At 43.8% G+C, this 71,560-nt stretch overlaps 4 protein-coding genes across 7 annotated transcripts in view; all 4 read left to right on the top strand.

Moving 5' to 3' along the window:
• Positions 1-35, top strand: part of LOC100383610 (uncharacterized) — a 3,997-nt gene extending 3,962 nt beyond the window's left edge. Inside the window, exon 13 of the mRNA XM_020553538.2 lies at positions 1-35. This exon is cut by the window's left edge and continues 440 nt beyond it. The gene's annotated coding sequence lies outside the window, so the exon portion shown is untranslated.
• Positions 36-12,257: 12,222 nt separating this feature from the next.
• On the top strand, positions 12,258-16,495 carry LOC103627412 (uncharacterized). 3 transcript variants are annotated; one of them, XM_008647707.4, is made up of 8 exons: positions 12,265-12,556; positions 12,956-13,063; positions 13,400-13,525; positions 13,653-13,787; positions 13,873-13,989; positions 14,564-14,669; positions 14,749-14,806; positions 14,898-16,495. In XM_008647707.4, exons 1-8 carry the CDS (start codon positions 12,418-12,420, stop codon positions 16,209-16,211), a joined length of 2,103 nt encoding a protein of 700 aa, XP_008645929.2. In that variant the 5' UTR covers positions 12,265-12,417; the 3' UTR covers positions 16,212-16,495. The 3 variants fall into 3 exon arrangements, with proteins under 3 accessions (XP_020394182.1, XP_008645929.2, XP_035815103.1); XM_020538593.3 differs by lacking the exon at positions 13,653-13,787 and having other exon boundaries at positions 12,258-12,556; XM_035959210.1 differs by lacking the exon at positions 12,956-13,063.
• A 31,225-nt stretch (positions 16,496-47,720) lies between these two features.
• Positions 47,721-56,267, top strand: LOC100278954 (uncharacterized). Its single transcript, NM_001360923.1, has 5 exons — positions 47,721-47,985; positions 51,750-51,888; positions 52,975-54,771; positions 55,122-55,308; positions 55,388-56,267. Exons 2-5 carry the CDS (start codon positions 51,880-51,882, stop codon positions 56,050-56,052), a joined length of 2,658 nt encoding a protein of 885 aa, NP_001347852.1. The 5' UTR covers positions 47,721-47,985; positions 51,750-51,879; the 3' UTR covers positions 56,053-56,267.
• A 9,235-nt stretch (positions 56,268-65,502) lies between these two features.
• The window catches only part of LOC100272957 (uncharacterized), a 6,246-nt gene continuing 188 nt past the window's right edge, over positions 65,503-71,560 (top strand). Inside the window, exons 1-5 of one of the 2 annotated variants that reach the window (XM_020553151.2) lie at positions 65,503-65,610; positions 65,838-68,577; positions 68,701-69,984; positions 70,064-70,384; positions 71,220-71,560. The exon at positions 71,220-71,560 is cut by the window's right edge and continues 188 nt beyond it. In XM_020553151.2, the coding sequence (XP_020408740.1) occupies positions 65,841-68,577; positions 68,701-69,080 (3,117 nt within the window). In that variant the 5' untranslated portion in view covers positions 65,503-65,610; positions 65,838-65,840 and the 3' untranslated portion in view covers positions 69,081-69,984; positions 70,064-70,384; positions 71,220-71,560. Of the gene's footprint in view, positions 65,611-65,837; positions 68,578-68,700; positions 69,985-70,063; positions 70,393-71,219 lie in introns of both variants that reach the window. The other variant, XM_008683186.3, reaches the window with a different exon arrangement.

Here is a 71,560-nt window from a genome sequence, read left to right as displayed (position 1 = left end):
CAGCAGATCATAGAAAGGAAAAGATACTCTCGTAACGAACGAAAGGATCGCCTCCCTGACTGTCCTTTCTGCTCCTCGATACATCCTTGCAATATTCCTGAATTTCGAAGGGTTGACCTGCAACTCAGACTTGCTTTGTGCATTGATTAAACATCATGGAAGCACTGAAAGGGACTGCTGATGCAGGATTTTCTCTTCTCAGATGGTCTGTCACGTTGAGTTGCAACTTTTGGGGGAGTTTACCCTGCACAGTGCGTGATGCCTACGGAACTGAATACGTCCTTTTCTTCCAACTAGAGCTTCTGTCTAAAAAATAGAGGCGAAATGTTTAAACTTATTCACATATTTCATACTTCAAATTTCTCTACCACCTCATACTCATCTCAGCCTCGTTTCGTTCGAGTACACCATTGTAAAAATGTCTTGGTCAAGTTCGAATGTTGACATGATGGAAGACGAGATGGTCAAGTTGCTTTATCAAACCATAATAGATGAGGCGACGAAGCTTGTCTCTGAGTTTTCCACGAGGAGATGAAGGATGCAACATCAAAGTCACATCGTCTTGGACCATGATGTCGCCCATGACCGGTTGCTGCAAGACTACTTCATTGACCCATGTTTCTGCCATTCGTTCTACTTTTGTCGAATGTACCACATACGACGTGGTCTTTTTCTTCAACAATTTTGAAGATGTTGGGTAAGCGTTTGCCTACTTCGCTCTTAGAATAGATGCATTCAACACAAACAGTTTCTCTCCCCTCCACAAGAAATACACCACTGCCCTATACATGTTTGCCTACCACATCGTTGTTGATTTCATTGACGAGTACATAAGAATAAGGAAAAGCTTTGTCTTAGAGTGTCTCGAACTACTATGTAGAAGTGTTGTCAGCGGCCCGGATATATATACCTATGTGTTACAACAGATTGGCCTACATGAATAGATGATAATGGATCTCGCCATCACAGAGGGTCATATCAAGAAGACTCAGTTGCAAGGATTATAAATATATGGCTAGGACCCCTGCTATGCAACTGCATGGGAGGCCCCCTGCCATGAACTTTAATGGTGTGTTTGGTTGCGGGACAACTGGGGATAGCTGGGACTGCCATGTCCTCTGGTTTCCTTTCTCGTGACTCTAATTTTGAGGGACAAGTTGGGATAACACTGGGATAGTTCTATCCCAACCCCTGATCCTGAAACAAACAACCTTTTCTGATGGATCGTCCTTATCATTGTAACCAAACACACCATAAGACTCCATCCTACGGACGCTTCTGACCAGGCATTGGCAGGCTCCAGTTGCATCATGTGTCCCTAGTGGCAACTTGATAGTCGCCTAGAGGGGGGGTGAATAGGGCGAAACTGAAATTTAAAAATATAAACACAACTACAAGTCGGGTTAGCGTTAGAAATATAAACGAGTCCGAGAGAGAGGGCGCAAAACAAATCCCAAGCGAATAAGTAAGTGAGACACGGAGATTTGTTTTACCGAGGTTCGGTTCTTGCAAACCTACTCCCCGTTGAGGAGGCCACAAAGGTCGGGTCTCTTTCAACCCTTCCCTCTCTCAAACGGTCCCTCGGACCGAGTGAGCTTCTCTTCTCAAATAAAAGCCGGGAAAAAAAACTTCCCCGCAAGGGCCACCACACAATTGGTGCCTCTTGCCTTGATTACAATGGAGTTGTGATCTCAAGAACAAGTGAGAAAGAAAAGAAGCAATCCAAGCGCAAGAGCTCAAAGGAACACAAGCAAATCACTCTCTCTAGTCACTATGGCGTTGTGTGGAATTTGGAGAGGATTTGATCTATTTGGTGTGTCTAGAATTGAATGCTAGAGCTCTTGTAGTAGTTGGGAAGTGGAAAACTTGGATGCAATGAATGGTGGGGTGGTTGGGGTATTTATAGCCCCAACCACCAAATGTGGCCGTTGGGAACCTGTCTGTTCGATGGCGCACCGGACAGTCCGGTGCACACCGGACAGTCCGGTGCCCCCTGCCACGTCATCACTGCCGTTGGATTCTAGCCGTTGGAGCTTCTGACTTGTGGGCTCGCCTGGGTGTCCGGTGCACACCGGACATGTACTGTTTGATGTCCGGTGCACCGGTATGGGCGTGCCTGACGTCTGCGCGCGCTGCGCGCGCATTAAATGCAGCGCAGGGAGCCGTTGGCGCCGCAGGGAGCCGTTGCTCCGCTGGTACACCGGACAGTCCGGTGCACACCGGACAGTCCGGTGAATTTTAGCGGAGCGGCTGCCGCGCGAACCCGAGGCTGGCGAGTTCCGGAGACCGCGCTTCCTTGGCGCACCGGACACTGTCCGGTGTACACCGGACAGTCCGGTGAATTATAGCGCGCCGGCTTCCGAGAATTCCCGAGGGCGAAGAGTTGGAGTTGGAGTCCTCTGGGCGCACCGGACACTGTCCGGTGCACACCGGACAGTCCGGTGCCTTCAGCCAGAGGTGCCTTCGGTTGCCTTGTTGCTCCTTTGTTGAATCCAAAACTTGGTCTTTATATTGGCTAAGTGTGAGCCTTTTACACCTGTATAATCTATACACTTGGGCAAACTAGTTAGTCCAAAGATTTGTGTTGGGCAATTCAACCACCAAAATTATTTAGGAACTAGGTGTAAGCCTTAATTCCCTTTCAATCTCCCCCTTTTTGGTGATTGATGCCAACACAAACCAAAGCAAATAGAGAAGTGCATAATTGAACTAGTTTGCATAATGTAAGTGTAAAGGTTGCTTGGAATTAAGCCAATATAACTACTTACAAGATATGCATGGAATGTTTCTTTCTTATTTAGTATTTTGGACCACGTTTGCACCACATGTTTTGTTTTTGCAAATTCTTTTTGTAAATCCATTTCAAAGATCTTTTGCAAATAGTCAAAGGTAAATGAATAAGAGTTTGTAAAGCATTTTCAAGATTTGAAATTTTCTCCCCCTGTTTCAAATGCTTTTCCTTTGACTAAACAAAACTCCCCCTAAAAGAGATCCACCTCTTAGTGTTCAAGAGGGTTTTGATATACCATTTTTGAAAATACTACTTTCTCCCCCTTTTGAACACAATAGGATACCAATTGATAAATACTTTTGGAAAACATTAAGTTTTTGAAATTGGTGGTGGTGCGGTCCTTTTGCTTTGGGCTCAATATCTCCCCCTTTTTGGCATGAATCGCCAAAAACGGAATCATTAGAGCCCTCGGTAATTTCTTCCCCTTTGGTTATAAGTAAATGAGTTAAGATTATACCAAAGACGAAGTCCTTTTCTTTGATGCTCATTTTTCCCCCAAAGAATAGAGAGATGGTTGGAGTGATGGCGAAGGATGAGTTACGGAGTGGAAGCCTTTGTCTTCGCCGAAGACTCCAATTCCCTTTCAATATACCTATGACTTGGTTTGAAATAGACTTGAAAACACATTAGTCATAGCATATAAAAGAGATATGATCAAAGGTATTCAAATGAGCTATGTGTGCAAGCTAGCAAAAGAAATTTCTAGAATCAAGAATATTGAGCTCATGCCTAAGTCTGGTAAAAGATTGTTCATCAAGTGGCTTGGTAAAGATATCGGCTAGTTGATCTTTAGTATTAATATAAGAAATCTCTATATCCCCCTTTTGTTGGTGATCCCTAAGAAAATGATACCGAATGGCTATGTGTTTAGTGCGGCTATGCTCGATGGGATTGTCGGCCATCTTGATTGCACTCTCATTATCACATAGCAAAGGGACCTTGGTTAATTTGTAACCGTAGTCCCGCAGGGTTTGCCTCATCCATAGCAATTGCGCGCAACAGTGGCCTGCGGCAATATACTCGGCTTCGGCGGTGGAAAGAGCGACCGAATTTTGCTTCTTTGAAGCCCAAGACACCAAGGATCTTCCCAAGAACTGGCAAGTCCCCGATGTGCTCTTCCTATTAATTTTACACCCCGCCCAATCGGCATCCGAATAACCAATCAAATCAAATGTGGATCCCCGAGGGTACCAAAGCCCAAACTTAGGTGTGTAAGCCAAATATCTCAAGATTCGTTTTACGGCCGTAAGGTGAGCTTCCTTAGGGTCGGCTTGGAATCTTGCACACATGCATATGGAAAGCATAATGTCCGGTCGAGATGCACATAAGTAAAGTAAAGAGCCTATCATCGACCGGTATACCTTTTGATCCACGGACTTACCTCCCGTGTCGAGGTCGAGATGCCCATTAGTTCCCATGGGTGTCTTGATGGGCTTGGCATCCTTCATCCCAAACTTGTTTAGAATGTCTTGAGTGTACTTCGTTTGGCTAATGAAGGTGCCCTCTCGGAGTTGCTTTACTTGGAATCCTAAGAAATACTTCAACTCCCCCATCATAGACATCTCAAATTTCTGTGTCATAATCCTACTAAACTCTTCACAAGTAGACTCGTTAGTAGACCCAAATATAATATCATCAACATAAATTTGGCATATAAACAAGTCATTTTCAAGAGTTTTAGTAAAGAGTGTAGGATCGGCTTTTCCGACTTTGAATCCATTTGCAATAAGAAAATCTCTAAGGCATTCATACCATGCTCTTGGGGCTTGCTTGAGCCCATAAAGCGCCTTAGAGAGCCTATAGACATGGTTAGGGTACTCACTGTCTTCAAAGCCGGGAGGTTGCTCAACATAGACCTCTTCCTTGATTGGTCCATTGAGGAAGGCACTTTTCACGTCCATTTGATAAAGCTTAAAGCCATGGTAAGTAGCATAGGCTAATAATATGCGAATTGACTCAAGCCTAGCTACGGGTGCATAGGTTTCACCGAAATCCAAACCTTCGACTTGGGAGTATCCCTTGGCCACAAGTCGAGCTTTGTTCCTTGTCACCACACCATGCTCGTCTTGCTTGTTGCAGAAGACCCATTTGGTTCCTACAACATTTTGATTAGGACGTGGAACTAAATGCCATACCTCGTTCCTCGTGAAGTTGTTGAGCTCCTCTTGCATTGCCACCACCCAATCCGAATCTTGAAGTGCTTCCTCTACCCTGTGTGGCTCAATAGAGGAAACAAAAGAGTAATGTTCACAAAAATGAGCAACACGAGATCTAGTTGTTACCCCCTTATGAATGTCGCCGAGGATGGTGTCGACGGGGTGATCTCGTTGGATTGCTTGGTGGACTCTTGGGTGTGGCGGCCTTGGTTCTTCCTCATCCTCCTTTTCTTGATCATTTGCATCTCCCCCTTGATCATTGCCATCATCTTGAGGTGGCTCATCTTCTTGATTTTGCCCTTCATCATCTTGAGCCTCATCCTCATTTTGAGTTGGTGGAGATGCTTGCATGGAGGAGGATGGTTGATCTTGTGCTTTTGGAGGCTCTTTGGATTCCTTAGGACACACGTCCCCGATGGACATGTTCCTTAGCGCGATGCATGGAGCCTCTTCATCACCTATCTCATCAAGATCAACTTGCTCCACTTGAGAGCCGTTAGTTTCATCAAACACAACGTCACATGAGACTTCAACTAGTCCAGTGGACTTGTTAAAGACCCTATATGCCCTTGTGTTTGAGTCATAACCAAGTAAAAAGCCTTCTACAGTTTTAGGAGCAAATTTAGATTTTCTACCTCTTTTAACAAGAATAAAGCATTTGCTACCAAAAACTCTAAAGTATGAAATGTTGGGCTTTTTACCGGTTAGGAGTTCATAGGATGTCTTCTTGAGGATTCGGTGAAGATATAACCGGTTGATAGCGTAGCAAGCGGTGTTGACTGCCTCCGCCCAAAACCGATCCGAAGTCTTGTACTCATCAAGCATGGTTCTCGCCATGTCCAATAGAGTTCGATTCTTCCTCTCCACTACACCATTTTGTTGTGGAGTGTAGGGAGAAGAGAACTCATGCTTGATGCCCTCTTCCTCAAGAAAGCTTTCAATTTGAGAGTTCTTGAACTCCGTCCCGTTGTCGCTTCTTATTTTCTTGATCCTTAAGCCGAACTCATTTTGAGCCCGTCTCAAGAATCCCTTTAAGGTCTCTTGGGTTTGAGATTTTTCCTGTAAAAAGAATACCCAAGTGAAGCGAGAATAATCATCCACAATAACTAGACAGTACTTACTCCCGCCGATGCTTATGTAAGCGATCGGGCCGAATAGATCCATGTGTAGGAGCTCCAGTGGCCTGTCGGTCGTCATTATGTTCTTGTGTGGATGATGAGCTCCAACTTGCTTTCCTGCCTGGCATGCGCTACAGATCCTGTCTTTCTCAAAATGAACATTTGTTAATCCTAAAATGTGTTCTCCCTTTAGAAGCTTGTGAAGATTCTTCATCCCAACATGGGCTAGTCGGCGGTGCCAGAGCCAACCCATGTTAGTCTTAGCAATTAAGCATGTGTCGAGTTCAGCTCTATCAAAGTCTACTAAGTATAGCTGACCCTCTAACACACCCTTAAATGCTATTGAATCATCACTTCTTCTAAAGACAGTGACACCTACATCAGTAAAAAGACAGTTGTAGCCCATTTGACATAATTGTGAAACAGAAAGCAAGTTGTAATCTAAAGAATCTACAAGAAAAATATTGGAAATAGAATGGTCAGGAGATATAGCAATTTTACCCAATCCTTTGACCAAACCTTGATTTCCATCCCCGAATGTGATAGCTCGTTGGGGATCTTGGTTTTTCTCATATGAGGAGAACATCCTTTTCTCCCCGGTCATGTGGTTTGTGCACCCGCTGTCGAGTATCCAACTTGAGCCCCCGGATGCATAAACCTACAAAACAATTTTAGTTCTTGACTTTAGGTACCCAAACGGTTTTGGGTCCTTTGGCATTAGACACAAGAATTTTGGGTACCCAAACACAAGTATTGGAACCCTTGTGTTTTCCCCCAACAAACTTGGCAACCACTTTGCCGGATTTGTTAGTAAGCACATAAGAAGCATCAAAAGTTTTAAATGAAATGGCATGATCATTTGATGCATTAGGAGTTTTCTTTCTAGGCAACTTGGCACGGGTTGGTTGCCTAGAGCTAGATGTCTCACCCTTATACATAAAAGCATGATTAGGGCCAGAGTGAGACTTCCTAGAATGAATTTTCCTAATTTTGTCCTCGGGATAGCCGGCAGGGTATAAAATGTAACCCTCGTTATCCTGAGGCATAGGAGCCTTGCCCTTAACAAAGTTTGACAATCTTTTAGGAGGGGCACTAAGTTTGACATTGTCTCCCCTTTGGTAGCCAATGCCATCCTTAATGCCAGGGCGTCTCCCATTATAAAGCATGCTACAAGCAAATTTAAATTTCTCATTTTCTAAGTTGTGCTCGGCAATTTTAGCATCTAGTTTTGCTATATGATCATTTTGTTGTTTAATTAAAATCATGTGATCATGAATAGCATCAACATCAATATCTCTACATCTAGTACAAATAGATACATGCTCAACAATAGATGTAGAGGGTTTGCATGATTTTAATTCTACAACCTTAGCATGTAACATATCGTTTTTAGTTCTAAGGTCGGAAATAGTAGCATTGCAAACATCAAAATCCTTAGCCTTTGCAATCAAATTTTCGTTTTCTAATTTAAGGCTAGCAAGGGAAATGTTTAATTCTTCAATCCTAGCAAGCAAATCATCATTATTATCTCTAGGATTGGGAATTGGAACATTACAAATATGTGAATCAACCTTAGCATTTAAACTAGCATTTTTATGTCTAAGGTTGTCAATCATCTCATGGCAAGTGCTTAGCTCACTAGATAATTTTTCACATTTCTCAATTTCTAGAGCATAAGCATTTTTAACCTTAACATGTTTCTTGTTTTCTTTAATTAGACAATCCTCTTGGGCATCCAAAAGGTCATCCTTTTCATGAATAGCACTAACTAATTCATTTAATTTTTCCTTTTGAGCTATGTTAAGGTTAGCAAAAAGGGAACGCAAATTATCCTCCTCATCACTAGCATTATCATCACTAGAAGATTCATATTTAGTGGAGGAGTTGGATTTAACCTTCTTCTTTTTGCCGTCCTTTGCCATGAGGCACTTGTGGCCAACGTTGGGGAAGAGGAGTCCCTTGGTGACGGCGATGTTGGCGGCGTCCTCGTCGTCGGAGGAGTCGCTAGAGCTTTCGTCGGAGTCCCACTCCCGACAAACATGGGCATCGCCGCCCTTCTTCTTGTAGTATCTCTTCTTTTCTCTCCTCTTGTCCTTCTTGTTGTTATCCCTGTCACTGTCACTTGATAATGGACATTTAGCAATAAAGTGACCGGGCTTACCACACTTGTAGCAAACCTTCTTGGAGCGGGACTTGTAATCCTTCCCCCTCCTTTGCTTGAGGATTTGGCGGAAGCTCTTGATGACGAGCGCCATTTCCTCATTGTCGAGCTTGGAGGCGTCTATTGGTTGTCTACTTGGTGTAGACACCTCCTTCTTCTCCTCCGTTGCCTTGAATGCAACGGGTTGGGCTTCGGATGGGTCGCCAAGCTCGTTGATTTTCCTCGAGCCTTCTATCATGCACTCAAAACTTACAAAATGCCCGATAACTTCCTCGGGGGTCATTTTAGTATATCTAGGATTACCACGAATCAATTGAACTTGAGTGGGATTAAGAAAAATGAGAGATCTTAAAATAACATTTACCACTTCGTGGTCATCCCACTTCTTGCTCCCGAGGTTGCGCACTTGGTTCACCAAAGTCTTGAGCCGGTTGTACATGTGTTGTGGCTCCTCCCCTTTGCGAAGCCGGAACCGACCGAGCTCCCCCTCGATCGTTTCCCGCTTGGTGATCTTGGTGAGCTCATCTCCTTCGTGCGCGGTTTTGAGCACATCCCAAATCTCCTTAGCGCTCTTCAACCCTTGTACTTTGTTATACTCCTCTCTACTTAGAGAGGCGAGGAGTATTGTTGTTGCTTGAGAGTTGAAGTGCTCGATTTGGGCCACCTCATCCTCATCATAGTTCTCATCCCCTACCGATGGTACCTGTGCACCAAACTCAACAACATCCCATATACTTTTGTGGAGCGAGGTTAGATGAAATCGCATTAAATCGCTCCACCTAGCGTAATCTTCACCATCAAAAGTTGGTGGTTTGCCTAATGGGACGGAAAGTAAAGGTGTATGTTTGGAAATGCGAGGGTAGTGTAGGGGGATCTTACTATACTTCTTGCGCTCTTGGCGTTTAGAAGTGACGGAGGGCGCATCGGAGTCGGAGGTCGATGTTGATGAAGTGTCCGTCTCGTAGTAGACCACTTTCCTCATCCTCTTGTGCTTGTCGCCTTTCCGATGCGGCTTGTGGGAAGAAGATTTTTCCTTCTTCTCTTTGTGGTGAGAAGAAGATTTCTTCTCCTTCCCTTTGTTGGAGGAGCTCTTCTTCTTCTCCCTCCTTTTGGTGCGGGACTCTTCCGATGAAGTGCTCCCTTGGCTTGTAGTGGGCTTTTCGCCGGTCTCCATCTCCTTCTTGGCGTGATCTCCCGACATCACTTCGAGCGGTTAGGCTCTAATGAAGCACCGGGCTCCGATACCAATTGATAGTCGCCTAGAGGGGGGGTGAATAGGGCGAAACTGAAATTTAAAAATATAAACACAACTACAAGCCGGGTTAGCGTTAGAAATATAAACGAGTCCGAGAGAGAGGGCGCAAAACAAATCCCAAGCGAATAAGTAAGTGAGACACGGAGATTTGTTTTACCGAGGTTCGGTTCTTGCAAACCTACTCCCCGTTGAGGAGGCCACAAAGGCCGGGTCTCTTTCAACCCTTCCCTCTCTCAAACGGTCCCTCGGACCGAGTGAGCTTCTCTTCTCAAATAAAAGCCGGGAAAAAAAAACTTCCCCGCAAGGGCCACCACACAATTGGTGTCTCTTGCCTTGATTACAATGGAGTTGTGATCTCAAGAACAAGTGAGAAAGAAAAGAAGCAATCCAAGCGCAAGAGCTCAAAGGAACACAAGCAAATCACTCTCTCTAGTCACTATGGCGTTGTGTGGAATTTGGAGAGGATTTGATCTATTTGGTGTGTCTAGAATTGAATGCTAGAGCTCTTGTAGTAGTTGGGAAGTGGAAAACTTGGATGCAATGAATGGTGGGGTGGTTGGGGTATTTATAGCCCCAACCACCAAATGTGGTCGTTGGGAACCTGTCTGTTCGATGGCGCACCGGACAGTCCGGTGCACACCGGACAGTCCGGTGCCCCCTGCCACGTCATCACTGCCGTTGGATTGTAGCCGTTGGAGCTTCTGACTTGTGGGCCCGCCTGGGTGTCCGGTGCACACCGGACATGTACTGTTTGATGTCCGGTGCACCGGTATGGGCGTGCCTGACGTCTGCGCGCGCTGCGCGCGCATTAAATGCAGCGCAGGGAGCCGTTGGCGCCGCAGGGAGCCGTTGCTCCGCTGGTACACCGGACAGTCCGGTGCACACCGGACAGTCCGGTGCACACCGGACAGTCCGGTGAATTTTAGCGGAGCGGCTGCCGCGCGAACCCGAGGCTGGCGAGTTCCGGAGACCGCGCTTCCTTGGCGCACCGGACACTGTCCGGTGTACACCGGACAGTCCGGTGAATTATAGCGCGCCGGCTTCCGAGAATTCCCGAGGGCGAAGAGTTGGAGTTGGAGTCCTCTGGGCGCACCGGACACTGTCCGGTGCACACCGGACAGTCCGGTGCCTTCAGCCAGAGGTGCCTTCGGTTGCCTTGTTGCTCCTTTGTTGAATCCAAAACTTGGTCTTTATATTGGCTAAGTGTGAGCCTTTTACACCTGTATAATCTATACACTTGGGCAAACTAGTTAGTCCAAAGATTTGTGTTGGGCAATTCAACCACCAAAATTATTTAGGAACTAGGTGTAAGCCTTAATTCCCTTTCACAACTGTATATGACAGTGTATGACAATATCACATGTCTAAAGGCTTCCACTAGAACCAGAGGCCCTCCGGGAGGCCTCCTATGTCCACCCGCTCCACAGGCCACAATGGGTCTGGGTGCACCACACATCCTGGGCCCCGAATGCCCCCATTCGTGGCAAGATTTGGGCACACCACGTGCACCAGCTGCCCCTGCCGTGGCTGATAAGGAGTTGATGAAGTCAAGAAGTTGTTACACAAGTGAGACGGATAGGTGTGACCATGCCCACAAGATTCGTTTTGTATTCTACATTCTACATTCGTTATTACATTTTTAAAGCGAGAGTTTCTTCGTGTGTCTCCCCTCTCCCACGCGCTAACGTCTTCAACCACCGCAACTGATGAGTGAGAATTTAACCTCCACCACTTTCCAAAGTTTAGATATAGGCATATCTCAAATTTATAGAATGGGTGATGAAAATTGATTTTATGTATTACCAGACTATATTTCTAATTTAAAACTTATAACGCGCTCTTCAGCTTATTCCTATATAGTAGAAATATAGCATATAAATATCTCTCTCATATGGCCAATAATAGTATGCATATATATTCTACATAGAACTATATTAGGACCTGTTTGAGTCATTGGAATTAAATTCTATTATAATATTAGTAATTTTAATATAGATCGATTAACCTATCATAGCTTTATATCGAATAAATTTGTATACTATTGTTGGTCATATGAGGAAGATATTTATATACTATTTTTCTACTATAGTGGAGCGAGCTAAATAACGTGTTATAAATTGGAGAGTACAAAGACTAGTAAAACATAAATCAGTTCTCACCCCCCTTTATGAATTTGGAATAAGTTTATAACTAATCTTTAGGAAGTGATGAAATGGTAAATTATAAACTAAATAATCTCCTTTATTAAGTAAATTCTAGTTTCTTCTAAATGAATGATCCAAACAGTTTGGCATTTGGATCCATTCATTTTAGAGGAAGTAAAATTTACTTAACAAAAAAAACTATTTAACTTAGAATTTGACATTCCACCACTTTCCAAATTTTAGATATAAGTCTATCTCAAATTCATGAGATGAAGGATGAGAAATGATTTTATGTATTAGTAGAATATGTTTCTACTCTGCGACTTATAGAACGCTCTTCACTTTACTCCTTTATAGTAAGATGTAGTAATAAATATCTTCAACATCTGGCTAATAATAGTATATAAAATCATATGAGCTTAATTGATATTGTCTAAATTACTATTATTAGAATAAAATTCAGTTCCAAAGATCTAAACGGGGCCTAGGCCTAATTAATCTGTCCCTAAATTATGATCCAAACGGGGCCTTAATGATTACTCTTGAGAACTCTTTTGGTAAAGGTTTGGAGTTCGGGAATGATGGCCAACAATTTTTATGGAATCAGATCTGTTTCACTCAAGTCAAACCTCAGTGTGCTTAAGCCGGGCTAAAATTGCGGGCGTCGTGCCAGCCCATCCAGCCATCTGTAGCCGCAACTGGCAACCCACAACACGCGAAGCCGTGAACCGAAGTTGCTTCGAGTTTTGGCGCGCGCCGACCCAAACAACGGCGCTCCGCGCGGCGGAGGCGATGGACCGACTCCAGCGCAGGAACCCTAGCAGCCGGACCCATGCCACTTCGCTGAAGCACCCACGGCCTCCGCGAGTGCCGACCTTCCAGCCCCAGCCGGCGTCGAGGTCCCTACAGGAGCCGGAGCCCTCCTCCCCAGGTCCTTGCCTAACTCCCACCGTTTCTCGTTTCTTGTTCAGGAATCTCCATAGTTTTCTTTTGTATGTAATTGGAAATGTGTTCTTGAATCGGAGCCGAAATCTCTGGCTTGTGGTTGAGCCGGGATTAGTGAGGTTGGGTTGGACTAGAGATAGTTCAGAAGTTTGATTGGAACTGAATTGGAACGCGAGACATGAGTTCTTGCGGTTTGTTCATGAGGGAACCGATTGTAAAGCTAGTGAGCATAGATGGTTTTTTTGCTTGGTTTAGTTGATTTTGGTGTTGTTTATAGCCGTATGCTTCTCATCCCTACATCCATGGGCAATTGGACATCCCTCCCTCCTAGCAATCGTTGTGTGTGTTTTTTTTTTGGTTTGATGCAACGATTACCTGATAGCAGATGGAAGGCAAAGGAAAAGGGTTCGATTTGCAAATGAAGCTGGTAGTCATTGTATCAGCGGGAAACAAGTCGTGAACATACACGAAGATGCGAAAAACAAACCTCATGGTGCGCCACCCCAACTGTCACCGTAACCCGTCTCTTTTCTACAACGATGCATGCAAATATCCCTCCCTTTTGGAATTTCGTATTAGATCAATGTCGTTTTGATTAGCAATCTGTTTCTTCATCTTCATGTCTTGACATTTCGGTACTTCCAGGACCAGGAGTGTTACTGTAATAACATAAATTCTACATTGTTCTTATATAGGATTATATGATGTACCTAGTCAACATTTCAGCTGTAAATTGTAATAATAAGAAGTATTTTTCTGCCTGTAGCTGTTAGATGCCTGAGCATTTCAACATTTTCATTTATATGCTAACTCGTCATTTTCTATGTAGTATGTGATGCTAAAACTGCAGAATATAAGTTCTTTAAGAAATTGTGTGAACAGCCAGGCCATAGCTCTCTTTCATACAAACATTCTCATCAAAGCCTTGAATCAAATGTGTACAGGCAAAAACAAGGTATGGAATTGGGTTTATATACTCTTTCGTTGCTGTTCTGCACTGTTATTCCTTCTTACTGTAAACATTATAATGACCTGCAGTGAGTGAGTAGAATGAACTCCCGTGTTATTGCTGTGTCTTGTAGGATCGCGCAATGTAACTGCCCCAAAAAAGTTACATGTCCATGATAATACTGTGTACTGTGATGAACCCCTTGCTACACCAGCTAAGAATGAGGAAATTCCTGGCGAGAAAATTAGCGTGCAATCCTCCCATTCTGGTCTGATATCATTTATCAGGCCCCTCTGATAGTGAATAATAAACAATGCATATCTAGACTCTTATAAATGTGGTCTTGTATGCAGAATATGACGATAAAGATACACCTCAAGTCGGTCCACATGATCGCTTGCTGGGTATTCATGTTCTCACACCTATATCTCATACATCATTTGATGTTACCGGGATTTCAGTAAATGTTGGTGAGCACATCTAGTCTCTCAGGTCTCAGCATACATTCATAATTTAGTTGCTGCTGCTGAAGTTTTACCATATCCACTATTTGCATTTCTGGAAAATTTTCAGCAATATCACCTGCATGAGAAGATTGGGAAAAGAAAATCATAAAGATCACCCTGATTCTGTATTTAGAACTTTGTAGGAGAGATTTTTTTTAAAAAAATATCTTGCTAAATGAGAATAAAATTGAACTATGGCCACAGTCATGGGCTGTTTCTAAAAGTATTTTTTTGCCTTGCTGCTTTTGACACATGCATGAATTAGTATTTCTGCAATGCTCATATGCTACTTGCAACTATGGGCTGATACCAGCAACATGCTGACAAGTTTCATCATTGGACATAATGATTCTTTTTGTGTTGATTCCAGAACATTTATTAATTTGCAATTAGTCTTTTGAAATTAGTACTTGCTTTTTACTACTTACATTTTTTGTGCATCTCTGAATATGTGTTTGCATTATTATTTCTCTACAAACTAACATTTGTTGCAATAAGTTGGGATGCTAAAATATGGCACTTGCGCTTATTTTTATAGACAGAGAGCCTATCAGTGGACATATCTTTTCAGGAAAGAGAAGCAAATTATTGAAGATAGCAGCCAAAACCATGTCCATGGGAAGTGCTGAGTTGTTTCAAAGAAGGTTGTGGTTCTATATTGCTGGAATCCAATCACTTATACTTTTTTTCTTATACGGTTGCATGATTATACAAATCTCTCAGGTCGGAATTTATAGTTGGCATCCTGCAGAGACTAGGCACCAACAACATCATGAGAAAGGTATGCTTTGTAATTCAACACTTGGTGCAATATACTTCTATTTATTGTCATGGTTACAGCATTTATAGTTATTATTAATGTAATGCTGCAGCAAGAAGGGTCCATGAGTCACAGAAAAATGGACTGCAGACATGCTCTTGCTATTCCCGAAGGCCATTTTGATAACTTGATAGACTACAAGCGAAGCAACTTTAATCCATTAGCTAAGCTGAGGAATGGTAAAATTCCATCCTCTTATGCAAGTGATGAAGCATGTGAGTTCATGGCTTTACCATCAGGATACAATCAGGGCCCTGGAAGTATTGTTGATCAGAAAAATGACTTATCTCATGGGGGTAGTGGAGCAAGTGAGTGCATGGCATTGCCATGGGCGTGTGTTAATGATACTCTGAGTTCTGATCGGAAGGGAGACATTGTTCACAACCAGGTTTCAAACTTGTTACTAGAAGATGTCGATCGATACGTCCATGGAAGACATGCTTCTGCTAATGAATTGAGTTTGAATGGTCAAACAGATTCATATGGTCAACACAGATGGGACCCTATGTTGTCAGTAACGTTCTTGAAGTCATTTCATGACAGACTGTACTTCCCCTGTCAGAATGAGGAGCGGCATGCAGTACCATATGGGATTTCAAATACCTCTGAGCAACCTGAACTATGCAGCTCCATAGAACTGTGTACTTGTAGTTCAATAGGACTGGAGATAGAAGACCCAAAAGAGGCGGGATTGTGTGGTAATTCTGATGCTGGGTTTCCATCGTGGCTTGCTCAATTAGTTGGGAAACCAACTATTTCAAGCATTTTTGACAGTGGGAATGAAATTCTGGATCACAATGACTTCAGATGCATCTCCAACTTCCACAGCAACATGTTCAGTTCAAACTCAAGTTGTTTGAATTCCATGTCGACTCCAGAGCAGTCGTACAAGGTTGGCGCAAAGGGCCTGCTTGATTCTTCATTTGGTCTCTCTTGTTTGGCTGGACTGGAGGAGTACTCCACGGACGCAGAACTGCCAGATGATTCTGATAGATTTCTTCAGGTGTTGGACCAGTTACCTGTGAAATTCATCTCTTCAGGGTTTTCAAACAACGATTCCAGAATCTGGGACCATCGGTCTTCAAATGCAGAACCTCCTTTTAACCAAGATTGGGGCACTACACAACCGTGGTCATCAGTGCATCAACTCCAACCTCATTCTGATTCAGGAACCGTGCTTGGTTTCATGCCAAATGGAAGTGCTTACAGTGATTTGGTGGAACGCCATCACAGCCTCATGCTAGTCCAAGGAAACCTGAGCACTGACGTTCTTGGTGCTACTGATTTATCGTTCTTTGGATCTTGCTCAAGTTTGGATAACATCACGGAGGCTCCTACGTTATCTTCTGATGGCATAACGTGGTAGCTGTGTTGGTCCACTCTGAAATTTTCATCCAGATCAGTTCGCTACACAACCAACCGTTCGCTGTATGAAATTTTGAATTCGAAGTTGCACCACGTATAGGTGAAGTTATTAGCTTTAATATAAGTTGGGAAGCAATGTCCAGAAAATTGTGTAATGTTAGCAACCATTACTAGACTTTAGCATGAAGAGATACCATCTGGTCCAAAATTTTGACCTGAATTTTGGTACCTAATTACTGAAGAACAGTAGCTCTAATCGACACCACTTGGGCGCGTTGGTAAGTTTGCTAAACTATCTTGCCTTGTCTCGCTGGGCAAGGTCAGCCTTGGCGGGGCCCGAGAGAGTTTTTGGCTCGCTCTTGTTGGCGAGAGGAATCCAAGAAAGTGTGAAAAACGAAGTAGCAAGACATACAAAAGCATCGAATATTTATTTATTTTGTACATTCTGACAAAGCAAACTACGGGCAAGGACTCCAACGTGTTAAGGAATTAAATTGGTTAGCATAAATAATAAATGTCTAATAAAATGGAAAAGGGATAGTGGATAATTTGTTACGAAAGTAATAATGGAATATATTAATTGAAGAATTAAGATTTTTAATCAGTCCTGAAATTGTTTGTTGGATCGTGCCTTAACTCTCTCCAGGCTGTAAATGTTTCTTTTTAAGGCTATCTTCAGCAGCCTAGAACTTGACAGGTTCCAAATACTCCTAACTAACAATTAATTCATTAGCTAGCTTAATTAAGCTAATGATTTAGCTAATGATCTGTTAGCAATCTAACTATTGACTTTAGAGGTTCTAAACATGGTCTTACCATTCAAACTCTACTTTACGAATAATATAACTTACAATACAAAACAGTGTATAGTGTTTTACACGGTCATATGCAGGATCTGCAGAGGGTCCAGGGGTTATGATTTTCTTCTATTGTTCTATATGGATACAATAAGTTAAAATAATAAAAAATAATGAGTTGAAATTAAAAAGAATAGGAGCATATTTGCCCGTGTGCTAAAAAAGGGGATAAAAGATGCATCATATAAAAAAGAAATAAACCGAAACAAAAGAGACTTTGTTTTTGACATTACTGCTCTTCCTTTGCTGTTAAGTACGTCGATACCGTAATTAGCTACGCGTGAAGTATATCGAGAACTCCAAGATGGAGTGTAAAAGGGAGTTGCTTCGATAGCTTTTTTTGACTGAAGGTTTTTTTACCCCGAACACGTGAGACTTTGCTCTAAGAAATTTTTATAAGGGGCAGCAGAGGTCGGCAGTACACTACCTCGCCACAGTAAAAAGCCACATATTCCCTGGTCTGCACAGTCGAACGCTTTGCTTTCGTTGGCAGCTTCTGCATGGCGACCAAAACCACTTTTATTTTTTACTAAACCCAAAGGCAGTGAGTGGTCTGGTCTGGTCTCCTCGATCCTCAATTCGCCCATGCAGCTAGCTCTGGTATGGCAGAGATATTCCAAAATCCACGGCAGGGTGACTGACAGTGAGCCGGTGATCATCTGCATAATCATCATGACAGGTGAAAAGCACAGCAAGTCGTCGTAAAATATATGAGAGAAATCTGTCAATCGTGGAGGTGGATGGAACCATGACGCCTTTTTTTTTTCTTTCTTGTCGAGAACGAGGAACGTGTCGTGTCATGGTGATGGAGGAATATGTAATGAAATAAAACAGCTGTGTCGTCCGCGCCCGAGAAGATGCGCTCGAGTTTTTCCGTGCTAGGCCTAGGAGGGATCTCGGGCGGACCGCCCGTGCTCCTTCAAGAAACCTAGAGACAAAATTCCATGCTCTTGAACTCCGTGATGCACTGCTGCTCATCTCTTCTTGTAATGATCCAGATTCCTGCAAGGCTGCGACTGCGGCGAGCACCAGCCACCAGCTCAAGAGGACGGCTATTTCCACACGTTAGGAGAGAAGAGAGAAAAAAAAAAGGACGAGTACGTTCATGTGGGTCCCTCCTCCTCTCAAGACGGACGGAACAAACGTACTCGTGCGTAGAGACCAGTAGACTGGTCCAACGACCGTCAAAGCGACAGTGAAGTATGAACAAGACACGCGAGCCCGGAGCCCATCCTCCTCCTCAGTCCCTCACTCATCACGGTCCTCACGGCTGCAGCTGCACACGTCTTGGCTGCATGCACGCATCTCTTGTCACGCAAGCCGCAACGACAGCGGCCAAAAGAAACCACACGATTTGACCGCTCGTCATTTAATCCCGAAAGGCGCCCAGTCGTGCCGGCCGGCCGGACTCTGCCCTCTGCTGTTGCCGCTCGGCGAGCAACACAGAGACGCGTACGGTGCAACAGCGCATCAGCATGTGACTGGCCTGACTGACCCGGTCGATCGGGCCGGCAAAGCGGCAGGCAGGCACGCACCGGGGGCCGACCGGCGGGCGGGCGGAGTGCAGCACGTCGCGTAGCGCGGGGCGTAAAACTGTGGCACTCGCGTGCCGCCTGCCGGTGCCGGACCTGGCGACGGGTCAGGGCGGGGCCGGTGGGTCGCAGGCGCTGCTGTGTGCGCTACTGCACTCGCTTGTGCCTGTCGAATTGCCGTGCCCGCCTGCCGCGCGCCACCGTCGTTACTGGTCTGCTGGGACGGCGGGACCGCCCGCGGGCCGCGCGTCGGGGCGCGCGGGCCGGAGGCGTCTGCGCTGCGCACGAAACAGTGGCGTCTCTCTCTCTCTCTCTCACAACTGCCAGCGGGTGGATGGACCCGGTCGGTGTAGCGAGCTGGCAGCTGGGCAGACGGAGATGGGAGTGCGGGGTACCACCTGGCCTACGGCTACGGGCGGATCGATCCCACTCCACCACCGTGCAGTTCGTACTGCTCAACCAGTGGACCCGCCTCGTTTCATCTTCCTTCCATCTTTTTTGGTACACTCTGATTTTACAGCCAACTAAAAATGTAAAAATGCGAACCCAGTGCCGTTGCGTCCCCGTCCCACCACTTTTTGCAGACTGGATGTTAGCTCCGCCGCGTCACCTTCGTCTCAATGAGGAAGGAGGGTATGCCTATGTTTCATGATTTGGTTCATGACTAGCAATGAATAATGGAGCCCTTTAGCTAAAAATAAGTGATAACATCGACGTTTCATGGTATCAAACGTACACTGTTATTTTGTTATAAGCATAAAGACAAGTACACTCATTGACTCATATCTCTTTTACTCGGAGCTACTAAAATTGACTCGATGGATGGTCTTCAACGTGTGAATCGCCTTACGGAGATTTTGGTCTCTCGATTGAGAAAAGTAAATTTATACTCTGCTGATCACTTGAGTGAGGGAAGGGTTGAGAGAAACTTGGTTCTTAGTGGACTCCTCAACAGAGACAACATAGGTTTCTTTGTGAAACCGAACTCCAATAACCAAATTACCGTGTTTTTATTGTATTCCTGCGATTGCAATTTATTTTACTCCTTTCCTCCCCAGGTTCTCCTACGATTGATCATCTTCTTATCATCTTGTCGTTCTAAGTCTAGTTCCCTCATGTTCAAGAGCAACTACACAAGAAGAACTTGTCATCCTACTCCAATCAGATCGTATCGTTTTCTAACCTCTAGCTTGGGAATTAAGTTTTGTTTTAGTCGATAAATTTCAGGTTTCGTCTATTCACCTCCCCTAGGCGACTTTCAGTTCTCACGTGTATATATAAATGGAAAGTTGTGACCTTCAGAGTTATAATCAATCAAATGACATTGAATTTTTGAATAACAACCTTGTTTCACACACTTGCTGAAATAACTGAAAATCTAGTTTACACCTTCTTCCCTCCAAAATCTTCAGAAGAGAGAAGGATTTTTTTAAAGTGACGGTGTTACCCCGTTGTTAATTTTTTTTCATAATTTCGATAGGTATCCAACATTTGGAACTCAACTCGGGTGACTCATCAACGACCATGGCCATGCCTCCCTAGAGGGAAAGGATTGCTAGCACAACAGATTATGCTAACAATGATGAAGAACAAGGCTACAGTGAATATAAGAAGATCAAAACTAACAACCGAAGGCAGGAGAAATGAAAATCTCCAGAGCTATCGGTTGAGCAAGATGAGGTCAATACAAAGGTTAAGAGGATTGAAGCTATCTAGAGGCATAAGGAGATCTAAAAGCAAGAAACTATTTTGGGCTAGTCAACTTTGGAGATAGCTAGATGAAGCTTCATAAGAGATTTATCACATGAGAAGAGAAGAAGACATACATAAAAGGAAGAGCACAACATACATCTCAACACCAACACTTTCATCCAATAAGAACAAGGCTATGCCAACTTCGTCTACGATGGTGCATCTCCACCCTAAAGGAATTTGCAAGTAGCTCCTTGGCCTACTGCTTACAAGCCACCTATGCTTTCTTCTTATGACAGACAATCTGACTCGAAGCAATTTCTCATCAACTACAAAGCAACCATCGCTTCCTCCGGCGAAAATATAGTCGTGTTAGCCAAGCCATTCATCATGGCTATAACAGGCATAGCTTAGAGTTGGAATTCATTCCTTCATTTGGGGTTGGTTAATACATGGGAACAACTAAAGAACCACTTGATCATAAGTTTCCAAGGCTTTTAAGTGAAACAAACTACAACACAAGCATTGTTCCAATGTGTCTAATAGGTAAATGAATATCTTCAAAGCTATCTATGGAGGTTTGTTTGAATTAGAGCACAAACACTAAGAGTGCCTTATGAAATAGTCATTGAGGCAGCAATTAACGGTCTCAAAGTTGACCCATGCTCACGATACATCGCTGGAAAGCCTTCATAGACCTTGGAGAAGTTGTTTTAGAAGATAAATATATTAGAGAAGTTGATTACTTTCAATAATGTCGGCAAGGGTGACAAAAAAATGCAATGTGAGCGTCGCTTAGAGGGGGGTGAATAGGCAAAATCTAAAATTCAAAATTTAAAATGCAAACTTCAACCCCAGGTTAGAATAAGAACGATCATAGTGAGGGAGAGATGTTCTTCTTGATTAGAGTTGTTTAGACGAATACGAAATTACTTGGGAGAAACTCAATTATATAAAATCAAGCACAAGCAAGAGAACTAAGAGAGAGTGGAGAGGAAGAAGTAAACCATAAAGAAGATCAAACACAAAGAACACAGACAATTTGTTTCTTGAGGTTTGGATTCGAAGAACCTACGTCCCTGCTAAGGAGTCCACTAAGGACAGGTCGCTTTCAACTTTTCCCCTCTCTCAAATGGTCACCAAGATCGATCGAGTGTTCCTCTCAATGTCAAAGGACACTAAGTCCTCGCAAGGATCACCACACACTTTGACATCTCTTGCTAGCTTTACAAGGTGAAAGAATAAGGTTGGGAATCCGAATAAAACATAATCAAGAGCACAAGAACTTGCAACAACTCAAGAACAAAGCTCTCACAAGGTGTTATCTCTTTTCTAGCTCTATTTGCTTGAATGTGGCGCTTGTAGGCTATTGAATGCTTAGGAGTAGTTGCACTAAGTGTAGAAATGTTTGGTGGAGGTCTGAAAGGGAAATGTGCCCTTGGGTCATTTCTATAATTGTTTTGGTGACTAGATGCCCAACACATGGTTTTAGTTAATATGAGCTAAGCGGTTGAGAAGTGCAAAATCAAGAATCAAGGTATGTCTCTGGACTTAGTAAATTGTTTTTGGATACTAACATATCTCTCTAAGTGCTAGGAACATTGCCAAGAAAAGTGGAATTGGATTGGAGAAGTTTGGCATAAGTCCAGCCAAACATGCACCAGCCTCGGGTGCACCGGATTGTCCGGTGTGCACCGGACAGTGTCTAGTGCCTAGGCTGGCCCTGACGCTAAATTCGTCGCTCTTGGGAATTCACCGAGGCGCTGCGACTAAAATTCACCGGACTGTCCGGTGAGCCAACGGCACCCGCGGCCAACGGTCGGCATCACGGTCAACGGGCGACACATGGCCGAGCCAACAGTCACTTGGTCGCACCGGACTGTCCGGTGCGCCAAGGGGACCGAAGGCGCAACGGTCGGCTTCGCTAGAAAAGGAAGAAGATCGGGCACCGGACAAGCACTACTCATGTCCGGTGGTGCACCGGACTGTCCGGTGCGCCACCCGACAGAAGGCAAGAATTGCCTTCCAAATGGAACTCCAACGGCTCCTAGCTGCCTTGGGGCTATAAAAGGGACCCTTAGGCGTATGGAGCACAACACCAAGCATTCTCTAATCATTCTAAGACGCCTAGACTTCGCCACCATGCACTCGGATCATTATGTTAGATATTTAAGCACCATTTGAGTTGTGAACTCCCTGCGCCGTGTTTTGTGCTCACATCTTTGCTTGTGTGCTTGTGTTTGCCGTGATTCTAGTCTTGTGTGTGTTTCTTTCCCTCTCTTACTCTTGTGCTTTTCGTGTGAACAACTTTATAAGGGTGAGAGGCTCCAACTTGTAGAGATTCCTCACAAACAGGAAAGCATTGCAAAGGAAGAAAAACCATGGCACTCATGTTTGATCGTTGGATCACTTGAGAGGGATTGAGTGCAATCCTTGACCGAAGGAGGTCACCACAACGTGGAGTAGGCATTGGCCGAACCACAGGATAAAATCACTGTGTCTCTTGTGCCATCTTTTAATTGTGATTGGTTTCTCTTCTTGAGTTCTCACTTAATCACTTGTGCTACTGTTCCTAAGTTTAATACTCACTCTAAAGGAACAATCAAGTGAAGAGTTCTCACTATAGCATCTTGGTTTTGATCTAACTAACATTTTTATAACCAAGTTTGGACTATTTAGTATTTGATTTCACAGGATCACCTATTCACCCCCCCTCTAGGTGCTCTCAATTGGCATCATAGGCGTTCTCTTCATTAAAGGGACTAACCGCCTGAAGAGATGGATCCTAAGAGAAAATGGATGGTGATCAACGACAAGGAGAAGGAGTCCCTCTTCAACGAGCCAATAGACGACAAGCCCACAGACTCAGGCTCGAGTCATAAGAAGAGAGATGGGAAGAAGAAGAGACGTATTAAGAAGATCATCTACTACGACAGCGACGCCTCCTCTTCTTCACTAAGGGATGACGACGACGATGACTCCTCGTCCAAAAAGAAAATGGTTAATCAAAACTACTCCTTTGATTATTCCCGCATTCCTTACAATTAAAATGCTCATTTACTCTCTATTCCTCTTGGAAAACCCCCACACTTCGATGGAGAGGACTACTCATTTTGGAGCCAATAAATGCGTAGTCACTTATTTTCCCTCCATCCTAGCATTTGGGAAATTGTAGAAAACAGAATGCATTTTGATAGTACTGATAACCCTGTATTTATTAATGAACAAATATATAAAAATGCCCAAGCTACTACTGTTCTGCTAGCATCTCTTTGTAGGGATGAATATAACAAAGTAAGTGGTTTGGACAATGCCAAGCAAATCTGGGATACCCTCAAGATCTCTCATGAGGGAAATGTCGCCACCATGATCACCAAAATGGAACTGGTGGAAGGCGAGCTGGGGAGATTCGCGATGATAAGGGGAGAAGAGCCAACACAGACGTACAACAGGCTCAAGACCCTTGTGAAAGGGAAATGTGCACTTGGGCCATTTCTAAGTATTTTGGTGATTGAGTGCCAACACAAGTGCTTAAATGTTAATCTATGCTCATGGATGAACAAAGTGCAAATCAAGAGCAAAGGTATGTTTCTAAGTCTTAGTACATTGGTTTTGTGTACTAATATACTTGTCTAAGTATGAGAAACAGGAAGAAGAGGAAAAGAGAAGAGTTGGCTGTGTACAGCCAAGAGGCTGTTTCGGTCTGGGGCACCGGACTGTCCGGTGGTGCACCGAACAGTGTCCGGTGGCGCACCGGACAGTGTCCGGTGCGCCAGGTTGCCTCGGGCGAACTGGCCGCTCTCGGGAATTGACTGGCGACGTACGGCTAAAATTCACCGGACTGTCCGGTGAGCCAACGGTCGGCCGGGCCAACGGTCGGCCGCGCGATCTGCGCGGGACACGTGGCCGAGCCAACGGTCGGAAGGGGGCACCGGACTGTCCGGTGTGCACCGGACATGTCCGGTGCGCCAACGGCTCCCGCATCTGCAACGGCCGGCTTCGCTATTTAAGGAAGGGAATCGGGCACCGGACAGTGTCCGGTGTGCACCGGACTGTCCGGTGCGCCCGACGACAGAAGGCAAGGATGGCCTTCTGGATTTGTTCTCAACGGCTCCTAGCTGCCTTGGGGCTATAAAAGGGACCCCTAGGCGCATGGAGGAGATAACCAAGCATTCCTACAACATTCCTAAGCACCAAGACATCGATTCCACGCATTTGGTTCATTGTGATAGCATCTAGAGCTCTTGTTGAGTTGTGAACTCATTGAGTTGTATTGCGAGCTCTTGTTGCGACTTGTGTGCGTGCTGTTGCTCCGATTTTGAGTCTTGTGTGCGTTGCTAGTTTCTTCCTTACTCCGTATTTCTTTGTGAATCTTAAGTGTAAGGGCGAGAGGCTCCAAGTTGTGGAGATTCCTCGCAAACGGGATATTGAAAGGCAAAGCAAAACACCGTGGTATTCAAGTTGGTCTTTGGACCACTTGAGAGGGGTTGATTGCAACCCTCGTCCGTTGGGACGCCACAACGTGGAGTAGGCAAGCGTTGGTCTTGGCCGAACCACGGGATAAACCACTGTGTCATCTCTGTGTTTGATCTCTTGTGGTATTGTGTTTTGTTGTGACTTCTCTCTAGCCACTTGGCAATTATTGTGCTAACACTTAACAAGTTTTTGTGGCTATAAGTTTAAGTTTTCACAGGATCACCTATTCACCCCCCCCCTCTAGGTGCTCTCACCTTGTCAACAAAATCCGAAGCTACGGGAGTACAAGATGGATGGATCATGACGTCGTCCGACTCATGCTCAGGTCATTCACTGTTATTGATCCTCATCTTGTAAACCTTATTCGTGAAAACCCCAGGTACACCAAGATGACGCCCGAGGAAATCCTCAGAAAATTCGTAAGCGGGCGTATGATGGTGAAAGAAGCACAATATATGGACGATGCCTTAAACGGCCCACTTCCCGTCTACGAGTCGCAGCCCGTTGCTCTCAAAGCAACCAGCAGCAAGGAGGCGCTAGCTAGCAAGGTAGCACAAGTGGACGCTGCCAGGCTCAATGAGGATGAGATGGCGCTCATCATCAAACGCTTCAAGACCGCACTGAAAGGACGCAAGGAGTACCCCAGCAAGAACAAGTCAAGGGAAAAACGCTCCTGCTTCAAATGCGATAAGACTGGTCACTTTATTGCATAATGCCCCGATAACAATAATGACTAGGCATAAGAGAAGCACGGGAAGAGGGAAAAGAAGAAAAACTACAGGAAGGCCAAGGGCGAGGCGCACATCGGGAATGAATGGGACTCCGACTGTTCCTCATCAGACTCCGAAGATGAAGGACTAGCTGCCTCAGCCTTCAACAAATCTTCACTCTTTCCCAACGAACGCCATACGTGCCTTATGGCCAAGGAGAAGAAGGTATGTATTTGAGACACTCCCAAATATACTTCTTCTAGTGATGAAGAATCGTCTGATGATGAAGTAGACTATACTGATTTGTTTAAGGGATTAGATAGAACTAAGGTAGACAAAATAAATGAATTAATTGATGCTCTTAACGAAAAGGATAGATTGCTAGAAAAGCAAGAATATATTTTGTATGAGGAACATGATAAATTCATTAGTGTTCAAAAATCTCTTGCGCTAGAAGTCAAGAAAAATGAAATACTATCCTCTGAGTTGTCTACCTACCATGAATCCATCTCTAGCCTAAAGAATTTAAATGATGATTTGAATGCTAAGCTAGAGAAAGTTAATGTAACTAGTTCATGTGTAGAGCATGTTGTTATTTGCAATAGATGTAAAGACTTTGATGTTGATTCTTATAATGAACATGTTTCTACTATTGTTAAGTTAAACAATGATGTTGCAAGTCTCAATGCTCAACTTAAGACTTGCAAAGAAAGTTATGAAAAACTAAAATTTGCTAGGGATGCCTACACCATTGGTAGACACCCCTCAATTAAGGATGGACTTGATTTCCGAACGGAAACCAAGAACTTAACAAGCCAAAGAACTTCTAGTCTCAACAAGGAGAAAGGGAAGGCTCCTATGGCTAGTAGTTCTCAAAAGAACCATGCCTACCTTTATGATAAGAAATTTACTAGTCGTGCTCATAACGATAGGTGTTATGATAATATTGTTTCTCATGATGCTGCATTTAATCCTCATACTATGTTTGCATCTAACTCTACATATGCTTATGGCAGAAGTAGGCCTAGGTGTAAGGGAATTAGGCTTACACCTACTTCCTAATTGATTTTGGTGGTTGAATTGCCCAACACAAATAAATGGACTAACTAGTTTGCTCTAGATTATATGTTCTACAGGTGTCAAAGGTTCATCTACAACTATACTAAATCGACTGTCCGGAATACCGTAGATTATTCCGGACAGGAGAAGCTTTTTGGAAAAACAGGCCAAGCGCGGACCGTCCGGGCCCTTGCAGCGGACCGTCCGCGACACAAGGATGACCCTCGGACAGAACCAATGCAAAAATCCGAGTCTGCACTATGGACCATCCAGAGGATAAGCGCGGACCGTCTGTGACCTCGCCCGGACCGTCCGGCCTCAGGCGCGGACCGTCCGGTAGGCAAGGTTCCGAAAAACCTGAAGGTGACGGGTTCGGAAGAATGAATTATAGCGGGCTCACGGACCGTCCGGGGTGCACGACCGGACCGTCCGCGACTGGGTCTGTCTGACATCTGACGATGCATTAAATGCAATATAGCCGTTGATATAGTCGTTACTGCTGACCGTTTGCGTTTTCAGCCGTTGATCTACAGGGGCGGACCGTCCGGACCTGGCGGGCGGACCGTCCGCGCTCAGCAGAATGGAGTAACGGCTAGGAAGTGGTTGGTGGCTATAAATACAACCCCAACCACCTCCATTCACTACACCCAAGCATTCCAACCTTCAACATTCAATACAAGAGCTAGCAATCCATTCCAAGACACATTCAAAGCCTCCATCTCTCCAAGTTTCACAATTGAGAAAAGAGATCTTTAGTGATTAGTGACTTGAGAGAGAAAGTGATCCGTGTGTTATTTGTCGCTCTTGTCGCTTGGTTTTTGCAATCGTGCTTTCTTTCAATCTTCATTGCGATCAAACTCACTTGTAATTGAGGCAAGAGACACCAATCTTGTGGTGGTCCTTGTGGGAACTTTGTGTTCCAAGCATTTGAGAAGAGAAAGCTCACTCGGTCCGAGGGACCATTTGAGAGAGGGAAAGGGTTGAAAGAGACCCGGCCATTGTGGCCTCCTCAACGGGGAGTAGGTTTAAAAGAACCGAACCTCGGTAAAACAAATCCGCGTGTCTCACTTCATTATTCGCTTGCGATTTGTTTTGCACCCTCTCTCACAGACTCTATTATATTTCTAACGCTAACTCGGCTTGTAGTTGTGATTATTTTTGAGAATTTCAGTTTCGCCCTATTCACCCCCCCTCTAGGCGACTTTCAATTGGTATCAGAACCGGTGCTTCATTAAGAGCCTAACCGCTCGAAGTGATGTCGGGAGATCACGCCAAGAGGGAGATGGAGACTGGCGACAAACCCACTACGAGCCAAGGGAGCACTTCATCGGAAGAGTCCCGCACCAAGAGGAAGGAGAAGAAGAAGGACTCCTCCAAACGGAAGGAGAAAAGATCCTCTTCTTCTCACCACAAAGAGAAGAAGGAAAAATCTTCTTCTCACAAGTCGCATCGGAAAGGCGACAAGCACAAGAGGATGAGGAAAGTGGTCTACTACGAGACCGACACTTCATCAACATTGACCTCCGACTCCGATGCGCCGTCCGTAACTTCCAAGCGCCAAGAGCGCAAGAAGTTTAGTAAGATCCCCTTACACTATCCTCGTACATCTAGACCTACTCCATTACTTTCTGTTCCATTAGGCAAACCGCCAACCTTTGATGGCGAAGATTATGCTAGGTGGAGTGATTTAATGAAATTTCATCTAACCTCACTCCACAAAAGTATATGAAATGTTGTTGAGTTTGGAGCACAGGTATCATCCGTAGGGGATGAAGACTATGATACGGACGAAGTGGCCCAAATCGAGCACTTCAACTCTCAAGCTACAACCATACTCCTCGCCTCTCTAAGCAAGGAGGAATACAACAAGGTGCAAGGGTTGAAGAATGCAAAGGAGATTTGGGACCTACTCAAGACCGCGCACGAGGGTGATGAACTCACCAAGATCACCAAGCGGGAAACGATCGAGGGGGAGCTCGGTCGCTTCCGTCTTCGCCAAGGAGAGGAGCCACAAGATATGTACAACCGGCTCAAAACCTTGGTGAACCAAGTGCGCAACCTCGGGAGCAAGAAATGGGATGACCACGAGGTGGTTAAGGTTATTTTGAGATCACTTATTTTCCTTAACCCTACTCAAGTTCAATTAATTCGTGGTAATCCTAGATACACACTAATGACTCCCGAGGAAGTAATCGGGAATTTTGTGAGCTTTGAATGTATGATTAAAGGCTCAAAGAAGATCAACGAGTTTGACGAACCCTCCACGTCCGAAGCGCAACCGGTGGCATTTAAGGCAACAGAGGAGAAGAAGGAGGAGTCTACACCGAGTAGACAACCAATTGACGCCTCCAAGCTCGACAATGAGGAGATGGCTTTAATCATCAAAAGCTTTCGCCAAATCCTCAAGCAACGGAAGGGGAAGGACTACAAATCCCGTTCCAAGAAGGTTTGCTACAAGTGTGGTAAGCCCGGTCATTTCATTGCAAAATGTCCTATATCTAGTGACAGTGACAGGGGCGACGACAAGAAGGGAAAGAGGAGAGAAAAGAAGAGGTACTACAAGAAGAAGGGCGGCGATGCCCATGTTTGCCAGGAGTGGGACTCGGACGAGAGCTCCACCGACTCCTCCTCCGACGAGGACGCCGCCAACATCGCCGTCACCAAAGGACTCCTCTTCCCCAACGTCGGCCACAAGTGCCTCATGGCAAAGGACGGCAAAAGGAAGAAGGTTAAATCTAAATCCTCCACTAAATATGAATCCTCTAGTGATGATAATGCTAGTGATGAGGAGAATAATTTGCGTACCCTTTTTGCCGACCTAAACATGCAACAAAAGGAGAAATTAAATGAATTAATTAGTGCCATCCATGAGAAGGATGATCTCTTGGACTCCCAAGAGGACTTCCTAATCAAGGAAAATAAAAAGCATGTTAAGGTTAAAAATGCTTATGCTCTACAAGTTGAAAAATGTGAAAAATTGTCTAGTGAGCTAAGCACTTGCCATGAGACTATTAACAACCTTAGAAATGAAAATGCTAGATTAATTGCTAAGGTTGATTCTCATGTTTGTGATGTCTCAATTCCCAATCTTAGAAATAATAATGATGATTTGCTTGCTAAGATTAAGGAATTGAAGGATTCTCTTGCTAGCCTTAGAGTAGAAAATGAAAATTTGATTGCTAAGGCTAAAGATTTTGATGTTTGCAATACTACTATTTCCGACCTTAGAACTAAGAATGATATGTTGCATGCTAAGGTTGTAGAACTAAAATCTTGCAAAACCTCTACATCTACCGTTGAGCACACTTCCATTTGTACTAAATGTAGAGATGTTGATATCAATGCTATTCATGATCACATGACTTTAATTAAACAACAAAATGATCATATAGCAATATTAGATGCTAAAATTGCCGAGCATAACTTAGAAAATGAAAAGTTCAAATTTGCAAGAAGTATGCTCTATAATGGGAGACGCCCTGGCATCAAGGATGGCATTGGCTACCAAAGGGGAGACAATGTCAAACTTACTGCCCCTCCTAGAAATTTGTCTAACTTTGTTAAGGGCAAGGCTCCCATGCCTCAGGATAACGAGGGTTACATTTTGTACCCTGCCAGTTATCCCGAGAGCAAAATTAGGAGAACTCATTCTAGGAAGTCTCACTCTGGCCCCAATCATGCTTTTATGTATAAGGGTGAGGCATCTAGCTCTAGGCAACCAACCCGTGCCAAGTTGCCTAAAAAGAAAACTCCTAATGCATCAAATGATCATAGCATTTCATTTAAGACTTATGATGCATCTTATGTTTTGACTAACAAATCCGGCAAGGTAGTTGCCAAGTTTGTTGGGGGCAAACACAAGGGCTCCAAGACTTGTGTTTGGGTACCCAAAGTTCTTGTTTCTAATGCCAAAGGACCCAAAACCGTTTGGGTACCTAAAGTCAAGAACTAAAATTGTTTTGTAGGTTTATGCATCCGGGGGCTCAAGTTGGATACTCGACAGCGGGTGCACAAACCACATGACAGGGGAGAAGAAGATGTTCTCCTCATATGAGAAAAACCAAGATCCCCAACGAGCTATCACTTTCGGGGATGGAAATCAAGGTTTGGTCAAAGGATTGGGTAAAATTGCTATATCACCTGACCATAATATTTCCAATGTTTTTCTTGTAGATTCTTTAGATTACAATTTGCTTTCTGTATCTCAATTATGTCAAATGGGCTACAACTGTCTCTTTACTGATGTAGGTGTCACTGTCTTTAGAAGAAGTGATGATTCAATAGCATTTAAGGGTGTGTTAGAGGGTCAGCTATACTTGGTAGATTTTGATAGAGCTGAACTCGACACATGCTTAATTGCTAAGACTAACATGGGTTGGCTCTGGCATCGCCGACTAGCCCACGTTGGGATGAAGAATCTTCATAAGCTTCTAAAGGGAGAGCACATTTTGGGACTAACAAATGTTCATTTTGAGAAAGACATGATTTGTAGCGCATGCCAAGCAGGAAAGCAAGTTGGGTCTCATCATCCACACAAGAACATCATGACTAGTGACAGGCCACTGGAGCTCCTACACATGGACCTATTCGGCCCGATCGCTTACATAAGCATCGGCGGGAGTAAGTACTGTCTAGTTGTTGTGGATGATTATTCTCGCTTCACTTGGGTGTTCTTTTTGCAGGAAAAATCCCATACCCAAGAGACCTTAAAGGGATTCTTGAGACGGGCTCAAAATGAGTTCGGCTTAAGGATCAAGAAAATTAGAAGCGACAACGGGACGAAGTTCAAGAACTCTCAAATCGAAGGCTTCCTTGAGGAGGAGGGCATCAAGCATGAGTTCTCTTCTCCCTACACTCCACAACAAAATGGTGTAGTGGAGAGGAAGAATCAAACTCTATTGGACATGGCAAGAACCATGCTTGATGAGTACAAGACACCGGATCGGTTTTGGGCCGAGGCGGTCAACACCGCTTGCTACGCCATCAACCGGTTATATCTACACCGAATCCTCAAGAAGACATCCTATGAACTCCTAACCGGTAAAAAGCCCAATATTTCATATTTTAGAGTTTTTGGTAGCAAATGCTTTATTATTGTTAAAAGAGGTAGAAAATCTAAATTTGCTCCTAAAACTGTAGAAGGCTTTTTACTAGGATATGATTCAAACACAAGGGCATATAGAGTCTTTAACAAATCCTCGGGACTTGTTGAAGTTTCTTGTGACGTTGTGTTTGATGAAACTAACGGCTCTCAAGTAGAGCAAGTTGATCTTGATGAGATAGGTGAAGAACAGGCTCCGTGCATCGCGCTAAGAAACATGTCCATTGGGGATGTGTGCCCTAAGGAATCCGAAGAGCCTCCAAATACACAAGATCAACCATCCTCCTCCACGCAAGCATCTCCACCAACTCAAATTGAGGACGAGGCTCAAGTTGATGAAAGGGAAGATCAAAGACATGAGCCACCTCAAGATGACGACAATGATCAAGGGGGAGATGCGAATGATCAAGACAAGGAGGATGAACAACCAAGGCCGCCACACCCAAGAGTCCACCAAGCAATCCAACGAGATCACCCCGTCGACACCATCCTCGGCGACATTCATAAGGGGGTAACCACTCGATCTCGGGTTGCACATTTTTGTGAGCATTACTCTTTTGTTTCCTCTATTGAGCCACACAGGATAGAGGAAGCACTTCAAGATTCGGATTGGGTGATGGCGATGCAAGAGGAGCTCAACAACTTCATGAGGAACGAGGTATGGCATTTAGTCCCACGTCCTAACCAAAATGTTGTAGGAACCAAGTGGGTCTTCCGCAACAAACAAGACGAGCATGATGTGGTGACTAGGAACAAAGCTCGACTTGTGGCCAAGGGATACTCCCAAGTCGAAGGTTTGGATTTCGGTGAAACCTATGCACCCGTAGCTAGGCTTGAGTCAATTCGCATATTATTAGCCTATGCTACTTACCATGGCTTCAAGCTTTACCAAATGGACGTGAAGAGTGCCTTCCTCAATGGACCAATCAAGGAAGAGGTCTATGTTGAGCAACCTCCCGGCTTTGAAGACAGTGAGTATCCTAACCATGTCTATAGGCTCTCTAAGGCGCTTTATGGGCTCAAGCAAGCCCCAAGAGCATGGTATGAATGCCTTAGAGATTTCCTTATTGCAAATGGCTTCAATGTCGGCAAGGCCGATCCTACCTTATTCACTAAAACTCTTGACAATGATTTGTTTGTATGCCAAATTTATGTTGATGATATCATATTTGGGTCTACTAACGAATCTACTTGTGAAGAATTTAGTAGGATCATGACACAGAAATTCGAGATGTCAATGATGGGGGAGTTGAAGTATTTTCTAGGATTCCAAGTCAAGCAACTCCAAGAGGGCACCTTCATTAGCCAAACGAAGTACACTCAAGACATTCTAACCAAGTTTGGAATGAAGGATGCCAAACCCATCAAGACACCCATGGGAACAAATGGGCATCTCGACCTCGACACGGGAGGTAAGTCCGTGGATCAAAAGGTATATCGGTCGATGATTGGTTCATTACTCTATTTATGTGCATCTCGACCGGACATTATGCTTTCCGTTTGCATGTGTGCAAGATTCCAAGCCGACCCTAAGGAATCACACCTTACGGCCGTAAAACGAATCTTGAGATATTTGGCTTATACACCTAAGTTTGGGCTTTGGTACCCTCGGGGATCCACATTTGATTTGATTGGTTATTCGGATGCCGATTGGGCAGGGTGTAAGATTAATAGGAAGAGCACATCAGGGACTTGCCAGTTCTTGGGAAGATCCTTGGTGTCTTGGGCCTCAAAGAAGCAAAATTCGGTCGCTCTTTCTACCGCCGAAGCCGAGTATATTGCCGCAGGCCACTGTTGCGCGCAATTGCTTTGGATGAGGCAAACCCTGCGGGACTACGGTTACAAACTAACCAAAGTTCCCCTTCTATGTGATAATGAGAGTGCAATCTGCATGGCGGATAATCCCGTTGAGCATAGCCGCACTAAACACATAGCCATTCGGTATCATTTTCTTAGGGATCACCAACAAAAGGGGGATATCGAGATTTCATACATTAACACTAAAGATCAATTAGCCGATATCTTTACCAAGCCACTTGATGAACAAACTTTTACCAAACTTAGGCATGAGCTCAATATTCTTGATTCTAGGAATTTCTTTTGCTAATTTGCACACATAGCTTATAAATATACCTTTGATCATGTCTCTTTTATATGCTATGACTAATGTGTTTTCAAGTATATTTCAAATCAAGTCATAGGTATATTGAAAGGGAATTGGAGTCTTCGGCGAAGACAAAGGCTTCCACTCCACTCTACTACTCATCCTTCGCCGTCGCTCCGCATCACTCTCCATCTTTGGTATAATCTTCTCTTATATGTTTTCCTTGCCAAAGGGGAGAAAGTACCTAGAAAGGGCCTATATTTCATTCCAAGTATCCGTTTTTGGCGATTCATGCCAAAGGGGGAGAGAATATTAAGCCCAAAGCAAAAGGACCGCACCACCACCTAAATTTAAAATGATTTTCAATTGGAAATTTCAAATTGGTATCTTATTATGATCAAAAGGGGGAGAAAGTAGTATTTCAAAATTGATATATAAAAACCCTCTTGAACACTAAGAGGAGAATTTCATTTAGGGGGAGTTTTGTTTTAGCCAAAGGAAAAGCATTTGAAAAAGGGGGAGAAAATTTCAAATCTTGAAAGATGCTTCGCAAAATCTTATTCATTTACCTTTGACTATTTTGCAAAAGACCTTTGAAAAGGATTTACAAAAGAATTTGCAAAAACAAAACAAGTGGTGCAAGTGTGGTCCAAAATGTTAAAAATAAAGAAACAATCCATGCAAGAATTTATATTGGCGCAATTCTAAGTAACCTTTACACTGACATTATGCAAACTAGTTCAATTTTGCACTTCTCTACTTGCTTTGGTTTGTGTTGGCATCAATCACCAAAAAGGGGGAGATTGTAAGGGAATTAGGCTTACACCTACTTCCTAATTGATTTTGGTGGTTGAATTGCCCAACACAAATAAATGGACTAACTAGTTTGCTCTAGATTATATGTTCTACAGGTGTCAAAGGTTCATCTACAACTATACTAAATCGACTGTCCGGAATACCGTAGATTATTCCGGACAGGAGAAGCTTTTTGGAAAAACAGGCCAAGCGCGGACCGTCCGGGCCCTTGCAGCGGACCGTCCGCGACACAAGGATGACCCTCGGACAGAACCAATGCAAAAATCCGAGTCTGCACTATGGACCATCCGGAGGATAAGCGCGGACCGTCTGTGACCTCGCCCGGACCGTCCGGCCTCAGGCGCGGACCGTCCGGTAGGCAAGGTTCCGAAAAACCTGAAGGTGACGGGTTCGGAAGAATGAATTATAGCGGGCTCACGGACCGTCCGGGGTGCACGACCGGACCGTCCGCGACTGGGTCTGTCTGACATCTGACGACGCATTAAATGCAATATAGCCGTTGATATAGCCGTTACTGCTGACCGTTTGCGTTTTCAGCCGTTGATCTACAGGGGCGGACCGTCCGGACCTGGCGGGCGGACCGTCCGCGCTCAGCAGAATGGAGTAACGGCTAGGAAGTGGTTGGTGGCTATAAATACAACCCCAACCACCTCCATTCACTACACCCAAGCATTCCAACCTTCAACATTCAATACAAGAGCTAGCAATCCATTCCAAGACACATTCAAAGCCTCCATCTCTCCAAGTTTCACAATTGAGAAAAGAGATCTTTAGTGATTAGTGACTTGAGAGAGAAAGTGATCCGTGTGTTATTTGTCGCTCTTGTCGCTTGGTTTTTGCAATCGTGCTTTCTTTCAATCTTCATTGCGATCAAACTCACTTGTAATTGAGGCAAGAGACACCAATCTTGTGGTGGTCCTTGTGGGAACTTTGTGTTCCAAGCATTTGAGAAGAGAAAGCTCACTCGGTCCGAGGGACCATTTGAGAGAGGGAAAGGGTTGAAAGAGACCCGGCCTTTGTGGCCTCCTCAACGGGGAGTAGGTTTAAAAGAACCGAACCTCGGTAAAACAAATCCGCGTGTCTCACTTCATTATTCGCTTGCGATTTGTTTTGCACCCTCTCTCACGGACTCTATTATATTTCTAACGCTAACTCGGCTTGTAGTTGTGATTATTTTTGAGAATTTCAGTTTCGCCCTATTCATCCCCCCTCTAGGCGACTTTCACTAGGCGTAATCATGTTGTGTCTCATGCGCCTAGGAAAGCATGCACTGGTCCTAATACTATTTATCATGCATGTAATTCTTCTTTTGTACTTTCATGCAAAAATGCCAAAGTAGTCACTAGAAAATTGGGATCTAAATGCAAGGGATACAAGGCTTGCATTTGGGTGCCAAAAGTTGTTGTAACTAACCTTGTAGGACCCAATAAGAGTTGGGTACCTAAAACCCAAGCTTAATTACCTTGCAGGTTTATGCTTCTAGGGGCTCAAGCTGGATTATCGACGACGAATGCACAAACCACATGACGAGAGAGAAGAAAATGTTCACCTCCTATGTCAAGAACAGGGATTCCCATGACACCATCATCTTTGGAGATGGGAATCAAGGCAAGGTTAAAGACTTAGGAAAGATAGCCATCACATCCAAGCATTCAATCTCTAATGTGTTTTTAGTTGAATCGCTCGGGTATAATTTATTGTATGTAAGTCAATTATGTAATATGGGCTATAATTGTTTATTTACGAATATTAATGTGTCTGTCTTTAGAAGGAGTGATGGTTCATTAGCCTTTAAGAGTGTATTAGACGGCAAGCTCTATTTAGTAGATTTCTCAAAGGAGAATGCCGATCTAGATGCATGCTTAATCGCTAAGACTAATATGGGCTGGCTATGGCACCGCCGTCTAGCACATGTTGGGATGAAGAATCTTTATAAACTTCTAAAGGGAGATCATGTGTTAGGACTAACTGATGTCTGTTTTGAGAAAGACAGACCTTGTGCAGTGTGCCAAGTAGGGAAACAGGTGGGAAGCACTCATCAAAGCAAGAACGTGATGACAACATCAAGACCACTAGAACTCCTCCACATGGATCTCTTCAGCCCGGTTGCCTATCTCAGCATCAGGGGAAGTAAGTATGGTCTTGTTATAGTTGATGATTTTTCCTGCTTCACTTGGGTATTCTTTTTGCATGATAAATCTGAAACCCAAGGAACCCTAAAGCTCTTCTTAAGGAGAGCTCAAAATGAGTTTGAGCTAAAGGTGAAGAAGATAAGAAGCGATAATGGGTCAGAGTTCAAGAATCTATAAGTTGAAGAATACCTTGAGGAGGAAGGCATCAAGCACGAATTCTCCACTCCCTATACACCACAACAAAATGGTGTGGTAGAGAGGAAGAACATGACGCTAATCGACATGGCAAGAACGATGCTTGGAGAGTACAAGACGCCTGAGCGGTTTTGGTCGGAAGCTGTGAATAAAGCCTGCCATGCCATAAACCGGCTCTATCTACACCGCCTCCTCAAGAAGACATCCTATGAACTCTTAACTGGTAACAAACCTAATGTTTCCTACTTTCATGTATTTGGGAGCAAATGCTACATTCTGGTAAAGAAAGGTAGGCATTCAAAGTTTGCTCCCAAAGCTGTAGAAGGTTTTTACTAGGATATGACTCAAATACAAAGGTGTATAGGGTTTTCAACAAATCATCAGGATTGCTTGAAGTCCCTAGCGATGTTGTATTTGATGAGACTAATGGCTCTCCAAGAGAGCAAGTTGATCTTGATGATGTAGATGAAGATAAGGTTCCAACGGTCGCAATGCGAACAATGGCGATAGGTGATGTGCGACCACATGAACTACAAGAACAAGATCAACCTTCTTCCTCTACGGTGGTGCAACTCCCAACTCAAGACGATGAACAGGTACCTCAAGAAGAGGGGCATGATCAAGGGGGAGCATAGGAAGAACAGGTTATAGAGGAAGAAACATCACGTGCCCCTCCAACTCAAGTCCGAGCGACGATCCAAAGAAATCATCTAGTGGATCAGATTCTGGGTGACATCAGCAAGGGAGTAACAACTCGCTCACGATTAGCTAATTTTTTTAGCATTACTCGTTTGTTTATTATATTGAGCCTTTCAGGGTAGAAGAAGCCTTGCAGGATCCGGACTAGGTGCTGGCCATGCAGGAAGAGCTCAACAACTTCAAAAGAAATGAAGTGTGGAGCCTGGTGCCATGTCCAAAGAAAAACGTTGTGGGAACCAAATGGGTGTTCCGCAACAAGCAAGACGAACACGGAGTGGTGACAAGGAACAATGCTCGACTTGTGGCAAAAGGTTATGCCCAAGTCGCAGGTTTGGATTTTGAGGAGACTTTTGCTCTTGTGGCTAGGTTAGAATTAATTCAGATTTTATTAGCCTATGCTGCTCACCATTCAATGGCTTTAAGGATGATAGGTATCCCGACCATGTCTACAAGCTCTCTAAGGCGCTCTATGGACTCAAGCAAGCCCCAAGAGCATGGTATGAATGCCTTAGAGATTTTTCTTATTGCTAATACTTTCAAGGTTGGGAAAGCTGATCCTACTCTATTCACAAAGACTTGTAATGGTGATCTCTTTGTATGCCAAATATATGTCGATGACATTATATTTGGTTCTACTAATCAAAAGTCTTATGAGGAGTTTAGCAGGGTAATGATGCAAAAGTTTGAAATGTCGATGGTGGGCGAGTTGAACTACTTCCTTGGATTTCAAGTGAAGCAACTCAAGGAAGGCACCTTCATCTCACAAACGAAGTACACTCAAGATCTTCTCAAGAGGTTTGGGATGAAGGATGCAATTGCAAAGCCCACGAAGACACCTATGGGAACTGACGAACATCTGGACCTCAACAAAGGAGGTAAGCCCATTGATCAAAAGGCATACCGGTCAATGATAGGATCATTACTTTATCTTTGTGCTAGTAGACCGGACATTATGCTTAGTGTATGCATGTGTGCTAGTTTTCAATCCGACCCCAAGGAGTCACCTTGTGGCTGTTAAGCGAATTCTTAGATATTTAGTTTCTACGCCTTGCTTCGGGATCTGGTATCCAAAGGGTCTACCTTTGACTTAATCGGATACTCAGACTCCGACTATACTGGGTGTAAGGTTGATAGGAAGAGCACATCAGGGACGTGCCAGTTTTTGGGAAGGTCCCTAGTGTCTTGGAGCTCAAAGAAACAAACATCCGTTGCCCTATCCACCGTTGAGGCCGAGTATGTTGCCGCAGGACAGTGTTGTGCGCAACTACTTTGGATGAGGCAAACCCTCCGAAACTTTGGCTACAATTTGAGCAAAATCCCACTCCTATGTAACAATGAGAGTGCAATTCGCTTGACGGATAATCCTGTTGAACATAGCCACACTAAGCACATAGACATCCGGCATCACTTCCTAAGAGACCACCAACAAAGAGGAGATATCGATATTTACCACATTAGCATCGAGAACCAGCTAGCCGATATCTTCACCAAACCTTTAGATGAGAAAAGGTTTTGCAGGTTGCGTAGAGAGCTAAATGTCTTAGATTCACGTAACTTGGATTGATCTATAACATACATGTGTTATATGCCTTTGATCATGTTCCTTTAAGCTTTAATGTTTTTCAATTGCTTCTATTTGGTGCTCAAGTTGTACAAGTCATCCCCGGACCTCACAAGTCCCTTTGCAAATGATGCACGTGTTTAGGGGGAGATGTGCTACAACTTGACCACCTTGAGACTAACTTTTTTGTTTAAAGTGCTCTTGTAATAGTCTCAAAGGGATATTGAAAGGAAATGTGAACTTGGACAAAGAAAGAGCTTCCACTGCATTCCGGTACAATGTATCTTGTCCTAAGTTTTTTGTTGCACTCTAATTGCCTTTTTGCTCATATATGACATTTTGCTGAGGCAACGGGGTTAAAGGGCCAAAAAGGTCTCCCATTTTGGTGCTTAATGCCAAAGGGGGAGAAATTAAGGCCAAAGCAAATGGATCAACTAACCACTTGTGAGTTTCGAAAACTGTAGAGTTAGAATTTGTACTTGTGAGTTTCGAAAACTGTAGAGTTAGAATTTGTATTTCGTCCAAAATCCTCTCATTGTAAAATTTGGTCTCTTATGGGAGAATCTTGATTATGGGAAAAGGGGGAGTTTTTGGCACTTGATCAAAATTACTCTTGAAATACCTCTCTATTTGCTCAATCAAGTGTGTTTGACTTAGAGATGGAAAAAAGAATTTGTTTTGTGAAAATAAATCAAGTGGTGACAAAAGTGATCCAAATATGCTAAATACTACGTAAGAAAATTTGGTCTTCAATTTGCACTTTTGAGAATGATGTTGCACTTTTAGTTGCTTTTTAATGTGTTGGCATAAATCACCAAAAATGAGGAGATTAAAAGGGAAATGTGCCCTTGGGCCATTTCTATAAATGTTTTGGTGATTAGATGCCAACACATGGTTTTAGTTAATATGTGCTAAGTGGTTGAGAAGTGCAAAATCAAGAATCAAGGTATGTCTCTAGACTTAGTAAATTGTTTTTGGATACTAACATATCTCTCTAAGTGTCACACCCGGTTCCAGGGGGTAGAACCGAGCGCATAGCATATGTGTGCCAGGATCCATTTCCACACATATGTTGACGTCACAAGTGTAATATATCAAAAAACAATGCAATAAAGGCGTAAAGAGAGTATAATACTTTATTACATCATCTGAAATATTGTACCTTGAACAAGTATCACATCAAAGTAAAGTGGAAATAAACAACTAGGCAATCTTCCACAGGAAGTTGACCGACGTATCGTTAGACTTAGAATTCCTCGTCGTCAAAAACTCCATCAAAGTCTCCAGCATCACCCTCTGATCAAAATAAGCAAGGGTGAGCTCACTTATGGTCGGGGCTCAGCAAGTGGGGGAAAATTTTAATGCAGGTATAACAAGGTGAGGCTATGGTTGAGCAGTAAGCATTTTAAGCCCTGTTTGGGAACAAAGTTTTTGAAAACCACAGTTTTTGAAATACTATACTATACTTTAGTTATGACAATACCGTAGTTTATAATACCGCAGTTTTGAAAACTGAGGTCCAGAGCTAAGTTTAGAATGCCTTAAAACAACTATAGTATTTGCAATACTTTAGTTTTGAAAACAGAGATTTTACCCAACTTGCCAAACACCATTATGTATATAATACTGCAGTATTTGAGAATACTGCAGTATTCTTCCAAAACTGCAGAAAAACTTTGTTCCCAAACACCCCCTTAGTTGGTCAATATTTTATTAACAACACCTGTCTTACTAATAAATGTGAATCCCAAATTTCCCATTTAAATAAAGGAATATGAATATAACAAAAACACTTAAGTGAAACCACTTAAGCAAATTATTGGCAGATCATCTGATCTCAATTTGATTCCATCTTCAAGTTCAATTATCATGTGAGGAGTCCAGGTCGCTCATAACCGGGAGCACGGCTGATATATCAGTTTTACACTCTGCAGAGGTGGTACAACTTTACCCACAAGCCATGTATCCCATCTAGCCCGGGTTGATCGGACCCTTAGACACTGCCGAGGTGAATGACTAGGGATCCATTATGAGGCTTTCACAAAATACACTTAATACGAAGCAACCCGCTAAGGTTTCTAAGACGATGGTGGTGGCCTCCTGGGTGAAGTACCTTAGCCAAGAATACGACCCCATGTTAACGTGGGCTGCCAGCACCTACCGCTCCCCCTCTTGCCCATCTTTCAGGTAAGGTTGCTAGGCACTAAGCATATAAAGCTAATTACCAAAGCCAGAGCCATGATAGCACTCGTGGTTGCACTGTTATCCTGGGTGGTCACTCCATGTTCCAATTAATAAGAAGTAATATTGTTTTAACCATCGGGTTAATGTCATAATTGCCAATTAACATTTTTGGAACATTAAACCAATTAATGAGTGATATTAGGAATCATTAAGTTGAGCGATAACATAAATCTTGCACAACTTAATTATTTCCCCAGGTTAAACAAGGATTATAGGTATAAATCTAGGAAATCCTTAATTAGGTAAAACCCATCAAATTATGCAGTATATCAAAAAGTAAACATTATTATATGCAATGAGTAGGTACAAACAGAATATGCAGAGGGAGAATCCACTTGCCTTGCTCAAAAGCGTCTTGCGGGTCGTCCTCGAACGTATTCGAATCGCCAACCGCACACTCGGCTTCTAATAGAGTCGCATATCGTACATACAAAAAATAAAACATACACAAATAAATAAACATGCACCATTTCATAAACATACACCATTACATGCACATTAACACGTCGCACTAATCACATCTTAATTACGTACTAATCGCGTAAATACTTATTAATTCAATTATAGTTATTAATGTGAGTCCTAATGGTGAATTTATGAGTGGCTGCAAATAAATATAATTTTAACTAATATTAATTTATTTTAACACCATCAATGAAATTAATGACAATTATCGTCTTTAATACTAATAAATAAATTAATACGTTTTTATCCCTTTTTATTTCTAACTCAAATTATTGAGTATAGTCAAAAATGAATTTAACATTAAAAATTCCTATAAACACTATTTGAACTTTTTCCAACACAAGCGGGATTATTTTGACATAGACTAGTACTTTAACAATTTTAGTGCTAAATTTGTGAACCTGCTTATTTGGCTAGTAGAAATCTACTTTCCATACTTTCGGTGATATTTTCTCTTTTCTTTCTAAAAGAATATATTAATTAAATAATCGGATAAATCATCTAAAATCCTATATTATTCATGACATGAGTTCTATACCATTTTTCTAAATCCATCAAAAATGCACCTATAATTCTCCAAATAGTTTCTAAAATTTATCGTGACCAAATTTTGACTATAAATTCTTATCTAGTATTTTTATCACCAACGTGTGACTATTAAATCTACGTCATATTTCTCTAAACCAAAATCAACGCGTCGATTAACATGAAATAACACGGTGCACTACTAATCGCATATCTCTAACAAATTCCATAACACACATATACATAAATCGGAATCACATGTGTTCATATTACAACAAACAAAATATACAACTCATGAATCGAATCAAAAAGTACTTAATAAAATACACAAAATAAATTTGGGTCGTCATCAACCTCGGGTTCGTGCGTGTGACGGGGATGGATCGACGGGTTTCGGGCGGACGGAGAGCAGGGCTCGATTACGGACAGCGAGTGTGTGGCTCTGGTGAACTCCGGCGACGAACGACAACGAACTACGGCAACGACACTAGCGATGAGCGAGGAGTAGGAAGGAATGGGGAGGGCTCTGCTGCCTTTTATAGAGAGAGGGAGAGAAAGAGTCTGCCAGGGAGCTTGAATGGGGAGCTGCTGTCCTTCATGGCCATCAATGGCAAAAATCGAAAACTGCCGTCGTTAGTGGGAGGAGAGGAAACGGAGGAGTTGAAGTCCATTATTTCACGAAGACGAAACGGTCGCGGCTTCATGGCGCTTGGACGTCGGATGGCGCGTGTAGGGCGGAGCTGTGCGCGGCTGGTTCGCTTGCGGTCGGCTGGATGGCGCGGACGCTGCTCGGGCTGGAGGCAGAGGGCGCGGCGCGCTGCGGTGGGGCCGGCGGGATGCGCAGGGCGTGGCTCGGCGGAGACGCGGCGCTCGCGCGCGGCTGGACGCGCGCTCGGCGCGGTGAGCAGTGGCAGTCGGGCTCGGCCGCTGAGCAGCTGGGGTCGCACGCGGGGTGGGGCCGGGCGCTCGGCCGCTCGGGCTCGGTGTCGCGACAGCGGCTAGCTCGATCTCCTGTGCACGCGCGCGTGAGAGAAAGAGCAGAGAGATGAGGGAGATGAGAGGAGAGAGAGAATAGAGGGAGGGAGGAGAGTGAGCGACGGCGGCTGCTGGCAGCCAGGCGCGGCACATGCGGTAGTGCTTAGGGTTTGGGATTGGGCCCCTAGTGGGCCGGCTAGTGTAGGCTTAGTTTTTTTCTTTTTTTTTAAATTTCGAAATACCTTTCTATATAGCTCAAAAAATTCATAAAACTTCACCAAAATTATTTATAAATAACATATCCATTTTTACACTAATAATCATTATATTATTTAATTATTATATTAACTACTAGGATGTCTTTTTACGAATACCTGATAATAAACATCCGATAATCAATCAAGCGCACACAACGAAAATTGATTCAAAATGCAAATAAATAATTAAACACTTAAAAAATTATGACCCTAATTAATATAATAACTAAATTCATTATTTTTATTTGATGGCTTTTGTGGTGTTACACTAAGTGCTAGAAACATTGCCAAGAAAAGTGGAATTGGATTAGAGAAGTTTGGCATAAGTTCAGCCAAACATGCACCAGCCTGGGGTGCACCGGACTGTCCGATGTGCACCGGACAGTGTCTGGTGCCTAGGCTGGCCCCGACGCTAAACTCGTCACTCTCGGGAATTCACTGAGGCACCACGGCTAAAATTCACCGGACTGTCTGGTGAGCCAACGACACCCGTGGCCAACGGTCGGCAGCGCGATCAACGGGCGACACGTGGCCGAACCAACGATCACTTGGTCGCATCGGACTGTCCGGTGTGCATCGGACAGTGTCCAGTGCGCCAAGGGGACCGAAGGCGCAACGGTCGGCTTCGCCAGAAAAGGAAGAAGATCGGGCACCGGACAAGCACTGTTCATGTCCGGTGGTGCACCGGACTGTCTGGTGCGCCACCCGATAGAAGGCAAGAATTGCCTTCCAAATGGAACTCCAACGGCTCCTAGCTGCCTTGGGGCTATAAAAGGGACCACTACGCGCATGGAGCACAACACCAAGCATTCTCTAATCATTCTAAGACACCTAGACTTCGCCATCACGCACTCGGATCATTGTGTTAGAGATTTGAGCACCATTTGAGTTGTGAACTCCCTACGCCGTGTTTTGTGCTCACATCTTGACTTGTGTGCGTGTGTTTGCTGCGATTCTAGTCTTGTGTGTGTTTCTTTCTGTCCCTTACTCTTGTGCTTTTTGTGTGAACAACTTTGTAAGGGTGAGAGGCTCCAACTTGTGGAGATTCCTCACAAACGGGAAAGCATTGCAAATGAAGAAAAACTGTGGCACTCAAGTTTGATCGTTGGATCACTTGAGAGGGATTGAGTGCAATCCTTGACCGAAGGAGGTTACCACAACGTGGAGTAGGCTTTAGCCGAACCACGGGATAAAATCACTATGTCTCTTGTGCCATCTTTTAATTATGATTGGTTTCTCTTCTTGAGTTCTCACTTAATCACTTGTGCTACTGTTCATAAGTTTAATACTCACTCTAAAGGAGCAATCAAGTGAAGAGTTCTCACTATAGCATCTTGGTTTTGATCTAACTAACATTTTTATAACCAACTTTGGACTATTTAGTATTTGATTTCACAGGACCACCTATTCACCCCCCTCTAGGTGCTCTCAAGGTCATGTGTCTTCAATGTGTTGGTTAGGGGTATTTTTAGCCCTAACTGCCTAAACAACTGTTGGTGTGGTTAGACAAAATCTACACTGTCAGATGGTGCACCAGACTCCCTACAGTCTGGTCTAGCGTACCACCGGCCCCTCTAACCTCCATTGTACCGGGTTATTGTTCTAACTATACAATTGCATAGTGACTAGTCATGTGTACCACCGGACCTGCCACGTCAGCGCCACATCGAATCTGACCGTTGAGATCTGAAAAGTACTTGTTCAACCCATATGGTAAGGTGCGCCACCGGACCAATCCAGATAGCCAATGACTGTAGTCTAATTTACATTCTCTCTACACAAGTGGTATGGTGTGCCACCAGATTTGACAAATTTTAGTCTTCTATGCGTAAGCGATCCAGTGCTCTATCGGACCGGTCTGGTGCTTCTAGACTTAGACTAAATTTGGCAAACTTGTCCAATTATTCTCTAATTCGATTTGGCTGCACTTGAGGATGTTCTTAAGACTTAGACAAACATATCAGTGACACCCCAACTATTTTAAGTTAGGAAATTTGGATAATCTGATTTCTCTAACTCATATTCCTGTTTATGCTCAAACTAACTCCAGAATAGTGATTTGTTGAATCAGAGCTTTCCAACCTTTTTCTAGATATGTCTATTAGGTTTCTAAGGGTATTTAGAACTTATCCAAAGCTTAGAACTACTGCTAGTTCATCTGTTCCAAGTTTTACCATTTTTAAGCTAGATCTGAGCTGTTTCTGACTTGCATTGCAAGGTGTTTAGAACTACCTGTTTGCATTGCAAGTTTTCTCTGCGCAAATGCATGGGGAAAAATACTCCTTAGGGGGTGTTTGGGAGTGAAGTTTTTTCAAAGTTTTGGAAGAATACTGCAGTATTCTCAAATACTGCAGTATTATATACAGAATGGTGTTTGGCAAGCTAGCTAAAATCTCTGTTTTCAAAACTGAAGTATTGCAAATACTATAGTTGTTTTAAGGCATTCTAAACTTAGCTCTGGACCTCAGTTTTTAAAACTGCGGTATTGTAAACTGCGGTATTGTCATGACTAAAGTATACTGTAGTATTTCAAAAACTGTGGTTTTCAAAAACTTTGTTTCCAAACAGGGTCTTAACTTAAAGTGATGTACCGTAGGTCACTGATGAGAGCAACTGGAATACTCATTGTTGCAGTAGCAAGCCTTCCGTTTCAAGATAGTCTCGAGCGATCTCCGATGAGATCCAATAGCAGACCGCTTGCCAAAATTGCACAACCACTGTAAAAACAAAGAGATCTCGGTTACACAAAGCACAATCATGCGTGAAGTTCTTTGTTGGCTGCTATCACATGGACCAGTGACCATAAGGGAACAATAGTTGATGCATAAGACAGGGGCAAAACCAGATAACAAAGTTATTGAGGCCAGTTTCACTAACCATCATCTAAATGCACTAGATAACAATATATTTGTATAGTATTTTCCAAATTTTATAGGGGCCCCTAGCTCCGCCCTTGGCCCGAGATTGCCCAATGAGCTTATGAGCATGTGGACGTGGCCTATCTCCGAGTGTGAAGCCCTGAGTTCGGGATTGTCGACGAGCGGATCTAAAACATCTACGTCGGCCGCCACAATCCCATTAGTGGTTCATTGATGCCTTGCCCGATCGCGCCATGGCCTTGCCCCACCGCATCGGTTGCTCCTTCTCGGTTGGGATGCAAGGGCTCCATGGATGCGAGAAGCAGGCACGTGCAGATAGTGGGATCGTGTGGAGATGAGATGAAACAACGGGAGGGGGTTTTCACAAAAAAGATAGGAGTCAAAGCTAAGTAAATCATTTTTTGGCTTCATCTATCCAATAGAAAATAGAAACACACTTTTCACCTAAAGCCATATGTAAAGATGTCATTTGATATGGCTTGTGGAAAAAAAAGCTGTATAAGAAGCCAGTGGAGAGAAACCGTACCAAAAGGGTCCTTAGGGGGTGTTTGGTTTCTAGAGACTAATGTTTAGTCCCTAGATTTTATTCCATTTTAGTTCCAAAATTACCAAATATAGAAACTAAAACTTTATTTTAGTTTCTATATTTAGCAATTTATACACTAAAAAAGAATAAAATGAAGGGACTAAACATTAGTCCCTAGAAACCAAACACCCCCTTAGTCATCTCCTATGCTGGGTCATGGACCGAAGCCCGAGCACGTGCCCGACACGCCTAGTCTCGGCTCCATCCTCTTCTACTGGTCAATGTTTATTGCAGTAATTTTAGACCCATGTCATTTTTATGATTCTCTGTAATAAATTTAGGGTATATTTAGATTGCTGCCTCACCTCCCACAGTCTGTCACATTTAAGGTAAGATAGATTTAATCGAGTTAGATATATGTTTGGTTTATAGCCATATTTGTGATAAGTTTTTTTTTTCTATTGTGTAGGTCCTTAGTTGTGAATGACCTGTAAAAGTGTAGAAATATTCTCTTCGATATGTGAATATATAGTGTAAAATTTGAACATATAACCTTAGACAGGTATGACAACTTAAGTAATTAACCAAACAGCCGTTAATATCGTTGGGTCATATTTTAATGATAATTTTTCCCATTTTGTATTTTTGAGAAAAGATATAAAAACAATAATTGGTATATGTACCACATTTACGTCCCTCGTCGTCACCGGTCCCGTATCTGGCCTTCCCGCACGCTCGCATGCAGCACACGACGCGTCGCGGGCAACGGCAAAAGCAAACGAAACGCACGCACCTGCGGACGAAAGAAAACAAGCCAAACCAAACGGCTCGCAAAGGACTCGCTACCTTAAGTCCAGCACTCTCCCACTCCCTCCCAGACCCTCCCACTTAAACCCGCCGCCGCCGCCGATGCCGCTCCTTCTCCCGGTCTCCACTAGGCTGCGAATGCTCGGCGCCCGCGCCTCGTGAGGTTAGCATCCGGCTCCTATCATCCATAGACTCCCTCCTCCCCCCTCATCTCTTGCTCTCTCGCCGCGACGCGGAGACGGTGCTTGGTTGCTTGGGGGTGGTTGAGCCGCTCTCTTGCTGTGACTTCCGCGGGGTACGACAATCGAGTTTGATGTCGACATGCCACCTCCCGATTCAATTCGAGTTGTCTCTTGTAGAGTCCGAGCATTTCCTTTTGCTGTGTATTCGTGCTTTCGTGGTATGGTATGTATACATGTAGTAATTTCAGGCTAAGTTATGAGTCGGCGCTTGGTTCTGGGAAGTTAAATTGGGTAAAAACATTTCTATGATTCAGTGCTTGATTGAAAAGATAGTTTTTGAAGTTTTATGATTCAGTACTTGTTTGGAGAAATAAGAAAATAAAACAAGTTAGTATTCAGTGACTGAAATGCAGTGCCCACGCATATGACGCCTGTTGTGTCATTATTATGTCACCTCTATATGCACTCCATCATTTTCCAAAAGAAGCAACACATAAAAGTTCAGACCTGCATATGCTGTTTTTGACTCATTTACGTACCATTTGGCAATAATTTCGTGCTCTGTAGACTGTAGTTCTTCAGTTTCCTGTACGCTTCAATGTGTCTTTGAACATTTACGTACCACTAGGATGCATATGCTGTCTTTGAACAGCTTCTCCGATGAAGCAACACATACAAAAGTTAATGTTTGACAGAACAGCTGCCACAATCTGGCGACAGAAGAGGAGCCGGTTCCCCCCCCCCCCCCCCCCCCCCCCCCCCCCCCCCCCCCCCCCCCCCCCCCCCCCCCCCCCCCCCCCCCGTGGTTTGAGCCGCTCTCTTGCTGTGACTTCCGCGGGGTACGACAATCGAGTTTGATGTCGACATGCCACCTCCCGATTCAATTCGAGTTGTCTCTTGTAGAGTCCGAGCATTTCCTTTTGCTGTGTATTCGTGCTTTCGTGGTATGGTATGTATACATGTAGTAATTTCAGGCTAAGTTATGAGTCGGCGCTTGGTTCTGGGAAGTTAAATTGGGTAAAAACATTTCTATGATTCAGTGCTTGATTGAAAAGATAGTTTTTGAAGTTTTATGATTCAGTACTTGTTTGGAGAAATAAGAAAATAAAACAAGTTAGTATTCAGTGACTGAAATGCAGTGCCCACGCATATGACGCCTGTTGTGTCATTATTATGTCACCTCTATATGCACTCCATCATTTTCCAAAAGAAGCAACACATAAAAGTTCAGACCTGCATATGCTGTTTTTGACTCATTTACGTACCATTTGGCAATAATTTCGTGCTCTGTAGACTGTAGTTCTTCAGTTTCCTGTACGCTTCAATGTGTCTTTGAACATTTACGTACCACTAGGATGCATATGCTGTCTTTGAACAGCTTCTCCGATGAAGCAACACATACAAAAGTTAATGTTTGACAGAACAGCTGCCACAATCTGGCGACAGAAGAGGAGCCGGTTCCCCCCCCCCCCCCCCCCCTCCAGATGTGTAGAACAAAAACGGCTTAAGCTTCATGGCTGCTTCTCGTGCAAAGTTGTTTTTTTGGTAGCCATTTGGTAGGGCCTGTAGATTTGTAGAAGCCGGAGGTACTAAAGCCGGCTTTGAAGCTCTGCCAAAGGGGCCCAAAGTGGTACTAGAATATACGAAGGCTTGTTTAGCATTGACTCCGGCTTCGTACCATAATGCATGGAACAGCCAGAGCCAGCAAAGCAAAAATTAATGGCTTCACTGGTCCAGTGTATTTAGAGAAAGAGGTAAAAGCAATTCTTGCCTACAGTCCACAGAGGAGACGAACTGGCTAAAGCTCCACCAAACTGGGCCTAAGAGTCAGCAATGAGCAAACCAAGACAAAGTTTATGGTTCATGGTGTATTTTAATCTGCAGACACTGCAGCATTGCTGCATGGGGGAATTGTCTCGGTTTCAGGGCACATGTGGAGACATACATACCTAAACGTCTCAATATTCTTATTCTTGATTACATATTTTATTCAAAGTAGTCCCTCTGTTCCAAAATAGTTCTCGCTTCGTCCCTAAATATTTGTCATTCTCGGATTTCGAGGAGTCAACTTTTTTTTTTTACTTTGATAAAATATATACGAGGAATTGATCGACATAAATACCATAGCGGTAACTATTTTGGGACGGAGGAAGTAGAGTGCATGGCCTCTACTCTATCACAGCATCATTACCCTTTTCTTTTCCTGTCAAGATTCAAGGTGCTGACAAGAGTTCCAGAGAAAATCTGGAGCCTTTAAGGATGGCGTTGGTGCAGACTGCAGAGATTCCTCTGTCACCTGTAAATCTTGGCATTATTTTGGTTGTCCATGGCTTCATAGTTATTCTGTGCCATTTTTTTAGCTTTCGCACTTGTCTGTTCAGAGTAAGAGTAAAACATTCGAAATCTGTGCTCTTGATTGGTATTTTTCAGGTCACTCTTATTACCATTCTGCCTTCCATTAACTGTTATACCTGACCAAAATGCAGTTTTCAGAGATTGTTGTCTTTTCTGCAAGATTCCTTTTAGGAGTACATGAGGACTCGTTGATGTCATGTCCTTATGCGTCCATATCGTTGTTACTTGTGTTCATTGGCTCTGTGGACTTGCTTTTATTTTGTCTTTTTGTCTGCTACTCTGCTAGACTTTTACTATTCCATACCGCCAAGGGCTGCTCTGTCCACCTCGAATATTTTAGTTCTCTGTGCTGATTTTCTTTTTGTGTAAATAAAGTTGGACAAGAAGAGGCCATAAACTGTGCTTCTCTTTTGCACCAATCTGGACTAAAAGTGCATGCAAAATGTGTCTCTTGAAGTTTTCCCAATGAGCATCTTCCTACAGTAATGGCAACAGCCTTTTTGTATCTGGTACCCCTTGCATTTAAGGTGCTGTTTGATTCACATATTTGTAACGTAAACGGTAACCGATAACGTTAAACCATATTTGTTTAAGTCCAACCGTAATCACTAATCAGATACCACACTAGAAACTGATACCGTCCTATTCAAACTTGTTACCTCTCGTAATCGAGTGTGAATCTATCATGTGGGGCCGCATGTACAGCAGACGCAGGCACACCCGCGACGTGCGTAGGGCGGCCGAGCGCGCAGGCCACAAGGAGGCGCCAACAGCCAGGGGCTGATTAGGAGCCGGTTTGAATAAGTCCAGAGAATAAAATTTAGATGAGAGATTTGAGGAGAGGTAGTTAGCATTAGACAAGTCCAGGAGAGTAAGATTAGATGAGAGTTTTTAGGAAGAGTTGGTTAGCACTAGGGCTATTTGTAAGCCGCATGGCAGCAGGGAATAATCAAGCAATTTATTACCAGTCTAATCCCCTCTCCCCAGTTTCCATCAAGCCTGCGGCAGAGATGACTAACCTCGCTGGAGAAGACGGACCGAGACTGCAATCTCCGTAGTCGAGGGCCAGCTACCCTAGGGGCCGACGCCCTTGACAGAATCATTACCATTACCATTTACGTTACGTTTCGTGAACCAAACGTCATCTAAATCCTAAGGGCTTTAGACGCTAAGAGTCTCCTGAAATATATTCATTGCAGTTACCATTCCTCTCAAGTATTATTATGTTAGTGCTAGCTGACCACTATTCTACTGAAATTTTCCTGCTCTTAGAGTTTACCTAGTCACCTGGCAAGGGCTGTGATCTGATCGTATGGTTTATTTACTTGGTTTCAGTCATACAACTCACATATGGTTCATGGAGTTTCAGATCTTTTTGTTTGCTTTTCAGGGTTTCATGTTCCAAATGGACTGTTTTAAGCTGGGTGAGCTACATTTTATCAGGAGAAATTGATCAATTGATTTGAAGTTTGAACAATGTACCAGAATGTATGAAATAAAGCCAGTAATTGATCACGCTCATGGAGATGGTACATATCACTTATAATCTCTTTTGGGCACTTCTTGAGTAGGCCCTATATTTATTCTATTACTTTTGTGACATTTGGATGTAATGATGGAGGGCTACTTTTAAAAAATAATCGCGGGATTCATTGGGAATAAGATCTGGCATGCTGTTAAAAAATTGTCATCGTTCTTTTTTATGTTGGGATAAATCATAGATGATACTGTATTGCATTCAACGAGTAGTTCTTGTTTTGCTGTTTCTGGCCTCCGTAAGGAGTGATTTGTATTTCGTTCTTCTATAGACCGGTGTTCTTCTTAATATATTTTAAGGTGCAGTTCCCCTCTGTTTTCGAGAAAAAAAGTAGTTGATTGTAGTATTATACCTTGTGTTTTCAGATAATGGCAAAACAATCATTTATTCTGCCGTTCCTACTTTTTATTGATTGGATTATTTTTATAAGTCAAGTTTATCCAGGCACTAACCTTTTACTTTGTATCATTTACATCAAAATACCTTATTCAGCGTTTCTCCTCTCAGGACTATCAGTTCAAAGAATCATCTCAGAATTGAAGAAAATTACCAGTCCTGTTGAGGAAAAACTTGTGAATGTCATATACAAAATTTATTTTAGAATTTTGTTTCCTCACACTTATACTGGTGAATTTTCAACTGATAAGGACTGTAGGGAGCTTTTGATACAACACCGTTTGAAAATTGAAAGGGAAATATCACTACACCTTTAAAGTGGAAGTTTCGTCGTGCGTTGTCCCCCTCCCCATGTGCCCACCGAGCGTCATACAGTCCCCGCGTGTGCCAGCAAATAATCCAAAAATAGAGCACGCTCGTTGGGGTTCAAACCATGGTCGCATGGAACAAGCGCTTGCCTCATAACCACTTGAGCTCGTGTTGGTTTGTGCTATATAAAGGGATGTCTATCTGTATGATATATAGAAACCGTAGCACGAGCAACTAACTAGTATATCCCTACATGTAAAGATTTGCTATTAGTTAGTGCTAATAGAAAATTTTCTCCTGAAGTGCCTGAAAATAATATATAAAATTGATGTTTGCCTTGATCATTGTTTGTGATATTGCGGTTTATCTACAGGGTGACGATGACAATTCTTCAAGCAGAAAATGTAACACATCATCATTAAAAATGTTACTAGAGAAGGAGATGTCTAAAGAAGCAGAGTCAAAGAGAAGACATCCAAGTGTCATTGCCAGATTAATGGGTCTTGAGGAGGATTTACCTACTAAAGAACCAACTGTACACCATACCGTAAGTGACTTGAGTAGAGATTTGAATGCCACAAACAACACCTTACAGGGAAAAGAACACCATCACTTTATAATGTCGAAGACACAAAACTACCAATCCTGTCATGAAAAAATCGAATACAATGATGTTTTTGAAGTATCTGAAGGACAACCGGGAACAGACTGTTTTCATGATAGAACTTCACAGAAAGGATGGTCTTCCGAGAACAAGAGTGAGCAATTCAATATTGCACGAGACAAGATCATGGAACCAGAACAGTTAGCTATTGAAGAGAAGCTCCTTTGTACAAAGGAGTTGCCTGAAGCTCTTGTTTTTCCATGTTCAAATAGAGATTTATTTCTTGAATTTCCTGAAGAACATAACCCCACATTCTCAAGACAGTCGAGTGGGCTTCATGCAAACCAAGCACCGCCTCAAACAAAACGCATTACAGTGCTGAAACCAATTAGATCTGTTGATAGTGATGGCATAAGACGACCCAGAGCAGAAATTGGTAAGCAAAATGTATTGAAGATGAGAAGGTTCCATCAGATTCCTAGTTCAAAGGAAGAGATACCTTCCCAACCAAGTAGAATAATCCTTTTGAGGCCTACCCCAGGGAAGCCAGGTATATCAAAGGCAAAGCTGACATCCAGGGCAACTTCATTTCAGTTACCTAACCGTAACAGTCTCAATGGATCATTAGATGATAACCAGGCATCCATAGGATCTGCAGGACTAGTGCATGGTATGATGCAGTGCCGGCAAGATGGATGTCACCAAAGAGATGATTCTTTATTATCTTCTGCATACTCAAATGGATATGGGGGAGATGAAAGCTCATTCAGTGATTCAGAAGTTGATTATACCAGTGGCTCTGAAATCAACTATATTGAAGATTGTGATACCCTCAGTGACTCCGAGGGAGGTAGCCCTCTGTCAAGACACTCATGGAATTACATAAGAAGATATGAAGGTCAATGCTCAAGTTCATCCTTTAGCAAAATATCCCACTTTTCTGAGTCGTCAGTTGTAACGGAGGCCAAAAAACAGATTTCAGAGCGATGGTCAATGGTTACATGCAATGAGATGAGTCAAGTGCAACTGTCGAGAAGAAAATGCACGTTAGGTGAGATGCTCTCCATTAAGGAAGCAAAGGAAGACGAGGCCACCACTGGGATGTTTTATGTTTCCAGCAACCAGTCATGTGGCCTGGAGAATGAACTGACTACACGTTCTACAAATGTAACTACTTCTAGAAAAAATGGTGACAATGGGGAGAGATCTTCGAAATTGCCAAGATCAAAATCTGTTCCAGTGATTTCATCCACGTCTGATAACATGACGGTGAACATGCAAGCTTCAAATCCTGAGAGCTGCAAACTTAAAGTGGCTGTTGTGTCAAATAAAGGAAAATCAGCTTTCAAGGGAAGAGTTTCAGATTTTTTCTTGTCTAAAAGTAAAAGGCCAAGAAGGCAGATGCCTGCTTATCATCAATCTGATTGTATTGCTGAGGGGCTTGAAGGCTGTATTACTCATAATAGACAGGACTGCAATCATAAAATGGATGCCATCGAGAAAGCGATGCATTACGATGATGAATTCAATAGTTTTTCGACACGAATATCAACTAGCATACCAGATGTAAGCATTTCTCGAATATCATGCAAGTTTAATACTCTCTCTGTTACAAAGTATAAGATGTTTTGGCTTTTCTAGATATATTGCTTTTATTATGTATCTAGACATAGTGTATATATCTAAGTGTAGTAAAAACTACATTTTTTTTAGAAAAGCCAAAATGTCTTATAATTTGGAACATAGGAAGACCAATGTTATATTCTTCTGTTCTTGCGTAAGAAACATCATTGCTGGAGTGCCTTTGTTGTTGAGTGGGTTGACTTATCACTACCTGTTTATTCCTGCATAAGAACTGTATGACTGCATCTTGAACTTTTTGGCCTGAAAACAACTGATAAGAAACTGCATTACAGAGAACAACTTCTGGTGCATCTGTTTCATTGGGCAGTTCAACCGGAAACCTGGATAAACTAGGAGTAAACAAATGCCTAAATGGTAACCGTGATCAACCAAGCCCTACCTCAGTTCTTGATGCACCCTCTGAAGATAGCAGTTGTAATGAGCCTGAAACACTTGGAACAACTACTTCCAAGAATGCGAGTAAGTCTTGTTTTTCTGTATCAAAATTCTCCATTACTCGGTCTGGTTTATATGTTGATTGCGTCTGATTTATAAGCAGTATCAAGATCTTCAGCAATTGAAACTGTGGCCCGTTTCTTGTCATTGGATGACACCGCCTCAGAGTCACAGTCACTTTGTAACCCAAGACCGAGTTCTCTTCTCCCTGATGCAGATGATGATGAGTCAGAGTGCCACGTCCTTGTGCAAAATATAATGTCATCAGCTGGATTAGGCACTTCACAGTCACGTATGGTTTTCGCCGGCTGGCATTTACCTGATCACCCTCTTGACCCGGTGCTGCGTAACAAAGTATCTCAGCTGCAGGAGAAAAGTTCATACAGAAGGCTTCTTTTTGACTGCGTGAATGTTGCTCTAATTGAGATCGGTGAGAACGCCTTACTGAGCGCCCTCCCATGGAGTAAAAGAAGTTCCAGAACATGGAGGGGCACCTCATCTCCTGATCTGGGGGTGGAGGTCTGGAGTATTCTCAAGGACTGGATACACGGGGCACGGATGTTTGTGGTGAGCAAGAGAGATAATGCTGGGATCATACTGGACAGAATTGTGAAGCAGGAGGTCGAAGCAAGAGGGTGGGTGAAACTGATGATGGCGCAGGTGGTTGTCATCACCGAGGAGCTCGAAGGGGGAGTAATGGAGGAGCTGGTTGAAGAAGCGGTGCTGGATTTTTACAGTCTGTTTTCAGTGGTGAGATATCGATTGTGACTGGTAAAACTTTCCACGGAGCAGCTGGTTTGTGTATGCTCTTGTTTTGCAGCTACACCGGTCGTTCGCCGCCGTATCCATTCCCCCCTGGTTCTCTTTCTAGCTGGTTCTGCTTCTTGTATTACAAAGTTTGTATAAACTTCTGGTAGATGAGAACATGGTAATTGTGCAGTTCATGAGAAGTTTTGTAGGCAAAATAAAGTGAGCCAAACTTTCCATGGTGGGATCTGCTGTTTGTGCATTTCACATTGTTCGTTCATTGTTAATGAGCAAGAGCAGCGAAAGGTTTTGCCAGATTAATAAGTGCTGTGGAGCATATATTATCTCATTGAGAATGTATTTATTAGGCGCATAGTAAAATGTAATGTAAACACTACATACCTCAAAAGACAAAACGACTCATAATAAAGATTGGAGAATATTCGAAGACAATTATTATTAATAATTAGCCAATATAACTTTTTTTACAAATGTTTAGTAATGTTTACAACTTGTGTATGAATTTTATTTTGCTATATATAATATATTTTCATATAAAATGGCGTATCGCGTATCCGTACGAAGTAGGAGTATATCTGGGTTTCGAACTTCGATGAGATCTGGAATGTTACGCCCCTTGGCCCCTGGTGAGGATCGACACCGTTCACGTTCGGCACCGTCACGGTCGTGACATGGAAGAGGAAATGAGAACGACGGTCGCTAGAGAAAGAAGGAAACGAGGACTACCCTTCTATGGATCCCTTCAGGCTTTTGGGCCACAACCTAGCTACTGGAAACCTGTGATCTTTGTTTGGGCTGGGCTGAACTGGACCGGTGTTGTTACAGGTCTATTAATGTATTATCTATACTAGTTAGTTACCCATACATTGATATGGTTTCTTTATATAACATAAATTAACACAAGCTATAGTGGTTAGGCTATCTCCAGCAACGTATCCTAAATTTCATCCTCTAAAAGAATATTCCTCTTTCTTTACAGCACACTCTAAAAGATTTCGTCTTCTATATCTTTACCGTCTCTAGCCACGTCTTCTAAAATTCATCCTCTATATCTCATCATCTTTAATGTATTAACTTAATTAATAGAATTTAGTCATTTGAGGATTACACAACGACATTAATATTGTGGCCGCTGGCTGGAGCATTTCCTCAAACACTATGAGTGTGTCGTTGGATGGCTGCCGTAGATGTCTCATTCACGTATGCACACGAGAAGACAACCACAAGCCACCTGCAACTCGCACCCTTGTCGCACGGGAGGTCTCAAATGCCAGCCACCAGCTACATGCATCATCGCCTTGCCGCTTTCGGCCATTTTCGCGGCAAGGTGTACATCGCCATGGATCTTGCCCGAAACCGGTGGCGCGTGTGCGCCCCGCGGCCACGCCGGTGCAGCGCGCCCCGCGGCCACGCCGGTGCAGCGGTGAGAGGTGTAGTGGCTTCGACCAAGCTGAGGCTATCTAGGCCAGTAGCATGCCGATGAAGAAGCCACATGGATGCGACTTCGGAGCATCGTCTCGAGATCAAAGAACAAGTCGGAGCGAGCCGCGATGACAGGACGAAGACGATTTAGCGTGCGCATAGGAAGGCACCATATTTGGAGGACGACTGTACCATCTGCTAAGATAGAAAACCTTTTAGCGGACCTTGCTGGAGGAGTAAAGTAGCTGACTACACGGTATATTTAGCGGACAGAACGTTTTACAGTGTGTGTTGGAGACAGTCTTAGAAGTGACAGCTTTGTTCTTAGAGACTTATGGTTCAAATCCCAATGGACGTTCCAAAAATATAGTTCTTTCAAGTTCTTTTTTATCCATATTCAAATGAATGTATATAATGAATATATATATATATATATATATATATATATATATATATATAAACTATATTCATAGATTGATTAATGAATTTATGTCTAGTCTAAAACGAATTATATTTTGAGAGTGAGGGAGTAAGAAATATGACAAACTGATGTTAAACTGAGAAAGTCATATTTAAGGGACAGTAACAATGGAATCTTTACCAAACATGGATGGTCATCTTCGCTAACAAACTTATGTTTATATTGATGTGTTCTTGTTTTTCATTTTGGAAGCTTTTTGAGAACTTGCTATTATTACTTAAGGCTGGAATTGCAATAACCACTAGTTGAATCCATGACATAGGAAGCGGAATGTAACTTACATTTTCTGATAAAAAGGACATCAAAGGTATTGAGCACGTTGAACACTTTTATATAGAGTGAAATGACCACAAGTCCTTAATTTTTTTCTGCATTATTATTTTAGGTCTATGAACTCTCAAAATAGTCTAGGCCCTTTGACCTTTCAAGTAGTTCATTTTAATTGGACTTACAATAATCATGGACTCGAATCTAGACTTTGAATGAACCAGTTTAAAAGTAAAAAAAAATCTAGATGATCGATTAATTTGAGAGTTAATGTGGACATATAAGGGCATGTGCAACCATGAGACCTTGGAACGGTTTGTTAAATATAAGAAACAACTAAGGGCGTGTACAACCCCATTTAATAGGGGGTTTCTTGAGGGGTCTCTACAAAAATACAAGAGACATGCTTTTCGCGAAGAACCCGTCTTTACACAATTCTTCATACGCATTGTCTCTTATCTGCATTTATGATTCAGAAACTCAGGGTTGTACCATACTATTTCTTTGTTGTCTCGTGTACTTAGAAAATTGTTTCACCGTCTCAGAGTTGTACATGCCCTAAGAAACTGTATGATGTAATCTCGATGCTCTAGATAATAAATAGAATCAAGACACAAAATGTATAGAGAGCCATGTAGAGACCGACTCTTCACGAAGAGTTCGTCTCTTGTGTTTTTCATTTAGCCTCTTAGAGGCCTATCAAAAGACCCTTCGTTTAATTGGGTTTTATATACATGAAAGCATCCAAACGCACAACGTCACAAAATCCAACACAGAGGGATGAGCACCATGACCGAAGCAGACAATTTTAACAACCGAAGATGCATTATTTCAACAAACATGAAAGCATCCGAACGCACCATTTGGACCACCGCTGCCACCGATGAGCCTCGACACAATGTCACAAAATCCAACGCAGAGGGATGAGCACCATGGCCGAAGCAGACATACTAAGATATACCAAAGCAACTAAGGGTGCATGCAACCATATTTAATATAGAGTTTTTATAGAGATAACAATGGTACATGAAACCCGAATACTCGACATATTTTATCTTATATAAAAGCGGGTATAAAATAATTTCTTTAACTGTGGATATATTAGTGGGCAAGGACCTCTACCTGTCGGACGTCAGGTAGACATGTACAAATAAAGGTGGGTATTATCCATACCCTTTGTAATACCCAAAAAAATTAGAGTTGTAGAATGTATAAGAATTGGGGGAAAATTTATTAGACTACTTGTGTTGTTTTTCTCATTTTGCATATTTAAATCATGGGGTCACATTGACTACCAACAATTATATTAAATAAAGGAAATAGTGCATCATGTTGGAGTTATTTGTTTGTGCATTTAATGATAATAATAATAATGATAAAAATGTATTAAAGTCGAAATTGGAGCTAAACCTAATTTAAAAACTAGAATTTGAAAATGAAAATAAAATAGAAAATAGAGAAGAGAGAAAGGAGAACCCTAGAAAAAAAAATAAAGAAAAAAATATGCATAAATGTGTCTTCCCATATTAACAGTTTCAATTTGAATATTTAACCTAAAATCCAAAGTTCACAATCAAGTTTGGATTTAAACTTGGGATAAAAAAAGAGAAAGGAAGAAAAGAATAAAAAAAGAGAAAGCAATTTTCTACCGAATGGGCCTCTTTTCCCTCCTGACGGCCCATCTACCTTGTGTCCCAGCCGTTGCGTGCACTAATGTGCTATCGCTGACTTGCGGGCCCCATGCTCAGGGTCGTCTCCCTCCTCTATTTGCTTTTCAGTTGGACACTGCTTCTCTTCCTGGCGTGATATCCGCGAAGCTCGATCCAGTGAAAATTCGTTGGGATCCTTCGTGCTCGCGCCTCCTCCCTTCTGTTCCGCGCATGCACGTGTGGGGGTCGCTACCAGTGGGGCCCGTCCCTATCCTCCGTCGGTCCCGCAACCGAAGGCGCGGAGCTCGCCCGCGTTGACTGGATCCACCGCATGGATATGCTCCCGCCCGAGATCCTCGCGGCGCGCTCGGCCGGCGAAGTCCGTAACCGAAGGAACTACCCTCCCGACTTCGGCGCACCCCCCGGGCTATAAATCGGGCCCCGCGACCTTTTCTTCTCACCTCATCCAGCTCGCCGCCATCGCTGTTACCCGCGGGAGAGAGAGCGCAGCGGAAGCCGCCGTTAATCCGCCAATGCGTCGTCATCACGTCGTGTGGATGCCCCGTCGCGCCCTGAGTATAGTATCTGGGATCTCTCTGTGGTGGTTTGGCGACCGGGGGTCAGGTGTGTGCTCGCCGGAGTTCAAATCTGGGGCGGAACAACCTTCGTTCCGTGGACTGCTCGCTGTCGTGTAAAATCACCGGTAAGACCTTGCTCCCTGGACTCACCCCAACCCCCGCTACGTGTAGCACCGTCGAGATCCAAGTTAGTTGTTGCGGGCCACGTGATCTGGGCACCGCGACTATGGCGCCACCGTGCGGACTGCGCGCCGCAGTTGGGTCGCGGGGGTGGAAGATGATCCTCTGGCCGTCCGATTTATGTCGTACGGTGGCGATTAGATGTGCAGAAGCGTTTTGGCTATAGCGATCGTGGATCGTTGGATCTTCGGCCAACGTGCGGGATTACACGAGCGCATAACGATTCGAGTGTTGATCTGGGCCGTGCATTTCGGATCCTACGGCCGTTATGGCGTACCGTTTCATTACAGTAAAGATCTAATCCTAACCATCGGTTGGTGATCCAACAGCCCTGGATGCTAGATACCCCTTCGCCATGGGAGTTTTGCGTAAGAGCCCTCGTAGCATCTCGGATTCAACCCGCGGTCCACGTAGTTGGGTTCTGTTTCTTGGTGACACTTGCGCTGAGGCCCCTGGATTTCCGTTTATTAGTGTGCGTGGACTAGAGACAGATGAATTCATTTTAGAAATGATTTTCAATACAAAATTAATTGCAGAAACTTATTTAATTCTTAGAAAATTCATTTGAAGTCCAAATTAATCCATTCCAATTCCTATAATCCTATAATAATGTTGTTTATTACCCTGTATCTTTGTTTTGACATGAAAATGGTATTAAAATTTATCTCTTAATTAATCTCGTATCAAATACATAAAACCTTAGGAAATTCATAACTTAATAACCGTAACTCCGAATTTCGTGATTCTTGTTCCTACGATCTCGTAGCAACGCGTAGATTATTATTACGTAGTTTATTCTTATGTTTGGTGTGATGTTAATTTTGTATATACCATGTTTGTCTGTATTGCTACGTTTAGCAGTGAGGACACGTGTCACCTGAAGATCATCCTGGTACCTGGAATCTCAAGTCCCAGGCAAGTTGTGCCCTTGATCACTTCTTTTTACCTACTCATGTTCTGATTAATCATAATGATCTGCATAGGTTAATTTTGATGGGACTCAATAGGTTGCCCTAGATTGTTTATCTCATTACCTTGTTTACCCCTGAAGCACTTGGGTAGTTTGCTATTGCTTTACATGGTTTTGGGATAATCATTTATCATATCTATGTTCCAATTATGTTGTTATTTTATTTATGTTCATGACAAGATCATTAAATGTTAATTGGAACATAGAGCTTAACTTGAGAAACACGTGCCACCACAAGGGTTTATGGACACCCTTGGCTGATTAATTAGGAAAGCTAGTGGAGGACTACCTTACCCGAAAGGGGCAAGGACAGTAGGGGAGTGGTCAGTGTAGGGAGGTCCTTGGTTGATTTTGCTGCGATGGCGGTCAGGCAAGAACCCTGCATTGGAGCTTCCTATAAACTGTAGCGGGTTTTCTGAAGCTAGTGGAACTTTGTAAAGGCCTCGTAGTGTTACCCTGCCTCGCCTCCTCGGTAGAGGTGTATGGGAAGTCGCGATCCCTTGGCAGATGAGTAACATGACTTGTGGGTAAAGGGTACCACCTCTGCAGAGTGTAAAACTGGTATACTAGCCGAGCTCACGGTCATGAGCAGCTCAGGACTCTCTGATGATTAATTTATGGAACTAAATTCAATTTGTCATATGCATTGCATCGCAGGTGATGATGTTACTTTTGTTCTACTACTTAATTGGGTTGGTATTTACTTAGTAACTGCTAATAAAATTTTGACCAACTTTAAAAGCAATGCTCAGCTCTAACCATCCTCTTTGGTAAGCCTTACACTTCACGTGAGCTCCCACTTTTGGCGAGTTCATGCACATTATTCCCCACAACTTATTGAGCGATGAACGTATGTGAGCTCACTCTTGTTGTCTCACACCCCCACAGGTCAAGAACAGGTACCACAGGATGAGGCGCATGGAGGATGCTGCGATGTGTTCGTGAGAGGTCTAGGTCGCCGTCTCCCAGTCAACTTTGGGTTGCTGGACCGTTGTCTCCTTATAATGTAATTATTTATTTTGTACCGAATTCCTATTATGTAGTAAAGATGTGACATTCGATCCTGTGCCATGATTCATCATATGTGTGAGACTTGGTCCCAGCACACCTGGTGATTATGTTCGCGCCCGAGTTTTGGACCCCTAAAACCCGGGTGTGACACCCTTGTACCCATAGGTAAAATATACCCGCACTATATCACTATTACTGTCTAATAAAGCCCATCAACTAAAATAAAATCATTCTCTAGCTATCATTTGTTTAACTATCAATTTATGTAATCATATAGTTTGTTATATTTGAAGTTGAACGTATTTTTGTTTGTTTGTTTGACATTTTGAGCGATTGATATATTCGAATTTAAGACTTTCCTAATGGGTACGGGTTACCCAACCGGTAAAATTATATGACAGATATGGATATGAGCACGCGAGCGGATGACCAAATGAAAATATGTCTTTTCGTATCTTTAGATGGGCTATTTCATGCCTGCATAAATGGATCGTGCTTGTGTTCGCCCGTGGGCTATGACCTCGTCGAAGCATGACCTGATACATCAGGCCTGGCCAGTCTAGACCAAAACTATTTTGGGTCGTGCTTTTATTCGTGCTTCGGACCAGCCCACCAGACTCGATCCAAATATATAGCTCTAGTTGTTATGCTAGTTGATAGGTCCATAATCTAGTTACATAAGTATTTGCAGTAGAGATTAATAACACTTAATTAGTCAAAATCATAATTACATATAAGATAGTTTATTTATTTTATACGTTTTGACTAGTATAAATTATAGGCCTTAGTTAGAGAAATATATTGACTAATTCATCCCTCTTAGAAGTCAAGTGTCCACAACTCCCATACATCCCTCATATTGGTTAGCTGGTCTGAATAGCATTCCATAGTTTCCAAGTTTGACTCCCAGTAATAGCGAATTTTAGACCGAAGTTAAAAAAAGTGTCGATTATTCAGTGCACATATAGAATCCTTACATTTAAAATTAGATCTAACGATACACGATATGAGGTGTTTTCTGCAAACTAAACCAATTAACCAGATATGGGAGTTGCGTTTTTAAAAGAATCGAGTGTTGTTAGATCTAATTTTAAAAATCATGATTCTAATTAAGCACATGTGCACCATATATCATTCTAAAAAAATACTCGAAGGCTGCCTTGCTCTTGTAGGTCGAGTTTTATGCAAGTAATAAGCTGAGCAATAGCCTATGCAGTGTGGTGAATATATACAATAATTGAATGTGAAAAACATTTGAGAGACCCAAGTAAAAGTGACAATAAAAAAGTTGCTTATGAAGACATAAGCAAATAAAAGACAAAGAATGTCATTATATGGTATGATTCTTACGACTTTGCTAATAACTAAACACTAGGATCTATTGTTAGCCTTGCTCTATTCAACATGCAATTAACATAAGCGCTAGGTGGACAGTTTGTCTAAGCTTTGGGCATGGCTAAATAAAAAAAATGTGAAATAGAACGGAAATTTCCAAGTAAAAACAGATCCGTAAAAGGAAACGTCTTGCTTTCTTGTTTTTGTCTCATGGACTAGCAATAATTAATAAAAAAAGCATACGCTCTCTGTCGCAATTTATAATTTGTTTAAACTTTTTTTTATCAAATTTGACTGGATTAAAGTTTTTATATGCTAAATAATGTCGCAGTAAAAATTAATAATAATTATAATTTTTAATAAGACAAGTATATCAAATTTAGAGTAAAACGATATTTTTTTGGATAAGAGGATTATATTTTTTTAGAGTAAAACGAATCATAAATTAGAACGAACGGAGGGTTATCTTATTTCTCCGGTTCCGAAGAATACTCATCGTCGTGTGAAGCATGGCCCACAAAAGCGATGGTACGGACAATTATTGTCCACATCGGATACAAGCTGACTGGACAGGCAAATAATTTATGCATGTTCCATGGTAGCCCGTGAAGGAATGGTGCCCACAGGCGAAACTTTTTGGAAGACCGATCATCACAAGGAACCAAATCGGATCTGGAGACGATATCCCAGCGCCGAATCTAGCCACGGAGCTCCGTCGGGGACTTGGAGTCATTAGACTGCGTGTTTGGTTCTGACGTCTTAAACTTTCTCCAAACCGCTAAGCAGCATGACCAAATGAGAGCTCGTAAATAGAAATTTTAGAGACTAAAATTTAGTCTCTAAAATTTAGAGGTGTGATGTGAATAAAGAAACCAAACAACCTCTAACAAAATAGGTTAAGACAATTGATAAACAGCAACGGGAAAGGTTCATCGGAGCCACGGGATTTTAATAGTGTACTGTAGCCTAAATTCGCCCTTTCCACGAGCAGAGCTAATATCTGTTAGCAGCGAAACCACACAAGTCCGGTCGCGTCGCACGTCACTTTAGAATGTCTCCATCCGTTTCCTGGTCAAGATTCCCTGTCTGACACCAAGTAAAGACTGTTCGTTTTACCATAATTTAAGCATATTTTAACTGTAATCAACTATATATAAAAATATTAGTATTCATGGCACTATATTATTTGTTTATTAGAGAGACCGTTGAATATATTTGTGTGATATTTTTATCTACAGATATAAATACTGTTAATATATATATTTTTAATAAATTTAGTTAAACTTGTAGTAGTATATCTAGTTTGGAGCGAAGGAAGTAGTACTCTGTCATTCGAGGCCAGACACGCCGTGACAATCCTGTCCAGCTCAACCAACAACGACGGCGCTGGCCGCTGGGCGACGGGACGGGATGGACGCTGAAAGGTGGACGGTAACAGGTCAGTTTGACGGAACCGGGGTCTTCGCTTCGCTGCAAGAGCCGTCAACCTACGCAGGTAGCGCCAATACGCGGATGGACGTTAACGCCCCTGTGAAGCTGTCTTTAATAAGTCCCCTGGGGCCTCAGCCAGCGGAGCATCCAGCTCACACTTCACGCGCTGAGGGAGCAACCAGAACAAGGCTCCTCTCGTCGTTATTGCTGAGGCTCCGGCCGAGTAGAGCTCAGGTAATCTCTCTATCTCTCTCTCTCTCTCTCTCTCTCTCTCTCTCTCTCTCTCTCTCTCTCTCTCTCTCCCTCTCTCTCTCCAGGTTGCGTTGCGTTGCGTTTTACCTTGGGACCAGCCATGTTCTCCTGTTGCCTCCAGACTCCATTGTTTGCAGAGGACGTCGTACGTAACTACCGTACGTATGCTTAGGGCGCTAACGCAGGCCTTATGTCCTCTCTGTAAACAGGCCATGAACCTCTACATGCTTAAACAAACGTCCCTCCTCCTACCGCTGCTCCTTTGCTGTGTCTGTAATACCGTCCGCTGCTCGGCAGCCCCGGACACCAACACCAGCGCGGAAACGGACGCGCTCGCGCTGCTCGAGTTCAAGCGCGCCGCCAGCGATCCAGGGGGAGCGCTGAGCAGCTGGAACGCGAGCACCAGTCTCTGCCAGTGGAAGGGCGTGACGTGCGCCGACGACCCCAAGAACAACGGAGCAGGGCGAGTGACGGAGCTCCGCCTCGCGGACCGCGGGCTGTCGGGCGCCATCGCCGGCTCCGTCGGAAACCTGACCGCCCTCCGCGTCCTCGACCTGTCCAACAACCGGTTCTCCGGCCGGATACCTGCTGTCGACAGTATCCGCGGCCTCCAAGTCCTTGATCTGAGCACCAACTCGTTAGAGGGGAGCGTTCCAGATGCACTCACAAACTGCTCCAGCCTGGAAAGGTTGTGGCTCTATTCCAACGCGCTTACGGGTTCAATTCCTCGAAATATAGGCTACCTTTCGAACCTAGTGAATTTCGACCTGTCCGGGAACAACCTTACCGGGACCATCCCGCCGTCGATCGGAAACGCCAGCAGACTGGACGTGCTGTACCTTGGTGGAAATCAGCTGACGGGGAGCATTCCGGACGGTGTAGGGGAGCTGTCAGCTATGTCTGTGCTGGAACTAAACAACAATTTGCTGTCAGGTAGCATCCCATCGACCCTTTTTAATCTGTCGTCTCTTCAAACGCTGGACTTGGGTTCAAATATGCTGGTCGACACCCTTCCGTCTGACATGGGGGACTGGCTCGTCAGCCTCCAATCTCTCTTCTTAAACGGGAACCAGCTCCAAGGTCAGATACCATCGTCCATTGGCAGAGCTTCAGAGCTACAATCTATACACATCTCAGCCAACCGCTTCTCTGGCCCGATCCCAGCTTCTCTGGGCAACCTCTCCAAGCTCTCAACTCTCAACCTCGAGGAAAACGCCCTCGAAACACGGGGAGACGACCAGAGCTGGGGGTTCTTGGCCGCCCTGGGAAACTGTGCCCTTCTGAACTCACTCTCACTAGATAACAATAATCTACAGGGAGAGCTACCAGATTCGATCGGTAACCTGGCCCCAGGTCTTCAAGTCCTGCGTATGGGCTTCAACAACATGTCAGGAACAGTCCCTCCAGGCATAGGCAAGCTGCGGAACCTAACGACGCTTGGGCTAAGCCACAACAGGTTTACTGGTGTACTTGGAGGATGGCTCGGAAACCTGGAGAACCTGCAGTACGTAGATCTTGAGAGCAACGGTTTTACTGGGCCCATCCCACCTTCTGCTGGGAACCTTACACAGCTCTTGGCGCTCAAGCTAGCGAACAACGGGTTCCAGGGCTCCGTACCAGCGAGCTTCGGTAACCTTCAGCAGCTCGCGTATCTGGATCTGAGCTATAATAATCTCCGAGGCAGCGTACCTGGCGAGGCCCTCACTTCACCAAGAATGAGGACGTGTGTTTTGTCCTACAACAGTTTGGAAGGCTCCATACCGCTTGATTTTAGCAGGCTTCAGGAGTTAACTGAGCTATCTCTCTCCTCTAACGCGTTCACAGGGGATATCCCTGACAGCATAGGCCAGTGTCAAATGCTACAGACAGTCGAGATGGACAGGAACCTCCTCACGGGCAACGTCCCAGTATCGTTCGGCAACTTGAAGAGCTTGAGCACTCTGAATCTTTCGCACAACAATTTGTCAGGTCCCATCCCGTCAGCAGCTCTCACTGGCCTACAGTACCTGACACGCCTAGATATCTCTTACAATGACTTCACCGGAGAAGTTCCGAGAGACGGAGTGTTCGCAAACGCCACGGCTGTTTCACTCCAAGGCAACCGGGGACTGTGCGGAGGAGCAACGACCCTCCATATGCCTTCGTGCCGAACTAGATCTAATAAGAGGGCGGAAACACAGTACTATCTGATAGAAGTTTTGATCCCAGTATTTGGCTTCATGTCGCTTGCATTGCTGATATACTTCTTGCTCATTGAGAAGACGACCAGGAGACGACGACGGCAACATTTGCCGTTCCCTTCGTTTGGCAAGCAGTTCCCTAAGGTCACCTACCAAGATCTCGCCCAAGCAACGAAGGACTTCTCGGAGTCTAACCTGGTCGGCAGAGGAAGCTACGGGTCAGTGTACAGATGCAGGTTAAAGGAGCACGGAATGGAGGAGGAGATGGCGGTGAAGGTCTTCGACCTCGAGATGCCAGGCGCGGAGAGGAGCTTCTTGGCCGAGTGCGAAGCGCTGAGGAGCATCCAGCATCGCAACCTTCTGCCCATCAGAACCGCGTGCTCGGCGGTCGACAACAGGGGCGGCATGTTCAAGGCCTTGCTCTACGAGTTCATGCCTAACGGGAGCCTGGACACGTGGTTGCACCCTAGAGCGGCGCCGCCGGCGGGGGGCGGGAAAGCTCCGAAGCGTCTAGGCTTCTCTCAGAGAGTGAACGTCATCGTCAACGTAGCCGATGTGCTGGACTATTTGCACCACGAGTGCGGGAGGCCGACTGTTCATTGCGACCTGAAGCCCAGCAACATCCTCCTGGACGACGACCTCAACGCCCTTCTGGGAGATTTCGGCATCGCGAGGTTTTACGCTGACTCCAAGTCAGCACCGCCGCCGGCGGTAGACGACCCAACTAGTTCCGTCGGTGTGAGAGGGACTATAGGATACATCGCTCCAGGTATGTTTCTATAGCTTCCGTTTAACATTCTTTCGTCATGGAAACTTACATTTTCCTTCATTTTCTACGAGAAACAACTAGTAAACTATAAATTCTTGTATATGTTGTGAACCTACTCTACAGAGTACGCGGGAGGTGTCCGCCTGGCGTCTACCTCTGGAGATGTTTACAGCTTTGGTGTAGTTGTTTTGGAGATGGTGACAGGCAAGCGACCAACAGACCCTACCTTCAAAGATGGGCTGGATATCGTCAACTTTGTGAGCAGCAACTTTCCGCATCAGATATCCCGCGTCGTCGATCCTCGTCTCAGCGAGGAGTGCAAGGAGTTTTCCCGAGATAAGGTGGAACCAGAAAATGCAGCTTACCAGTGTTTACTGTGCCTGCTACAAGTAGCTCTTTCATGCACGCACCCGTCACCAAGTGAAAGGGTCAGCATAAAAGAAGTAGCCAACAAACTGCATGCAACCCAGATGGCATATGAAGGAGCGAAAGAAAAGAAATAAAATACATGTTTCAGCATAGTGATAGTGTGATACCATGCTACGAGAAAAAGGGACCAGAGTGGTTGTCTTAGCCGTGTTTGACCGCGTTCCTCCTGCCGCGGCTAAGCTGCCATTATACATGTCCAAACGGGTCGGGCCTAACGGGTAGCCCGAAGCACGGCACGGGTTAGGCCCGACCCGTACCCGGCACGGCACGGAAGGCGACGGGCTCGGGCCGGCCCGGCACGACACCCGGGCCGTGGTTGGGCCTGAGTCGGGGCACGTCGGGCGGAGCCCGAGCACGGCCCGTTTAAACTTACGGCCCGTTCCAAGCCCGGCTCACATCAAAATATCCCTCCCCGACTCCCCCGTCCGCCGCACCGCCCGCACGCGCACACATTCCAGTCTTCCACATTTTCGTCTCCTCTCTCGCCCTCGCGACCTCGCCCTCTCCGTCTCCGTCACACTCGCGGACTCGCCCTCTCTGGATCTCCTTCGTGGAGTGGCTCCGTGGATCCGTGCTTTGCGCTCGTCGGCCGTCGACTGTCGTGTTCCTCTTGCTCCGGTGAGCCGACATAGCCCCTGCCCCCTGTCTGTAAGTTCGACTACTTCTCGGCTTCTCCTAACCCTAAACCTAAACTGGTGAGTGGTGGTCGTCGGTGACTTTTCGGTGCTCTTGCTCTTCCGATTTGTTCTTAGATCTCTTGTTTCCTCTCGCCTTCTCCGTCTCGCTTCTTCGCTTAGGGTTTAGGGTTTGTGCCTCCCTGATTCTGTGCGACTGTGCGTGCCTCTCCGGCTCTCCGTCTCGCTTCTTTGTTCTAATCTGCTCTGCCTACACTCGTCCAATCCTCCTTGACCTCAAGCAACATCAGCTCTGCTCCTCTGGTTGCCCCTCGTCGACGACTCCGGTGCTCCGGCCACTCAGGTGAAGTTCTATTTTCCTAGATCTACTACCTTTGTGCTCTTGATTTTGATATTTTGTATTTTATTTATACGATTTGAAGGTCGTTGAGGAACCGGTGACGTCGTTGAGGAGACGGTCAAGTATCCCTCCATCTCCATGGATCTTGATCAGGACGCCGAGTCGGCGGAGCGTGAGCTTGAGGATCACAACGAGCGTTTGGATGAGTTGGCCTTGTTTGGGATTGGCACTGCCACTGGCAGCAATGTTGATCCCGTAGATGTTGATGCGGCGCCTGTGACTGCCTCCTCGAGCCCCACTGCCACTGGTGGTAGCACTGCCCGTGACAACCGGCCGAGGAAGAGGCTAGCGACATCTAGGGTTTGGGCTGACTTCGAGGAAGTAACTGGGCTCGACGACAAAGGTAAGAAGGTAAGGATCTCTGCTATTTGCAAACACTGCAAATGTACCTTGTCTGCTAAATCTTCATCTGGTACTGGACACTTACTTAGGCACCAAGAACATTGTAAAGCTAAAATTGAACATGACCGAGCAGGCATAGTTCAGTCAGTCCTTAAATTTAATCCTGATGGGTCTGTCCAACGTTGGGAGTATTCTACATTGGTTGCACGAACTGAAATGTGTCGATTGATAGCTAGAGAGGATCTGCCTTTATGTTTTGCTGAGTCTGATGCTTTCCATGAGTATATTACCCGTGCGCATAACCCCAGATTTGTTAAGTCGTCTAGGCAAACAATTGCTAGAGATTTAATTAAACATTACAATGGTCGAATGGAGGGACTAATTGAAACTTTGAAGTCTTCAGTTTCATCTGTGGCACTAACTTCTGATATTTGGTCTGGTAAAGCCAAAGAAGATTATATTAGCGTTGTTGCCCATTATGTGAATTCTAATTGGGGTTTGGAAAAACGACTACTGGGTCTTAGGCCTATTGAGTCTGCACATACTGGTTCTAATATTGCTGAGCATATTTCTATGGTAGTAGATGATTATGGAATAGTAAATAAAATTTTTGCAATTACCTTGGACAATGCTTCTTCAAACAAAACTGCTATGTCTCTTCTTCAACCTATGTTTACTGGTTACCTTGACTTTGCCTGCAATGATATACTTGACTTAGATGATGGTGATGGTTTGAGCTCTATATTTTTGCATCAAAGATGTGCTTGCCACATTATTAATCTTATTGTTAAATCTGGTTTGAAGCGCTTGAAGCCTTATCTTAGTCTTGCTGGCAGGGTGCTTGAGGAGCGACGACGACGACTTACAACAGATATGGTTGAGGTCTTATCTTGTATTAAGGATTGGGAGCTGGCAGATAAGCATATGCAGAATACTGTGGAGAAGGAGACCAAGGAACTCGAATCAACCTTTGAGAACATGTACCTTGATGTTGAAGATAGTTCAAACAAGAGGGGGAAAGACAAAGATGTGGAAACTGGTCCCTCAACTTAGGTCTTAGGAGTTGGTTGGACTCTTCTTAGTTTACTTCTGTCTGCTATGTTTTACTTTTCTACTGATGTAATGAACTTAATGAACACTTGAACAATTAGGAGCTGGCTGTACTCTTTTCCTTCCT

The sequence above is a fragment of the Zea mays genome, chromosome 5 (assembly GCF_902167145.1).
Source record: "Zea mays cultivar B73 chromosome 5, Zm-B73-REFERENCE-NAM-5.0, whole genome shotgun sequence".
Lineage (NCBI taxonomy): Eukaryota > Viridiplantae > Streptophyta > Magnoliopsida > Poales > Poaceae > Zea > Zea mays.
This window is presented reverse-complemented; position numbering and strand designations above follow the sequence as displayed.

Bases quoted from the DNA above. Each gene is read 5' to 3' on its own strand.
- LOC103627412 (XM_008647707.4), top strand. From the start codon at position 12,418: ATGGACCGACTCCAGCGCAGGAACCCTAGCAGCCGGACCCATGCCACT. The intron at 12,557-12,955 runs GTCCTTGCCTAA...ACCTGATAGCAG, and splicing joins GCCGGAGCCCTCCTCCCCAG to ATGGAAGGCAAAGGAAAAGG. The intron at 13,990-14,563 runs GTGAGCACATCT...TTATTTTTATAG, and splicing joins CGGGATTTCAGTAAATGTTG to ACAGAGAGCCTATCAGTGGA.
- LOC100278954 (NM_001360923.1), top strand. The intron at 54,772-55,121 runs GTAAGCATTTCT...ACTGCATTACAG, and splicing joins TATCAACTAGCATACCAGAT to AGAACAACTTCTGGTGCATC. The intron at 55,309-55,387 runs GTAAGTCTTGTT...ATTTATAAGCAG, and splicing joins AACTACTTCCAAGAATGCGA to TATCAAGATCTTCAGCAATT.